Here is a 72,089-nt window from a genome sequence, read left to right on the forward strand (position 1 = left end):
ATTGAAAATAATTGTTGACATTTAGTAGATATCGCAAAGGATTTCAAATCACGTTGGTGGAACCATCATTTCGGACACCAGCCAGTACTAGTTAAAATTCCTTGCAGTGTAAGTTACGTGATGACTATATCTATTGTCTCATTCTCGTTTTGTTCATACGCATTCTGGTATTGAATCACAATAAAAGATGAGATAATAATTTGTGCCTAAAACAACACGGACAGTGTTGCACCTCAGGAGTACAAACAATTATTTTCCTCAAACAAGTACGAGTCTTTCTTAAACCTTGAATGTAGGTCTTACAGTCCAAATTAATCATGGCCTTAGTATTTCTAGTTTTGTCGTTCTATCTATCAATCTTACTAACATTTTAGGAAGATGGTTCTGTATATGTAACAGTATATATTTTACAGTAAAAGATGAATGCCTGAGTTCATGTGCAAAGACTTAAAATTAACGCAGCTGTTTCGGATGGCCATCACAAGAAGAAATGTTTTATTATATATTGAATTGTGAAATAAAGAAAAATTTCGCGAAATCCTCCCCCAGCACTTTGTGAGTTAGAACGAATAAACAGAAACTGCATTTCATTTCAGACATAGTAATTAATATTTGCTGAAAAAAATTAACTCAAAGATATTGGCATTTTTATGAAGTTATTTTCCCCATCCTTCCTTGGCAACAGTGATAAATCCGCTGTGATGCATTACTAAATCGGATTTGGTTTGTAGTCAGATATGATGAAATAGTTTGCATGTTGTCACAAATCTAATTACGTCATCCCAATCTACCACTTTCTAAAGTCACTGACATTTATATGAGAGTGGAGGTGAATTTACAAAAAGGGGTGTAGTGTTGTGCGGAAGAGTAACTTTAATCCTCTATGCTTCGATTGTGGAGCACGTTTGGTATATACTAGAAAGAAACTTTTATATTCCTCCGTAATTAGTGGATATATTTATGGATTACTGTAACAAAATAACCGAGTGGGATTTCGGATTTACAACAGAACACATTTGATGGTGATACAAATGCAATGTTTAATGACGAATGACTTGAATGAGAAAAGAATTATGATTAATACGTACGTATAATATCCAAATATTCGATCAATTAACATAATCCGCACGAACTAAATAATGAAAATACAAATAAATAACCTTACACAGTACAAGGACAAAGGGTGAATGATTCACAGTGATTTCACAACGAAAGAATGAGGTGTTTTACTCAAATAGTAAAACTGTGGTATTTTACTCATATAGCAAAAATGCATTCACTCAAATAGTGAAAATGATGAAAACAAAAGGATAGATGTACAAAATATCTTTACAGTCCCAAAAACATACTTGATATTACAAACCCCAAAGATTAGATCATGGCTAAAAGATTACATGTATGGAGTTGCACACTCCGTCACCAGCACACTTGGCTAGCAGTCTCACTGGTCAATCAATCGGTCAGTATTCCAGGTTGGTCAATCAAGCAATCAGCGCCCACCAATCTCTGTCAGCAACGCGCGATCACCTGCTACTCAATCAGCAACACTGTTTACTCAGTTCTACGGTTGCTATGGTGCAGCTTCACAGCTGCTATGGTCAGCTTATATGGTTAGCTCTGCAGCTGGTACCACGTCGACTCCGATCATTCGGATAACTCTGATCAATCTGGTCAGCTATACAGCTGCGACTCCGATCACTCTGGTCAGCTCTACAGATGAAGGTGTGCAAGTCCTTAAAGTAGACCGCTCACTGACAAGACGTTCCGTAAGGTAAAAATTTAGTCTTACGGTGAGGCATATATACACAGACGATGCCGCAATGTGTGCTGGAAGTATTCGGTTCGTCCCATCGAAAGCATGTCAAACAAGCGACATAAGATGAACCGAACTCACTATTCTGAAATCTTTGTAGAAAATACCAAAAATCACCATCTGGTATCGTTGTCCACAAAAAACGAAACCCGAGTACATGTATTTAATAAATAAAAGGATTTACACAATTCCGTGACAACAATAACAATGTATAACTCTTGAAAATATCACGTTTTCTCTACCAGATACTGAAACGTTTCCAGTATAAACTTTGGAAAAGAAAATATAGTCTATATATCAATTTGAAAAAGGTATTTACTAATTGAAAAGGAATCGTATTCTGACCCTAATAAGTTGTTTTCGTAATGGAATTAAAAACGTATTCCCTAAATCGTCCTAACTTATTGACTGTAGCTAGTTTCCGTAAGTCAAAGCTCTTTGCATATATTACTAGGCTTTCCAAGGTAGTTTTCATAGCGGGAATAACGTTCCACAATTTTAATCACAATTATAATTTTTTTAAAAATGTATATAAGGTTTTAGTCATCTGATTATCTTGAGATCTGAATGCGGAAACAAAATACGGTTAGGCAATTTTAGGACAGTAATAATTCCAATTATTAACGCTATTCATTTCAATTATTTTGGACTATCCTAGAATCAATTCGATTTGAATGGAAAACTTGATGTGCAAGGGTGGTAACAAAATCTTCCCTGATTCAACAAGTGGTGGATGCCGAATATTGTTGCTCACAGGCTCCAATGACTGTCACTCCGGCCAGTCGCCTTGGTGTAGTGGGAATCTCTCTTACGACTATCCCGTTCGCAGAGAAAACATCAGCACTTTGTGTATCCAGTCTGCAGACCAAGTAAGAGAGCAAGAACCTTCAAATCGCCACAAAGCTGCCACTGATGTTGGTCATAGTTTATGCACCTCAATAGTTCTTTCATGTTTTCATGTTTCCTTCATATGGACTGCATAACCGACTGGAATTGATCGCAAAACATTGCCACTATGCAGCAAAACAGATTAAAGACTCGTCTTTGATGAATCAATGAACAGTCTCCACTTATCCGGATCATGAAAGATGTTGAGGGCTGCCATCACACCATCGATGTTGTTGCAGGCTACAAGACCACCTTTCATGAAGAAGAATGGGACAAGATCCTTTTGATTGTCACGGAACATGGAAACTCTAACATCATCTGCCAGGAGATTCCACTGCTGTAGCCTGGAGCCGAACATCTCCACCTTACTCTTGGGTAGTTCCAATTCCCTGACAAGGTCATTTAGTTCACCTTGTGTTAAGAGGTGTGGTTCAGAGGAGCAGGATGGGAAAAAATATGGGTCATGTGACATCGTTTGTTCAGGACTAGAAGTTTCATCCTCTTCCTCTTCCTCGTCTGACTCAAGTGTGAATGATTATGGATCATCCGGAGCCGGCAGTCCTTCTCCATGGGATACTTGGCGTATAGCTGATGGAATGTTTGGATAATGCACAGTTCACTTTTTCTTCTTCAACACACCTACCCCAACTGGATGCACCATGCAGAAATAACAATTGCTGACATTTGTTGGCTCTCTCCAAATCATTGGCACAATAAAAGGCATATGTCTAATTTTCGTGTTCAACCACTGGCGAAGATTTGTTGCACAAGTGTTGCAGCATATGTGTGGAGATCACCTCTTGTCCTGATCTCCGATTTTGCAGCCAAAATAGAGGTGATAGGTTTCTTTAACCATGGTGGTTATACTACGCTTTTGTGATGCGAAAGTCGCTTCATCACAAACATAGCAGAGGTTTTCTGCATTGTTCACACAAGTGTGAGGCATCTTTTTAAAAGCTTCCTTTTCCGTCCTGTATTATAATTAAAGTTTCAAAGCAATTTTTGGAGTCTTTGTTTTTTGTTGTTGTCTGGGATGTGTGTTAGGAGAGTTCTCTCTGACAAGAACGCATGCAAGACTCCATGATGATAAAACATGAGATGTATGTACGGCATTGAAGCACTACTCCCTATATCAGTTCAACTACGATAGTTTCATGATGTTACATTAACTTCAAATCTTGAAGACAGAATTTAGTATAACTATTAAAATATTCACAAAAATAATAGGTGTATCTGTAGTTTGTCCTGTAACATCGTATCGCTTTTAATTCAAGAGTTTTAAAACCTTATCTTCGGATAGTTGGTAATACACTCCGATTACAGTTACAATCAAGTGATTAAATCAAACAGGATTTGATGTTTATCTTAAGTGTTTTGATCCGGAGCTAATAACTGTTACGGTTCAGTACCAAAACATGCTTAGATTATCAACGTTTCTGTGCCTAAAGGCAATAGTTGTGTAGTATATTTTCAAACGAAATAATTGTGAAATACTTATAATTTTTCCTTTGACATGATAAATCTTCTCCGTTTTTCAATTATTCTATAACTTATTTCTATATTTTAAATTACTTTGCTTTGATAATTTCCTCTTTTTCTTATACTTAAATTGTTTTGACAATATTGTCCCTCCTTCTCATAACATACACAACTCTCAGTCTTATCGGCTTATCATGAATACTGATTTTATCTCGTCGTTGCATAATGATTTAATTCACATTATATTGGGTTTGAATTATTACGGTAGACACAGTGGATGTAGACAGTAGAATTATAAAAACTGGAAGAGGGTTTCGGATGTAAGAAGCTCATTTTTATGTTTAATTTCAGTATATACCATTTTTTACCAATTCAGTCTTTTGGTGGGAAATCGATTTAATTCAGGGATCTGCCGACATATGGAAATATATAAAGCTATTTAGATCATTACATTTTCTTATTTAGCTACCATCATCCTGGATTAGATGAACCTGTAACATAATCTCAGCACAACAATGCAATACCAGTCTAGGAGTTACATTACAATATAATCCATCCATGTACCCGTACGTTGTAAGTGTAACCGAAAACATCATACATAAACTTGTATATGCATGTGTGCATGCGAGACAGTTTAAAATAGAAAAGTAACTTTAGAACTTTTACAACTGCTGTTTCAAGCATATTTAGTTGTACAATATGCTACCATTTACAAGGCCCATCTTATCATTTCAGATGTGTTAGATAATGTACAGAGATATACAAGTCAAAGATCTATCATTTTATTTAAAGTATTTTTATGGTACTGACCAAGCCACAACAAACAACACTACGGACAATACTTAAATGATTGTACTTATCAATCCATAACAAACAACCATGGCCATGGACAATGCCAACTTATTTAGACTATCTGAATACTTGAAGAAAACTGATTTAACTTTCTTTTAGCGACCGTTAGACAATGGTTTGAAAACTTCTTCGTACAATTTATTGAAACATTTTGAACTATACTAAATACATTGATGGTTTCCATTCAATACACAAGTCTGTACAAATTTAATTTTCCAATTAGTTAATCGGCGTCGTTTCTTAAAACACAATAAATAAAAAATTATATTGTAAAATGTACAGGAAGACAACATTATTTTAATGAAATCTTCTGACACTGGTATCTATTTAGAGTCAAGATCAAGTGAGAGATTTTAGGATATGTATTATTTGAGAGTGATGTTTTATAGTGACTTGGTCAACAGCATTTGAAAGACTTGCTTTACAAGCTAATATAGTTTAATTCCAGTCAAGACATTCACACAAAAGACCTCGGATCTCCATCACCGAGCTGTGTCTTCAAAAGTATTCGAGGTTCGTATTAAGCCCATTTTCCTCTATTGATTTGAGATTTGATGATACAAAAATAGACAATCTGCAGAAAAACCAAGCTTAAAGAGACTCAAGATAAACTTGTAAAGAGACTCAAGATAAACGTGTAAGTACTCTATTTACTTTTAGCCATACTGGAGTAAATAAGAATGGATTTAATCCGATAGAGCTAAGATTTTGTAACAAACTATTGCAAAAGTCCCGAGCGTTATGTAGCTGTGAAATTTGGTTTTACCCAGGCCCTCTGAACATACTTGTGTTAGAAAGACGTCAGTTACTTTGCTCTAACCATATTCAATAGATCTGTAGATATACACAAACTGGCATTGCATTAGGCCTATTAGGTATGTTATCATTTCAAGGTTACAGTGACATAAAAAATATTTATATTTCAAGTTAGCATGCTGCTTACGCTTGTTTTGCAAAACAATTTGTTTTACTCCGTCTTTTTAGCTTTCAGATTCCAAGTAAATTAAACTGGTTTTATTCCAGAAATGTATAAACTGCTGAATAAATGAAACCTAAAAGACGTCATCGAATCGTACATTCTAAGCCTGAATAGAAACGTATTGTTAAATTTAAGTCCACTTGTTATATAAACATGTTTTGAAATGTAGAATTTATGAACATAGTTCTCTTGGCAGATTTTAGGAATTATTTTTTTTTATTGTAGTTTGATTCCCTCTTTAATATGGGAAGTAGGAAGAACAAATTCCAGAATCTCTTGGATCGTGTCGGATTGGTGCCAAGATTGTGAGAGAAAAAAAATCAGCTCTGAAAGAATTTGTGTGACCTGTTGTCAAACAGTCTGCACCTTTGTGGTTGATCATTGTAAATCCGTGTGTTGTTGTTGTTGTTTTCTTTTTGCACAAGACTTGGTGTCATTTTGTTGGTGTCATTTTAATGATAAATTTGGGATGCATGTTGACATGCACTTAGATTTCAATGTCCAATGCTGACTTTATGAATATACTCTTGGGACTGATGCCCAATGATTTGTTCGTTGTTTTAGGCAATCAACAACTGATGTATTTCCATATCATATGTATTTTAATAGCTGTTTTCATGTGGAGAAATTATACAACAAACCTTTGACTTTATCGTTGCGGATAATGCAGGTATTCCTAAACAAATCTGTGTCAGAAACTCTATAACTGTGTTTTAAAAACACCACGTATTATGGATGTTTCATTATTGGTTGCATTGATATTATCGCAATGGATGACACTTTCAATACTTTTATATGAAGGAAGCAATAGCTGCATTTGATAAAAAAAAAATTTAATTTGTAAAAAGTATATTTTATTTACCTCTAAAGCTACTTTACAACAGTACCAGTTGTTTTCATTTAAGTTGGAATCCATCGGTTATAATATGTAGAAAAAAATGTTGGAAACGAACTATGACCTGAAAATATATTTAGTTACATTTGCTTAGTTGTCATGGTGAAGGTTCACCATATATGCATTTCTTCATCTACGACCATTTGAAAATCCTGTTTGTCTCATCTTTAATTACCGTTCCATTCCATTTTTGCTGCCTTCTTGGTACTATTGATTGTACTTTTCGCAATATACGGAGCAATTAAAGATATCAATCAATCAAATATTCTGCTCATTTTATTTGCCCAGTGGAAAAGATCTTGCAAATGTGGGGGCTCTTATTGACTGCGCAAGTTATGTATATTGATTGTTATATTAGATGTGCAAAATAGTGGTGTAAATTGTTGCATATGCCTTGTTTAGATATCCCAGAAAATGCTACATGATGGTACTGGCACTGGATGATAACGAGAGAATAACTTGGGCAACTTATATTAGACAGCTACTTTGTAAATATGGTTTGGTTTAGTGTGGCTAATAACACAGGCTATTTGCGATGTTAATTTATTTATTGTACAATTTAGGCAACGGTTAATGGAGTATAACTTAACTTGCCAAAATCGCACGATATAAATGTATCTACCCCTTTATAGAATTGTAGAAATTATAAAATTCTTACGGAATGTAAAAAAAATACTTATATGTTGTTAAAATATTTAAGACGGTTATACTCTTTTTACAATTGGATAACTTCTTAATCATATAGCTACTGGAGAGAAACCAATGTCGATAAGGCACATAGATTATGGTATTTATGTAACAGCGAAGAAACTGAAATTGAATTCCATTTTTTAACTAAATGCCGATATCGTAAAAAGTAACCACATTTTATATATTTGGCTTTTAAGGTAAGGAAAATACTTTACAAATTATATAAGTAGGTATCTTTTGTCATATGTATTTGATTATATGACTTACCACCATTATATGACTTACCACCATGCTTACCGACATACGTGAAATCATCTAAGATCGGAGAATTCACAAGGATTCTCGTAACTTATATCAACTAAAGTAATGCATGAAATTCTTAGAATACTTGATTCCTATAACAATCAAGACGACAAAGTCAACCAATTCGTCAAACTTATATAAAGAAGATCATTGTACGAATTCAGATAGATGAACTCAAACATCGTTATACTCATATCAGAAAATTGATCTACAGATTTTTGTTTTAAAATTCATGCAAATATAAGCAAATTTATTCAAGCAAATCATTATATTGGTATCAAAGTATTACATGAGAATGACGCAAATGCATTGTGCTTTCAAGCTTTGCTCGCTTGTGTTCCTCGATTTTCCAGACATCCGGTCCCTCGGATAAATGTTTTACGAGAGATTTTTTTCTAAATTCAATCTCGGAATCCCCTATATTTTTCTTCTTGCAGGAAAATGTAGACGTAGACTGATTAAATTTGCGATGGTACATACTAAAACCAAGAAATTTCGTGTGGGAAACCCGCCCCTTGTTTAGCGTAACAAATCAGGAATAAATATATCTACTGCCTTTTATAAAAGAAAGCGCACAAATAGTGAACAGCATGACTACTAGATTTCCAAATAACTGATTCTGGACAATTTCAACTCTGACATTTTCGATATTAAGATCGAATTAACATTTTTCATTCCAGTCTGTCTGACTGCTAAATAAACGAAAGCCTAATTAAGATTCACTTCTTCTCACGACATATACATTAAAAATTATTGCAGATTTAACATGCACCTGTACCCATAAATCTAATTAATTGTTCTCACGCCCAAATTAATGAGCTCTTTTCATATCTTCAGAAATTTGCTTCCTTACAAACGACATATCTTCAGAAAGCTAAAATTGTAAAGAAATAACGCAATTAGTTTAAATCGTCTATATATACATATATATATATATATATATATATATATATATATATATATATATATATATATATATATATATATATATATATATATATATATATATATATATATATATACGACGACGACGAATGAACACCTCCCTTCCTCACTCCATTGGTTACATGAAAGGAACTGGATACTGCACTTCCCCCTAATAAATATATTAAAAAATTTGCCATACTAGTTAACTAGAATATGATGTTTGTAGATTGGTATTTGATTGTAGACCATCAAATACATTAATTGTGTTTTGAAACATGGAAACAAATTGCGTTCTTTGATATTTGAATACAGCGTTCTTTGATATTTGAATACAGCCATGAAAGGTGTCTACCTTTGCCAAATATTATGACCAGTTCTCCATACATAAAATGCATGCATCATAAAATAGCACCGTTGCGCATACAGTCAGTCTTGAAAGGTGTATCGTTCGTCCATCATGTCGCCTATTCCTGCCATTACCAAAACCGCAAATTGTACACATCCGTCGGGATTGGTCTAGAGCACTTTAAATAAATACGCAAAATTGCATCTTGTTAACATTGGGAATGTCTGAAACACTCTTAGAGTATTTATATAATAAAAGTCTTCCACACCCAACAAATTTAGTCCGAGATAAGAACAATCTTCAGGTAATCTGTCTCCAATTTATGATTTTAATTTATCAATAAGGAAGTTTATGATACAGATTCTACTTCAGGTGTAGACAGCAAAATAATTAGTGTGGAACACATGTGTAAATTACTTATACACGCCTCTGCACTTGTCTAACTAATTTGTCTTACATGTCTTTTCATATCTTTGACGCGAGTGTTTACTTAAAATATTGCAGACATCAAGTATGTGAGTGCAGGTGATTAAAATTATTGATATAATAAATAGCAGATGTAAAGGTAATAAAAAAGCTTGGACAAGGGTGTGTCAAAACGTTAACATTTTATAAGTTTGCATTTAATTACCACCATATAGCAGCCGTAGTGCTGACGTGTGGTTAAGTGCCAATGCATACGTAAAAACATATAATAATACATGCATATATTTACATACAGTTAGGCAGGCGGCAGGGATAGATAGATAGATAGATAGATAGATAGATAGATAGATAGATAGATAGATAGATAAACTATATCTTGGAAAAGAGCTTTCAGTGAAAGGGAGATAATCTACATAGGATCAGACGACAGTAAGATCTAATTGTCTTCATGTATGCTCTCAAATCAGATCACCTTTCAAGTTAGACTGGTGTATAAGCAGACTTACGTATTCAACTATTGCAAATAAAATGTGATCTTATCCGCTGCGATACCATACTTATTTTATAAAATAAACGGAAATTGTTCGGACTGGAAGCGATTTAAGAGTGCGATCCTATTTTGCAAACAGCTGAAAATTGTTTTAAGTTACAGTAATGGTCTTTTTAATTGTCAAAATAGATTTTAAACGGGGTAAAAAAAAGAACTGCTTTCGGTATAAAAAGTAAGAATGCATATCTTTTTACATCAGTCTCTTATTAATATGGTCCACTAATGCATATAATAGCTCCATTTTACAACAAAAAAAAATCCGCCCCCCCCCCAATAAATAAATAATAATAATCTAACACCAGCTCAAATAATCAGGATTGCAAGTCTTTATTTGCCATATTTCTTGTAATCAAGGTAATGCATAAAATAACTAATGTGTTATATATCACTATAGTCACTGTAGCAAAACTGATGTCCATTCTGCAATAATTTAATTTTACAGATTGTCACATTTTATCCATATTATTCAACATTGAACACCGGTTGTTCTAGACATATCATTCAGTGACATGTCAGATGTGTTATCCCTTGTGTAAATGAGCTGCCATTTTATCGACTATACCCGTATCATTCAGTCCCTTCCTGGTCCTAGCATTAATCGGACATATTGGTCAAATATCAGGACACGTGATCATTTCCCTTTGGGATGATCTTGTACGTTGGCAATATGAGTGGCGACAAGTTCCACATGCAGTTTCTCGTGTAGTTCCACAAAAAGAACGAAAATTTATTTTAAATTGTCACCCATAGCTATGTGGAAAAACTTCTTACTTTTGATATACCTGTGATGAAGTTTCAAATGTACTTAGAGCAATCAAATTTAAAAGTTATCAAAAGTTAAAACTTTGGCAAAAACGATATGGTTTTAAATTTCAAAAGATACACAAGTAAATTTTGCATCAATTATATATATATATATATATATATATATATATATATATATATATATATATATATATATATATATATATATATATATATATATATATATATATATATATATATATATATATATATATATATATATATATATATATATATATATATATTCCCCAAAGATAAATATGTATGGATCAACGGAGTCACATATAAATCATCTAATGCACTTGTGTCACATATTTTGTATTTTGTTATTGTAGATACAACGGTAAAGAGCTCTAAAAAAATCAAGAGGTATTTAATTATGAGCACTCACACGTTGCCAGAGCCAAAATGGTTCTTCGAATGCTTTATGTTATGCATTGCTTGTTCTTTACGTAAGTGGTCTAATGTACACGGGAATGAAATGCTATTTTCTGAATACAAGACAAGATAAGACTTTATAACACTCAGGTTAAAAAATTCACAACCTTTGAGGTATACGAGAGAAAGAAAATGGATACAACGTGTGATATTTAAACTAGGAAAACGCGTTCTAAGAACCTGCAAACATTTTTCCAGATTCGTATGTTACATGTAATCATTAATTAATTATATTTATAAATTTAGTGTTGAAAATGTGAAAATGAGGTATACATGTTCGTCTTTCTTCATGAAAATAAAAACACGACAGGAAATAGCGATATTCATCACCTAGTTTGTGCGACTGACAGCGTGTACAATGTCTGACCAAACAATTTCAGCAGACAATCGTTGGGCAAATCGTAATTGTAAATATGCTTTTTAAGTAACTGGATACCTTTAGTGGCTATGAATACATGATTTATTTGTCAGGCCACTGGCGAACTTTCCATTCTTGTGAACTATAAGACCTAAGTATTTATAATCATTACAAACTTCAGTATTTTTATCTTACATTTGCATTTGATCTTTTTCAACCAGATGCAACTATTTTTGTTCTCACTGTATTGACTATAAATTTCCAGTTATCGCAAAATCTACTGAACATATCAAAGTTACATCGCAAGTCAGCAGGATTATCTATAACATATGTATTATCATTAACGTATCAAATCAATATAACATGTAACATGTTTTCAAAGTCAGTTTGTTTCGAATGGTACAAGGCAACATCTACACCCATTTAACTGTAAAATTTACTAGTGGAAAGATTCTAAGTCTTTTAAAAATAAGCATGACAATAAGGGAGATAATTATTCCCCGTCTGTAACAGATTGAGAAACCCCGGAAATTCATTATTTACAGAGACACGTGATTTTATAACATTAAAAATACTCAGCAAAACACATCATGCCTACTGAATACAATTTATGCCATAACCCAGCTCTTCATACATTATCAAAAGCACTTTTAAATGAACCTAAGTACCAAAAACGTGTCCTTTTTGCAATTTCTAATTATGTCTAATACATTCAGTAGGCTGTACAAAAGAAGGATCTTTCAATAGCCAATTATAGCCAGTAGCCAATAGAAACCAATAGCCAAAGCTAATCTCATTTTGGGTATCAAATAGCAAATTAATATCATCAAGGAATTTAGATAATCATAAATTTAATGATATAGCAGTACAACATTTGCCAAAACAAATCACAAAAATAATAGGTCTATAAATTGGCTGGAGGAGTATTTCCGTTGATTATTGTTGTTACCGCATTCCAACTTTCAAATTTTTCCGTCTTCTTCAAATTATAGAGTGTGATAAGAAAATAAATAACCCGAAATAGTTATTAGGTTCCCTGTTAAAACAGAGATGAATCATATTGAAAATGACAATAAAACTGCATTTCAACCGATTTCAACTTAATCGAGAAAAAAATGTTTCAGAAACGACAATACGTGAAAATTATACTTCTAAAACTATGGAAAATGCTCTTCATGTACATGTAATCTTTCATATTTCGATTTTCAACTATATAATCGTCTTCCTTTTTATTCTTCTTCTCATAGAGCTCGTCGGTTTGGTCGAGTCTTTGGCTCGAATAGTTCATTACCTCGTATTTGTCGAACCTTTCGATGGTTTCTTTTTGTACCTAGCATGCCTTAAAACGGAGCAAATATGATCCACTTTTCAACGAAATTAAAATAGAGCAAATATGATCCACTCTTCAACCAAATTAAAATAGAGCAAATATGATCCACTCTTCAACCAAATTAAAACAGAGGAAATATGATCCACTCTTCAACCAAATTAAAATAGAGCAAATATGATACACTCTTCAACCAAATTAAAATAGAGCAAATATGATCCACTTTTCAACCATATTAAAATAGAGCAAATATGATCCACTCTTCAACCAAATCATTCACTCTGTGGACCTTGGGATCAAGGTAATATACGTACAGAGTATACATTTGTGCTTCGCTCAAGTTTTAAAGCAATGTGTTTCCTCCAGACCGTTATGGTTCTGTCATACTTTCGCGTTGAAGAGAAAAGCCAATTCTGTATTTACAAATCAAGTTCATATACATGTTTTCTTCATGATTTCCGGTTTCATTTGTTCCAGTTCACGTGTTTGTTCAGTCGCTTGACACATTTGTTTCACATTTTATTATGTAATATTCATGTTTACTCACTACATTGCACTTTTGACCGTAGTGCACTGGAATGCAAGTCGCTGACAGTTAAGATTAGAATCAAGGTTGTGAATAGGGTATTTTCCCAACCTGTCCCAACAAACTATATAAATAGGTTCTATTTATACACGGGTTGTCTCATTAGGAAGCAAGTCAACTTATTCTGTGACACGCTCGATCAACTAGCTTTACCGATGTTACAATGGAAAAATAAGAAGCTTAGATTAAAGGTATGTTTATGTCTGCACATTGACATGTGGGCAGTCGCGTCTTTCTTTTTTGTTGCTATTGTTGCTGTTCGTATTATTATTATTATTATTATTATTATTATTATTATTCACAAATTGATTATATACGTTGTTTTATCACTCGAAACAAAAAGCAAAGAATGCCTATATGGGAATAATTAAACTAATGCACTAACATAAAACAGTCGGCAGGTTGATTGGGATACGAATGGCATAGATGACTGATCGAGTTTTGCCAATGTTTTGTTGGTGTTAATGTTTTTGTCGTTGTTGTCGATGATGGAATTGGCGTGTTATTTTGGGTACCTTTTTTTTTTTAGATCAACTAGTCAAATGACTGGGCAGACTATATGATGGTCAAGCCACTTGTGTAGCTCCACTGGATTGTTGTGCTATGGTTTCCTTCAAAACCAATTTTAGAAATGTCGCTTAACTGTTCTTTCATTTTTAGCATATGCTATAGTTGACTTAAGTATAACAATCACGTATTTCTCAATGACTCAATCATATTTCATTAGGTTTCGTTTTCTGCTTTACTTCATGGCTTCGGGAATGGCTATAAAACGAGTCAAACTAGTTGTCAGGTGGTGATGATGATGTGGGAGATTCCCCCCCCCCCCCAACTCATGATGGTGCTTTGGTTATCGTTATCTAGGAGATGATATAACACGGTGTTTTACCCGGGCACAGTAAAATGTAGAATAAAATATGATTTAATTCCCATACAAAATTTCATGAACTTAAAAGTTCTATTATATTGCAAAGACTATCTGAGGCTGTAATAATAAACTCATAATCACTTATCTTGTGCGACACAAAGCATGCTTTTTAAAAAAATCCAATGAAATTTGCAAACATCCGAGAAATGAGAAAGTAGTATAATTCAAGAAAATAGACTGCACCTTTATTTAGTAGACATATCCTTGAATAATGTTAGTACCTATTTATTCATGAAAATTACAAACATATGGATAACGACGGCACAGTATTATCTACAGTTATAAATTGAGTCATACTGAATATTGACATGCATGAAATTCAAATATTAATCATTTCATGAATTAAAATGAGTTCAATTCATGTATTATTGTATTGATCACAAGCACAATTCCTTATTTAAATGACAAATGAAACGCAAGATCACATTGCCATCATTAATTAGGCGTCAGACATGTATGTATTACACAACTAAAATAGAATTCGAAAATGCGGGACTGAGCTGTTGATTATTTATATAGCAGTTAGTTATATATTAATGCTGAAAAAACATAATCAGTAGATCAGTCTCGATTTTCGAATTCTGTTTTAGTTGTGCCCGTCCGAAATGATCATTTGTGTGAAGAGAATCCACTTCGCATTAATTACCTTGAGGGTATCTGATTTTACAAGACATCTTATGCTCTCGTTTGTTTAACTGAATATACGTCTGTGATCAAAATCACCAATGACAACGTGATTTGAGTTCTTCCTTGGAACATAACAAAACTTTTTATATATAAAAAGAATCACACTTAGGACATAAATATATGACGCATGAGCCAATTTCAATGAAAGTTCAGTTATATGAGACACCATCATGTTGTATTATAAATAACACACACACACACACACACACACACACATATATATATATATATATATATATATATATATATATATATATATATATATATATATATATATATATATATATATATATATATATATATATATATATATATATATATATATATATATATATATATATATATATATTTTGTTGAGAGAGTAGCCTCTTTCTTCGGTGTGACCGCTCCGGTGGCCTAGTGGTTAGTGCGTCCGCCTAGGAAGCGGGAGGTCGTGGGTGTTAGGACTGGTCAACCTGGTGTCATGATAATGTGACTGAGTGGGACATTATGCTACGAGTCAGCGACATGATGCCCCGGTGCTAGACATCATTATAAACTGCCACACTGCAGACGTCGTGGCGATATGACTGTAAAATTGTTAAAGCTACGTTAAAACTCCTAATCACACACACAGACACACACACACACACAGACAACTCATATCGTTCATTTATGCTTAGTGTTAACAAGAAAATCTTACCTAATCAATATAATTACTGCATTATTGATTAATCTAGTTTGCTATGAAATGCGTGGAAGTGAATTAAGTCATTTGACTACGCTACTAACTTTCATGTGATAATGGTGACTGACGATATACTAACCTGAAGTAAGCCCGTATCCCGAGAACAGCTTTCAAAATGAGTTGAACCTTCTTTAACTCTCAAAGGCATATCTTTAAAATATTTGCACGAAGACAAATAACAAGCCCTTTGAACTAGGTCGAATATATCATACATTATGCCATATTTTACATGTGTTGTCATAAGCTTTCTCGTGATAAAAGAAAAAAAAAAGATGATAACTGTGTTATTTCTATGTGAAAGATTCTTTGAAAATGTTTGAAGTATTATTTGATCACCATAATTGTTTTTTTGGTGTCTCAATAAGCATAGCAAGTTCGATAGTAATGTGTTCGTCAGCAGATAGCAAAGGAGACTGTAGTTTATCATCCGTTCCGTGGTTTTGCATATGAAACTATTTAGCTGAATGTTTACTATGATCATATCTAGGCTAGTTTATTTGTATCGCTGGTGCTGCCCGTCATAACCGCTGGAGGTCGCCACTTTCCAATTGCACTTCAGAGTTTTAATGTAAAAAAAGGTTTTCACTGGTGATGTAATGCTATGTGATTTGCTCGGGAAATGTGTTTGAAATTTCTGTTAAAGCAGTGATCAATTTATTAGATTTCATATAGTTTTTTTTACACAGTTGCGTTCAATGATTTTCCTTGTCATAGTCCATACTGATTCCTTAAAGAAGCGAGAGTTAAACCTAAAGATAACGGATCTCTATGTTTAACCTTTAAAGCACGAAAACGATGTAGGTATGAATATGACATATTATAAAGGCAACTATTTTGTATTTTTGAAATAGCCTCCTATTTTCTTTCTTGTATCAATGATAGTTTTGCTGCCTCATTGCCAGATATATTTACACGGTGCCGATAACTGTTCCAAAAGATGGTCAAAAACATACTAATGGACGTGTTAACTGATTGGAGAGCAGGATGAAGGACTAACTAAGCAAACTGTAAGAGTTTTGTGCATGAAAACATGAACGGCTGTAATCTGTATTAAAGTACTGACAGGAGTTTGGCTATGATGAGTTTTGTCACCTATCACCTATGATTCATACAGCGGCTTTATCAGCATTTCTGAAGAAGCAAAGAGCTGTTGTATGTTACGAAATTTGTTTTATATTATTTCTTACATTTTGGGGTGAAATATATCATATGCGCCATTGTTCTGTAGAAACAAATATTTCATCAATATTTTCCTTTAAATCTTGAGAGTGTTTCATAGTATTATCGTGGCAGATATATTTAAGTGGCGGAAGTACAAGACTTTCTAGACTGTTACCGCTCTAGGTCTTAAATTATTATGCAGAAGGGAAGTAGAACAAAACATTTAAGTAAAACCTACAAGTAATTTGTTTCTCAACAATACAAAGTGAAAATTCAAGAGACATTTCAAGTTAAATTAAATTCAAAAAATTAATCATACATTTCTTAACACTTCTAAAAATAGAGAATGTTCAGAATGAATTCCAGGTCTTGAATGTACTGATGAAAGACAATTATGCAATCAGTTAATGAGTTCACACAAATCCAATTTCATGCATATAAATCTAAAAGTCAATAGTAATTCCAATGAATATTTTAAATAAACAATTCCTCAAATTATATTTGACATACTGATCTATAACAAGGATTAATAATTTCTTAATCCGGTCCTTATTTATTAACATTTACACCTGACCCACATCTCAATACAATATTAACATTTCTAATGGAAAAATCTAGCCTAACTACAGACAAGACTGGCCTCGAACTCTTGCCAGGTAAACATTGTTTACAATTTACAATCATGGACAAATGTTAGCTATATAAACCTTCTGTTAAAAACTTACAATCAAGGACAAATTGAAGTACACACAAAACTTCCAGACTTATTGATAAACTTGATATGATCATCAAATCCCTAAGAATGTACAGTAGATTTCTCTAATTGTCCTTTATGTTGGGTTTTTTTTGGTACCGAATCAAACCAGTGTTTTGTAAGTTGATTTGATTTCTTTTTTGTCACTGTGTTACATTAAGTTCTCCACTCTAGAATCTAGATGGTCTGTTGACTGTTCGCAAGGGTATAGGAGGTGATAAGGCATTAATCTTGTTCTGTGGCCAGGTAATGGCTTGGGTACATATATAGTTTATGGACTGTTTCGTCTCCACTCTAGCCGCGATCGCGTAGGATTTACTGGCAGGTTTGAGTGGAGATGTGACTTCGATAATATTTTTTGAGTCAGGGAATGTCAGGCATATTCGTGTTTAACCCGTTATATTTCCTACTCGTGATTTCCTCTTGGTCTCCCTGGCAAGTTGCACACTAAAGTCCTCATTACATGCGTCCCCATTGTAGCCTTCCAGCCTACATCATAGGCAGACTGGTTTATAAATTAGATAATCAAGAACCCGACTTAACCATTGCAGCCAGAGTTGATCTGTTTCACATCGGGTATTGTTAAATCTAAGATTCTCAAGCTTTTCTGTCTCACTGCATTCATCTAAATCCTCGAGCACACGACACTTGCACACGACTCGAAAGATACCTAGATGTTTATTGTCTACAAAAATCACTTTGGGCGATTCAGGTGAAGAGGGTGAGCTTTGTATTTGCAAGTAATAGGCGCTAACAAAGTCTTTTTCAACACTCTTTTGACCTCCAGCCAGACCACGATATGCGTTCACAATCACAGCATGCTGTAGCATTGTTAGCTTTTGACTCTCTCTAGGTGACATGATGATGAGACAGTGGTAAATTACATCGTCTCGCTTCTTCCTAGCCACTTAGTCATTTATTATTGATCCTCCTAAGAAAAAAATATGCCCCCTTTGCGGGTTGTTCTTAGGGTTTATATTCCATTGCTGGAAAACAATTACTGCGTCGCTTATGACAACACCCTCCCAGCCACCATTTCCCAGCTCACACATAATTTGAATGCTATCAATGAGACATATATTGCAACTGAATAGGCAAGACTGCACACGGTGATTTACCGGACTTATTTTCCGTGCATGTTTCCTTTTCTGTGTATCCGCACAAGATACCCTCTGACTATTCACTCGTTAAGGTGCCTTTATCATCAAAAAGAGTGCCCAAGAAGTGTAACATTATATCGGTTCTGCTGATGAAAATTCATTTATTAATTTATTGAATGCATTACACACACGAAAGCAATTGTGTCAACACCGGCAATATTTCATTACTAATGGGTTTATTTAGACCTTCAAAACATTACATGAAAGTTTTTTTCAGGCAATTATCTACAAAATTAGCAAACTCTTCATCGGGACCAAGGAAGGGGCCACTAGAATAACTGACACAAATGATGTATTTCGAAAATTCATCTCGCTTAATGTCTTTTTATGTATGATATTTACATACATCTTTTAGCAATTTCCAATATGTTTCGCGTTATAGAGCCTAACTTTTGATTAATTTATCAGATGTTTGCACATTCAAACACTTGTTTTCAAATCACTTTTAGCCAACACTGAATCCAGTGCGTTTGCTCCAGGTTGTTTTTGTTTCAGTAAAGATTTGAAGTTGTATAAATGCCCTCTGCGCATGCCCTCATGATTACATACATATACGCTTTGTCTCACGTTCCCACTGGTAATTGGAAGGGTGATTTTATCCGTGTAGTCTTACCCTCACATTCCCAATGATGCTAGGGCGGGTGAGTGGATCTGTGTACGCTTACCCTCACATTCCCCACTAGCCTACTATTAATAGGGCGGGTGAGATTGGATCAGTGTAGTCTTATCCTCCTGTTCCACATAATGCTAGGGCGGGTGAGTGTATCCGTGTATGCTTACCCTCTTATTCCCTCACTATGCTAGGGCGGGTGAGTGTATCCGTGTATGCTTACCCTCACATTCCCTCACTATGCTAGGGCGGGTGAGTGTATCCGTGTATAATTACCCTCACATTCCCTCATTATGCCAGGGGAGGGGAGTGTACCCGTGTATGCTTATCCTTATATTTCCTCACTATGCTAGGGCAGGTGAATGGATCCGTATATGCTTACCCGCACATTACCTCATTATGCCAGAGCAGGTGAGTGTACCCGTGTATGCTTACCCTCACATTCCCTCACTATGCTAGGTCGGGTGAGTGTATGAGTGTATAATTACCCTTACATTCCCTCATTATGCCAGGGTGGATGAGTGGATCCGTGCATGCTTACCCTCACATTTCCTCACTATGCTAGGGCGGGTGTGTGTATATGTTTATGCTTACATTCACATTCCCTCACTAAGCTAGGGCGGGTGAGTGTATCCGTGTACGCCAACCCTCACATTCCCTCACTATGCTAGGGCAGGTGAGTGTATCCGTGTATGCTTATCTTCACATTCCCTCATTATTCTAGGGCAGGTGGGTGTATCTGTGTATGCTTACCCTTAAATTCCCTCACTATGCCAGGGTGGGTGAAAGGATCCGTGTATGCTTGCCCTCACATTTCCTCACTATGCTCGGTCGGGTGAGTGCATCCGTGTATGCTTATCCTTACATTCCCTCACTATGCTAGGGTGAGTGAGTGTATCTTTGTATGCTTACCCTCAATTCCCTCACTATGCTAGCGCATGTGAGTGTATTCGTGTATGCTTACCTGCTCATTCCCTCGCTATACTTGTGCATGTGATTGGATTTATTTCTTTCCGACTCATAACTTTGTTTATGAAATGTTTTGGCAAACAATGAATCTGTAACATCACAAATAACCTGTCTGATATGGCTAATATCATCATTAATAATACACCCTATATGTGCTAAATATTATCGATTTCTTTCTGTATTTATATTATATAAATAATGATTTGTCCCGCAAGTGCTTCTGCTATTATGCAATCTTTATGATTACTAATAAAATTGACTTGAATTATGGTCAGATTCCAGATTTCCCCTTGCATTAATATGACAATTACCATCATTAATAATACAAAATTAAACACCGCAGTTCTTGGAACATACATTTGGCGCATGCATAGTAAATTTGCCGGTATTCACGCAATCCGATTAAACTCGAGAACCACTTTTAATAAATTAATTAAAGTGATCTTCCCGAATATCAATTTACTGCCCCAAAGCTTAACCCACTACAACATGCCTTTGACGATTTACACATGTTAACTCACCGTACCGATATTTGACCCAGATATACCATTCAAAGTCCGGATACTCGTGTTCTTGCATAACTTGTAAACCAGCTCCTGTTGGCTTCAAGCCCTGGCCATTATTTAGTACTGTGTGGCTCGATGTTTACATTATGTCTATCCTTATTAGCTAAAGCAACCTAAACGGAATACATGTTATCACGTACAAAATCGGGGAAATGGCTATTAAAATCACCTACAAGTATTAGAAATCGCTGTTCTAATGTGGAATCAACGGAAGGCCATCGTCACCAAAACTATGAAATTAAAACAAAGTCAGTAACATTCATACAAACCAAGCGAAGATCAAAGGAAACAATCATGCTTATAAAATACAAATATTGAAGCTCAGACAACAAGATATATGCTAAAACGAAATAGGAAAATCCCTCCCCCAAACCAAAAAATTACGTATGAAATATGAAAATGCCAAACGAGAAAACATTTAAAATAAAATTATTAAAACTCAAATAAAACCCGCGCTGCACAAACGAAACAGATAAATGTGCAAGAAAACAAGGTAAACTGAAATGAGACAACAATCAAACGCTACAAAAATGCTGGCATCTAAAATATTAAGACCAGGACCACATAAAATAACTAGGTACAAACAAAACAGACGTATCAGAAGAAACAAACAAAACGCGAATAAAACAAGCAACACTAAATAAAATAAACCGAATTTAAAAATGAAACAAACAAAAATCAAGCTGGAGAAGCTAACATAAAACGAATCACATATCCAACACTCGTGGCGAATCCCAGGTACATGTGCGTACAAATATTATGATTGGCTTGTAAATGTTTAGTTAAATATAAATATTTATTCCTTATTTATCAAAACTTGCTTTAAGTAACTAACAATCACATTATCATGTCTGCACTAAAAGATGAGTGACTAACCTTGACATTGACTACAAGATGGAAACGACAACTGGAATAGATGAAAGAAACTGTGGACTCCTTGTTCGTAAAATATATCACTCTCTAAATTTTTTTGACTTGTCAAGTGCCTTGCAAAAGAAACTGATATTGCTCGAACCAATTTAGAGCTTTGTCCCGGGACTCAGGCAAGTGGATTTGTAAATCTCTGATATGATATATAAAAAACTAGTAATCTTTATGATTATATCAACTAGTCCTAAGACTAAAAAGTCGAGTTAAACGACATTCCAAAAAGTATTTTTGAGGTGAAAAACATTGAGAAACAATGCGCTGGACGGACACAGGAGGCTCTGACATCAACTGATCAATTGGAACCTTTGACCAGTTGAGCTAAAACAAACAAAAACAAAAGAACATCACCACCACCAGTAACAAAAACAAAACCAAATGAAGACGACATTAACGCCAATATAGAAAAAGAAACACAACTCGATCTGAGTTATCTTTATCATTCTTATCTCATTCTGGATATCATACCTGCTGTAGGTATGGCATTATTATTATTATTATTATTATTATTATTAGAAGAAGAAGAAGAAGAAGAAGAAGAAGAAGAAAGAAAAAAAGAAAAGAAAAGGAAGAAGAAGAAGACAACGCGAAAGGTCATATTGCCGGAGTGTCACTACGACTCTGAAAGCCTTGAAATAAGCATATTTGAGTCTAACATCTGTACAACTAGATGACGGAGTGTGTCACAGAATAAATTGGACTGGCTTTCTAATAAGACATTCCAAGTGTGAAAAAAAAACAAAAAAATAGGCAGATGGCTCATACAGGCTGTGGAAATAGCTTGATCAAAACCTTACTCTTCTAATCTTAACTGTCTACAACTTGGTCTCCAAGGTCGAAAGAGTAGGTACGTTGGTCACTATAAATCTTTATACTACACAACGAAGTACGAAAGAAACCTATCAAATAATTGGAAACGAATGAGAAGGAGAAGGATATTTTTCAGCCATGAAACTTAATGTAAATATAGGCGTGTGACATTGACTCCCAAGACATAGCTGATTTTGCTTGAATGAGATCTTCTATTCCAAGTTTGAGTAGAAGCATACAGGGATTCAGGAAATACAAAGCATTAAACATTGACCCAAGCGCCAAAGTAAATTGAAGCCATCGATGGTTTGCAAAATAAAGTAAAAGAAAAGTTGTGTCATAGCTTAAACAAAATTGCTGTCAACCATGTTGTTGTGCAATTATTCATCTCTCTAGGCGATTCGAGAAGAAAAAAAAAGAGGTAAGATGATGACAAAAATGCAGATAGAAACGTGAAAGGGCCGTGTAACAGACAGCCGATGATGAGGGGAACTGTTTCTATATGTGTGTAGACAACATTATGAAGGAAAGAAATGCCAATGTCGTCAGACATTTGAGATGAAAAACAATAATCAGTGAAGATCAAGTTAAACAAAATGATGCAAACTTTCTTTATATGTGCTATATTTATAATTTTATTTAGAAACATCCATGTCGATCGGACGTTTCCATCCACTTATACTTCCTGCAACACCCATAACACTGAAGCATCTTGTAGTATACAACCAATGGCGTTCATGACAACAAATTAATGACCTCGTCAATTAATGATGGAAAATGTTGGTTTTTGTTTTGTTTCTTGTTTTTAAAAATCCTTAATTTTTGTTTACTTTACAAATGTAATTAAACATGGAATGAATTCATCAAGTATATCCTAAATGTTTATGTATGCAAAGTTACACGAATCCAATCACAGCTACATCCAGAAAGAGTGAAAACCATATAAGGGCTCTAAATGGGAGTACAAAACAAGAAGGAAAATTTCAATTTGAAATGCACAATTTGTATTGCTGTTCTTGTACTTGTAAATTCCGTAATAAGTAGATATCGTCCCCCCCCACACACACACACACAACCTCACTCATATGTCTTACAATTTATTTCCAAAATTTAGCCTTTGAATTGATTAAAATTAAGTCAGAATTATATTCCAGCAGCATTCGTCATTCAGTTATCTCCCGATTAGATGGTACCATATGAATATCCGGTCCATATTATTTTGATTAACTCTTATCTTACCCTAATGTGGTTTTAAAATACCAATCACTGCTTATATTTTTCCAATTTTTTCCTGTACTTGGAAATGTATTGTATTTAGCGACATTTGGATTACAGTTAATTTTTCCTATAATCAAATAAATTTAAGTCTCGTTCATTCTACTTCTAAAACCTCTGTTGCATTGCAGTATTTAGGGTTCTCAGGTTTCCGAGTGGTCTAAGGCACTCGCCTTTACAGATCATTGACATATCACCTCTGTCAGCGTGAGTTCGAGTCTCGGGCTCGGCCTATGTGGTCGTGTGAGAAAACTTGCCAGTAGCTTCGGGGGCGCTCTCCAAAAATTATTGTCTTTTGAGAGAGTGACGTTTATAAGGTGAAGTTGTTTGCATTTAAAACAGGCACAGTGAAGAGAATGTTGGCATACTTCTATGCTACTTTAATGTAATGTGGCTGACAGTTCTTTAGATATTGTACTTTTGGAAATTGTACATGATCTAAGCACACTGCTAACTAACATCAGAGCGGGCGCTACCATATAGGCAAACTAGGCAGCCGCCAAGGACGCTGATTTCAGGGGGCGCATATTTTAAAAAAATTATTGTTTATAAAGTTTGAAATTGATATTTTCCGGGGGGTGGGGGTGCGCCAGAATCTAACTTTGCCTAGGGCGCCAGATAGTCTGGCCGGGTCTGGCGCCGGCCCTGACTAAAATGACTGCTCCATTGTGCTCAAAAATCATCCAGAATTAGTCTAAAGTATACTATCTGTAGTAGCTGTTGCAATAGGGAAAATGAATTTTGCTAGACAAGACAATACCAGCTTCTGAAAGTACAATGAATGAATTACCAAATATATATAATGAAAATAAAGTTATCGGCTCTTTGTTTATACTATTTACATCTGAAGTGCAGGAAGTGAAAATGACCAAGTGGAGCTAGCACTTTTTTTAAAGGTGCACATATGAAGTAAGGCCAAGCTGTATACTCTATAACCCATATTACACCCATCAATCATACAACAAAACAAGGGGAATTAAAATTTCTTCGAACTATATCTAAGATATACAAGGTCTTTTTTTTTTTAAATAGCGAGTACAACCGTGAGGAAAGCCGGGGAAATTCTTTTTCTTTAGAATTCTAACCCTATGCAAAAAAACTCCACCTTCCGTGGGTAGATGGTTCTTCCCGGGGTTTTGTGGGATTCTTCCTCCACTAGATATACTGGCCGCCTTGTATAGCCTATCAATCATTGTGCTGAAAAATGGCATTAAACCTATAACAACAATATCACCGCCTTTTACAATAAATTGTAACTGCAGACAAATGAAGGTCTATATACTTTGGAAACGGTATTCACCGGCATGTTCTTGTAATCTTTAGAATAATTTTCATATCAAGATGATTTATATTTGAAGGTCGAAATTTTTATATCACAAAAGATTATTAATATAATATACTTTTAAAATTCATTATTGCAAATCATATTCTAATTGGCATTTTCATATTAGTTGTGTCATGTAGTACTCCGATAGATAAGCTGTATATTTCTTTCATTTTCAGATTATCTTTCATTTATTAATGGTAACAATTACTTCATTCAAAAACACGTCATTAGGTTCGATCAATTTATTTTATGACATAAAACGTTCATTGACATCAAGCGTTTATTAATAAAGTTTTCATTTATTTATGTTTTATATTTAAAACAAAACGTTGAATTAACAGTGAAAACCTTGAAGGTAGGCATTTACATCATAATTTATAAAGAAAACAAATTTAAAAGTTTCGAGAAAAGTTTGAAAAGTTAAGTTTCGACAACTTTGAATGAATCCGCCAAATACATCTTAACCGAATATGTTTTTATTTTCGTAACTAAGGTGCACTTTAATGAAGTGTTTGGCAATTAGAGTTCAGGATAGTATATATTAGCATCATTTTAACCATAACAATAGTAACAAAAATTGAAGCGTCATCACCATAACGACGATTATGATGATGATTAGCTTGAATTCAGCTTTATAAAAATTTCAATAGTCAATATAAAATGAATGTTGGATATAAAATATAAACCACTTGATTCACATTATTGAAAATTATTCAAGAAAATTATATATCCCTAGACGTAACTGTGGGATAATAATTTTCTTGTTTAAAAAAAGCGTATAAAAAACAAGCCCATGATAAGAGATTTCTTCGACTTTTTGTGTGGATATGACTAACAAATTCATAGGAAAGGAACACACATTACGTTCGTTATCTGCCTTAAATTTTGGAATGGTCTTGGTTAGAGCGTCCAATCGGATGCGGGTAGTCGCAGGTTCGAACCTCTGCCGAGTCATACCAAAGACTTATATAAATGGTACTAGCAGCTACCTCGCTAGGCGCTCAGCATTAAGAGGTTAGTGATAGGACTGGTAGGACTGGTGTCAGGATAATGTGACTGGGTGGGACATCATGCTACATGTTAGCGGCATGTTACCCCAATGCTATACATCACTATAAACTGTCACTGCTGACATCGTATCAATATGGCTCAGACTGTTAAAGCTATGATAAAAATACACACACACACACACACACACACACACACGTTTTGTCCGATATTTTGGCCCGACATGCATTGTTAGAAACATCTTGGACGGACACGTATCGTTGGAAACATTTAGGACCGACATACATTCTTTGAAGCATTTAGGATCGGGATGCATTGTTAGAAACGCCAAGCGAGGTAGCTGTTAGTACCAAGTCTCTGGTATGACTCTGTTAGGAATCGAACCCACGACCTCCAGCATCCGAGGCGGACACTCTAACCACTAGGCCACCGGAGCGCTGGTTGAAAATGAAGTCAAAGTAATATGGCTAATTGGTAAAAGATAAAATATTGAGATAATAATGACGATGATTATGCATTTGGTTGATTTCTGTACTATACTATGCTGTACTGTACTATACTATACTATACTATACTATACTATACTATACTATACTATACTATACTATACTATACTATACTATACTATACTATACTATACTATACTATACTATACTATACTATACTATACTATACTATGCTATACTATACTATAATAATAATAATAATAATAAAAAGAAGAAGAAGAAGAAGAAGGGGCCCCGGGTTGCTGATTGGTCAAATTCGCTCACCTTTATCAATCACTGTCATCTTATCTCCGTCACTGTGGGTTCTAGTACCCCGTTTCAACGAACGTGTGTATGTTAGAAAGCTTGGCAGCAGCTTCCACTTGTTCGATGGTTCTTACAATGGTTTTCTCGGGTTTTTCTTCCACCAGTTATACTGGTAGCCATGTATAGCCTATCATGTGCTGAAAAATGGCATTAAATCCATATAGCGATCAAATAAGGGTAGAATGGCCGTCATAGCTAGGTGGGCAGCAAGTAACCACCAACAGCAAAACAAATTAGAGACGAGCTGTGTCTATGTGATACCATCAGTAGTCATGGATAGACGAAAAACTAATCAAAATCTGCCAAACAACGAGACAGGCGAAACGCTTCAAATACCGCTAAGAAGGACACCCCCCACCCCACCCTCAATTCCAGAAAGACTATTACTGCGAATACAGGTTCAGCCGCTACCTCTCATAAAAAAGAGAGTCCAGACAGCAATATCGTGGCTGACTGCCAAGCTACGATTTAACCCGGACATCGTCTAGGAGCTGATTTAAATAATGATAATCAAAGCCATGCTCCCTGGATTGATAGACATCCTAAAAGATGAGATCGGAAAGAAAGGGTGTTAAATTTAATCTTAGTTTGAAAGTCATAATGGAGAAGACTACGGATGAAAAAGTTATCTTCGTGCCGGCATATTCAGCGGTGGAGCTAGCAGAAGTGCATCTGTCGGCGTGATGTCCTCGAGGGACTTGTGGCCAAGGCCGTAGCAAAGCTAGAGGAGCTATTGGAAACGTTTACGATTAAGGACTAAATTTGACGGCTATTAAGGAGCGAGTAGGTAAATCCATAATATTTGCAGTATCGCCTATTTCGAGTTATGGGCATACACCTACGCCATATCTTTTCCGGATGGTGTATAGTAGTAGCAAGCACAAATCTCAATAATAAATTTGCTACCGATGCCTTTTACCGAACTCTTTTCAGATCCAACCATCTCGAGGGCCGCTTAAAAGACTTTCCAATCATCGGTTCAAAGCCGAAACGAACGAGAAGCTTCCTATCAGATCCCTACCCAATAAGTTATACATTAAACACTTCTTGTATCAGATGCCTGTACCCTATGTTATATGCGTGGCCCTTGCGGACAAATAATGTGCCTATGAAAGGGAAGTGGTTGATCGTAGCTAAAGTGATACCTATGAAACTGACAGTCTACCTTCATGCGGCTTCTGCTACATTGTTCGGTGATTTAGCGGCATCCACACCCCATGCTATATCCAGAGAAAAAGATCCAAACTTATTGAAATCCTGGAGGAAGAACTGGTAAGTATCTGAGAGATATTAGCCAATACAAGCCCTCTTATCATGACTCCTACCACTACCAAGATGTTTAAAGAGGCTAGGGTATTCATGTATGCCGAAAGCATCTGGGTTTGGACAGGTGAGACACAACTGCCACCTGCCAAAAACGAGGCAGTCTCCAGCTGAAACATAGCCCTGAAAAAGTATCATTCATATTTCACAAGCTATCAATTCCTACCATGCAGCCTGGCAAAGACTCACACAGTTTGGTTTGCGCATAACACGCGTGTGTACGGAACAAGATGTCACGCTTCTGAGGGTGTCTGTCCGTCCGAATATATGATCAATTTGGACCGGTTTGATGACGAGCAGCTACCCCTTTCCACAGCCCTATGGATATATCATTGAAGGACTGTAAGAAGGGTCGGCCAATATGGGATACTTTAGGCTGCAACATCATGTGGAACTATCACCTATATCTCGGGACAGAGAAGCTACTTCTGCCTGATGCCTGTTAATCCTTCAGATACACTTCTTTAAAACGTATGGAACAGATCTTTCCCACTACTTTAAAAAAACTGCAATAAGTTGGAATACTTTTCTAACAACCCGGGGGGGGGGGGAGTTTGATCTCCACCTAGCGACACTTGAATGTCAATAGCCAAAAGCGCACGTACTAAGACCCCTCCAATCCCACATGCTGGCTCGTCTATACCTTCTTGATAAAATATCTAAGGCTGGGTGATGATGCTAGACTTTCCTACTGCTGGCTTTCGATAAGTCGACCGTTATGATGTTAACAATCGTTCACGTTCTATACCCAAAGTCACCTCGAATTGATATCAAGTCGAGGTTGATCTGGAATATCTGGAAGAACTGCATGATACTCACAGCTACTACATACTGGCACTAGAGTATGTGATCATCCATAAATTGTGGCCATCGACAGGTAAACAGTATTTCGTTCACAAGCTTGGAACTCGCTATACCATTGCATGAAAGTGGTACCCAGTCGCCTATATATAGAGCGGTACTACTGGAACCTCTAGCTCTACGCCAGGCTTGGGATGGGCATCGTCAAATTATACCGGCGTTAGAGTTTGACCAGAGCCCCGGTTGGCCCCCTGCATCTACAAAAATATGGACCTTACGGCCAGAGACACAGGCGAGTTCTACAAGGACTAATTTAAACTGCCAAACAATTCATATTTTTTGTATTTTCTCAGGTACAAAATCTTTCTTCGTTCATGGCCTTTCTGGGTAATAACCTACAGACGTTGCTGCTTGTACCAACCAACTTTTATTAACCCGACAGGCACCAATATCAAAGCATTTGGCGACCGTCCGTGCCGTGATATGCCACGGAGGTACCATATCACTTCTGTTTGTTCTGCAAAGGGTCTTTCTGACAAGTATATATTACTTCTGTTTAGGACCATATTTTAAAGACCCTATCTACACATTTGTTTTTAAAGTTTTCTTTTCTACTATCAGTCTTTAACCCGACATGTAACTCCTTTTAAAAAATCCTTTTCCATATTGTCCAATTTTTGCTTGGCATTTTGTCAAAGTTCTTACAGAAGTTTTGCTAATCTCTCCGTTCTTTTTATCAGCCAAAGTGAGTCAATAACAATTCTTTTGTTTGTGCCAGCCAAATTTGTTGCACAAGACCGCCCAAGCTCACTCTTTCTCTCATGAGGCGAAGCAAAACGCGGTATAATAGGTTTTGGTACATTGATCAACTTGACATCTATCTTTCTGAAGACACGGTTTAAATCGATCTCAGACAATCTCACACACGTGGAGTGATACCGGGGACGGTGGAGGGCGAGAGAGCTATGCCGTTAATATCTCCTGTGCAGTGTAAATTTGTATCAGTTGCCTAATAAATAAATAAATAAATAAATACATACATACATACATACATACATACATACATACATACATACATACATGCCTAGTGATTAGAGCGTCCGCCTCGGAAGCGGGAGTTCGTGGGTTTGAACCCCGGCCGAGTCATACAAAGACTTACAAAAATGGTGCTAACAGCTGCCTCGCTAGGCGCTCAACATTTAGAGGTTAGTGTTAGGACTGGTCGGCCTGATATCAGGATAATGTGACTGGGTGGGACGTAATGTTGCATGTCTGCGGCATGATGGCCCAGTGCTAGACATCACTATAAACTGCCACACTGCAGACATCGTAGCGATATGACTGAAAAATTGTTAAAGCTATGTTAAAAATCATAATCACACACACACACACACACACACACACACACACACACACACACATACATACATACATACATACATACATACATACATACACACACAGACATGCATACATACATACATACATACATACATACATACATACATACATACATACATACATACATACATATAAATATAGATTACATTGTGGCACTTTTAAATCATATTTGTCGGATTATTTCGTTACCCTATTTAAAACAAAGCAGTCTTTAGAGACTTCACTGAATAGAAAATCACTGAGGTACACGATAAATTTAGGTCTATTCGATTATTTGTATTCCATTCCCTATTATATGTCAATTTTCATTTTCTTTTCGAGTTAGATTCAGTCAAACGAATATTGTTTGGTTCATGAGCCCAAACTCTCATGATGAACTTAAAGGTGAAAACACTGACAATATGAGCTCAGAAAAGTCATGAGAAAAATTTCCTTTTTCGAAATCAAGAGAGCAAGGGGTTTGATCGAAATGAATTGAAACCCTATCTCCTGTTCTAAGTATATAATTATGACGCAGAAAGCTCGGTGATAGTGCCTTCTGTGGAATGGCATTATCACCTACACCGACAGGCCCAGTTACAATGTTATTTGTCAAGACAGTGTAATGGTTGTTGTTGCTTTTGTTATATAGTTTAATGCCATTTTTCAGCACGAGATAGGCTATACATGACGGACAGTATAAATGGTGGAGGAAAACCCCGGAAAGAACCACTGACCAACGATAAGCTACTGGCAAGCTTCCTCACATACCCTCACTGGCCGAACCCGAGACTCGAACCTGCGCAGACATAGGTGAGATGACCGTGACCCGTAACTGTGAGCGCTTTAGACCCCTCGGTCACTCTGGACCCCGAGAGTATAATGGTGCTGTATGCCCATGCGGTATCAAAATACAATAAGTCAGATTATACTAAAACTACTACCACTACTACTAAAATTTCCAGGTAAAAATTGATTCATGCATATATTCTGACACTAGATAGGCTTAGGATGAGCAGGTGATGTACAAATTCAATAGATGTACGAATTCAATAGATGTACGAATTCAATAGATGTACGAATTCAATAGATGTACAAATTCAATAGATGTACGAATTCTCCATTTACAATCCAAAGCACACAGATAATGGAAAAGAAAAAGACAACAACAAATGATATTTAGGAGCAAAAAACAAAACAAGTAATATTAATTATTGAGTGGGGTCTAAAGTTGGTGTCGATGTTTAGGGACGCTTATTTTACCTTTTCGTCTTTTAACCTGTAGAGAGAGATGCAAGAAACGTAGAAAATTGAGCAGTATATATCGATTTCGGTTTATGGCGTCTTAAAAGGTATTTTGTTTACTTCAATTTCTGGTTTCAAGATCCACCTGTAGGGGAAATTATATTGCTTAGCCAAAAATACTTAATGCGCAAAACCATTTGTTGCAGCTTTTCCTATTCTTAATTGAGTTCTTTCTTCCTGACATAACCGATTTATAAAATTCAGTTCTCTACAGCTGTTTCACAATGGATGAATAGCATTGACCCTACTTCAGGTCCAAATTAATTTAGGTGTCTTTCTTATGCAATGAATGAGCTCTACTGTATATTATACTGCCGTAATTGTGAGCTACCAAAGGGTCAATTTGTACCTGGGGATGTAACATGTGGCGCTAGTCAATGATCTGCATTTAACTGAATGATTATATTGCTCCGCCTTGCTGTCAATAAAGCAGACGACACACCCTCACGCGGGCTCTAACCTATCCACAGCTCCAATAGAACGGCAGCACTACATGTTTTGTGGGAATCAAATAACACGAGTGTTTTAACAGAAGGAGCATACATTCACCACGTTCCGACGGAGACCGTTTAGTTCACTTTTGTGAATGTATATGGCAATAATATGGTACATATCTGGGATAAGGATATTTTCCTTATACTTCTGAAAAGAGCGGATATAATTTGGATGCAAGATCGTCCATTTTCTTTGTAGCAAGCTGCTTCTTCAGACTTGTTTTATGTGAACTTCTCTTTCCGTAGAAAGCTTATTACAGTATATTCAAATGTTGGAGTAAGCTTTGTCAACGGGAACAACACACAGATCAGAATAATGGGAGTATGCTAAAAAAATTCCTTAACAGTACACTTCATCCTCTGAGAAAAATATGGTTTATAGCATCCATCATGATTTCTTGTATTTTTATTACAGTATATTCTCTTATTCTTGGAATTCAACCCGGAATTTACAGAGCGATGGAGATTAAAGGCTTTCAAGATTCTGAGTTTCGTACTATGGATCTAACCGACGACACCAAACCTGGAAATAGTAGTGGTTTATTACGAACTCGACAAGGCAGGTACCTTCACACTTTAATGCCTCGTGAGGAAACAAGAAACTCCCATGCCGCTTTAAAATTCGTGGTTGACAAGCATTTGAATGCAAACTTTACCTCAGCCAGCAAGTTACATAAATCGGATCACCGTATTTTTGTGGATGAGCTAAACCTGACAGGAGAAAAAAACCTGACAGGTGAGAAAAACCTGCCTGGAGAAAAAAACGGAGACAAAATTTCGAAATACCCCTCTTCTAGTGGCAGTTTTAAGAGATATAACGTTACTCGACGGTTGCCTCATGCGATTATAATCGGAGTTAAAAAGGGAGGAACACGTGCCTTACTGGAATACCTTCGTTTGCATCCTAAAATCAAGGCCACTGGCCCTGAACCTCACTTTTTTGATGACAATTACGAGAAAGGCCTTGAGTGGTACAGGTGTGTATCTATTTTGACCAATTTATATTTTCGCTTCATCCTGTTCCCTTTCTTTCCTGATGTAAAAGTTAACTATATCTTGACACGTATTAATATGCGACGTACACTATGTGTAAAGAGTAATCAACTAAGACTATAAAATGTTTGCCGTTATCATCAGATCTATTTTTAAAGGTCCTAACAATCTCCGTGTTCTGGGTGAAAATCTGAGATTTAGACTCTGATGAATGTTATCTTCTCCGTTCTGTTATCGTTATGCTAATCATCTTCGCATGGTACTCTCCGTTCTGTTATCGTTATGCTAATCATCTTCGCATGGTACTCTCCGCGAATCATGCCGAGTGTCAAAGTCTCGCAACAGCGTAAACTATGAATTAAAGAACATATTATATTCAATTAATTAAAAAGGACTAATCAATGTTAATCACCATATTTTTGAAAATACCACAAAATAAAAGAGAGAAATATAAATTTTTAAATCCTCAAAGTCGTTTTGAAGTTACGAGGAGTTTGTTGTGCCAGTTTGATATGACGAAGCAAAATTTTGCATCGCCTTCTTGAACAGATTTAAGTCAGTACGGCAACTAAAAGTAAACAAAGTCACTACGTACTTAAATAGTAATGAATTTTACCATATGAAACTTACAATCCAGGGTCTTTGATTTCAACGTGTGAATGCAGAGTAGAAACTCTTTCAAATTTAATTTCAAAACTTTTATTCCTTTTTAATTAAAATCTCTTGCATGAACTATGAATACCATTTTGCCCCGTCAGGCCTATGCTGATCAGTACAATGGTATACGATGGAGTGTTACCAAAACTTTGCCGTGTATTGCCTTTTGATATTTGTATAGAATTTAAGTATCACAGAATATTTATGTGTGGTAGCACTTAGTTTCTTTGCGATGTTATTCAATTTCAAGATTGCCTTTTATCTACTCTTAAGAAATAATTAACAGTTTCTTGCGTCATTAGGAGAATCACGTTATTTAAAATAATTTGCACCAGCTTTATATTCTAAAAAGCTTTCCTTGTTCATAAAATAAAGATTTGCGAGCGATTACCTTTGAGAAAACGAGGTGCATTTCATTAGGGAAATGCTAATTTAACAAACTCTAAAGTATTTATGTTGATTTATTAACTATTGATTTTATAAGGAGTTTTTCGTTTAGGAACAAGTTTTGAAAACATTCTCGCTTTTCATTGCAATTCATGGAACTTCTCTAATATCAAATTAAATAATAAATCTTGCGTACGCTATCTGATGAAGGTGATACAAACTCATACTAAGCATCACTGAATTATTTACGTTTTCTTTTTCTAAAAACAGAAAGTTGATGTTTCCTGTATTCGAAACAAGAATGCTCAAAACAAGTTACAAGGAAATTGTAATATGGAGAGAGGGGGGAGGGGTAGGGCGAGCTGAAAGTGGATTCTCGCATTGGAAAAGACCATTGTTGCGAAATAATCCCCTGGTTGAAGCCCGTGCTCACCTTTTTCTTTTCAGTTCATTGAAATGCAAATTCAGATGTTTATTGATTTCAATTTTACCAAAGAAGTTCATTATTCAACATTCATGTTAACATCAGAGATTTTATTCTTGTAGTTAATACACGTAGATGATACATACAAATACGGGTATTTATTTTATTTGTTTGGCTGCCTTTCTCTCAAATACAGCATTTATGAAATAAAATAAACATTGTGTGGCACTGAAATTACTGTTATCGTACATGCTGATCATCAATAGACAGTAGTTTTCTCAACGAATCGTTTAAAAGTTTTCTATAACATGAATACGTGTTCCATGAGTTAGAAAATTTGTATGGCCTGTAAGTGTTGTTTGCGTTCTTAAACATTTTAGAGTTGGGAGATTCTCTGGCTAGTTCTTTCGAATTTTACTGATGGCTTCGATAAACAAAAACGGACGTAAAAGTACTATTGAAAAGGATTCATTTGGGTTACATGCACACGCCATAAATTGCGAGGCATTTGGGAGTTGCAGGACTGGTACCTTAAGTTTAATTACTTTACACACAAATGTGTAAAATCACAAGAATCATGCAGCTTGGTAGAAATACTGATAGCGTACTGATTTTGATTAAAATGCTGCTTGAGTACTGATTTTGATTAAAATGCTGCTAGAGTACTGATTTTGGTAGAAATACTGATAGCGTACTGATTATGGTAGAAATGCTCATAGCGTACTGATTTTGATTAAAATGCTGCCTGAGTACTACTTTTTGGTTAAAATGCTGCTAGAGTACTAGTTTTGATTAAAATGCCGATAGTCTGCTGATTTTGGTCAAAATGTTGATAGCGTCCTGATTTTGGTAGTAATGCTGATAGTATCATGATTTTGGTAGAATGTTGATTGTATACTGATTTTGGTAGAAATGCTGATAGTATACTGATTCTGGTAGAAATGCCGATAGTCTAGTATTTTGGTAGAAATGCTAACAGCGTACTGTTGGTAAAAATGTTGATAGCGTACTGATTTTATTAAAAAAGTTGATAGCGTACTGATTTTATTAAAAATGTTGATAGTCTACTGATTTTGGTAGAAATGCTGATGGAGTACTGATTTTGGTAGAAATGCTGATGGAGTACTGATTTTGGTATAAATGATGATGATGTACTGGTTTTGGTATAAATGATGATGGAGTACTGGTTTTGGTAGAAGTGTTGATAGTCTACTAATCGTGGTTGAAATGCTGATAGTGTATAGATGAACTTTTTTTTCAGAATAGCAAAGGTTTATATTCAACTCTATTAAAGCATGCTATTTAAACAAAATTCTAGCAACAAATGTTTCTTGCCTTGCTTTTTAACGTTCTTTCATTTTGTTCCTTGCTTTACTTTTTTTGCCATTAGAATTGAAATTATGCAATACGTTCGACGGATTTTCATCTGTGGTTGAATTGTCCTTTATTTATTTTCCATTTGGAAGTATAAAAATGACATTAAATATTAAGGTGTGAATTGTTTGTTATACTTTACATCAGGTATATATTAAAATTTTGCTTACACTACCTTATGTCATTGAGATTTAAACAATCTAAAATACCATAATATTTATGAAACATTTCAAAAAATATTTAGCTGCGATATTTAATTCTATGTCTTTAAATAATGTGTACATGTATTTGAGGCACATAATACTATTTTCGATAACTAACTACGCAATTTAAAAATAATAAATGTAGATAATATTTATAATAATATTATATGGAGATGATATTTAAAAAAATGTTTTTGTTTTAATGGTTTCGTAAACAGAAACTAAAGTTTTACATTATTTTAGTAACTACTCTCGTGCGTTTTGGTAATTTGCTGTATTTATTGTTAAAGAAGGCATCCGTATGCTACATGGAATGAATGATTCAACTGATCCCGATGCCACTGCATCAAATTCAAGCCTTAAATAAAGACACCGTGTAGCCTGAGCTGGTTACAAGTCTAGAATGATGGATTAAAACCGCGACATTTGTGGGACTCTATAGAATAAATTGATTGATCACTTAAAGCTTGTGTTTCTGTTCTGAGTCATTGTAATCATACTGATCACACTCATCGAGCACCTTTCTATCATGTATTATTCCGTGCGGTACAATTTAAGTCGGGCGTTTCAGTAACTTGATGCAAAAAATGAGCAGCAAACAGCGTAGCTTTGCATATTCATATCGTGGTTTATTTTTTTTTTTGGTACTTAAGACAATATTTATTATGAAGACTTTATTTCACAATCATGTTTTAACAAGGCATAATTACTTGACCAATTCGTTTTATAAAAGACCTATCATAGAAGTGAACTTTCGTTTTAGACAGACGTGATCGTTTGCATCACCTGTGCTTGTCACTGGAGACAGTTTTATTAGAAATAAAAAGTAGTTGGAGGAGTGAAAGAGCTATGCGTGAACAGTATATTCACTAAAATTATCTTGTCATTAGCTTAGCCAATAATGCTCCATATGAATGCACATTAGCGTGCATGCGCAATTCAACGACAATGCTGTCATGAGTCTACTTAGACACACCTTGTAGATGGAATGTTTTGCGAACAATCGACGTTAAGTTAATGTCTGCATACAATATTATCGTTTCAACTGTCATTATACCATGTTTCTAGAGATTCTGAAATCTAACCTATTTAGTTGAGGTAGACAGTGTCAATGTGTGGCAAATGAGTCTGCCAGTATACAATATTCACCAAAGGCAATCCATCGTTCAGGCCATAATAACATTCTATCCAATTGATCGCAAAGAGTCTATCAAGGATACAGAAAACGAAAAACTAATCAAGCGTAATTGCTTCTCAATTGCTTTGGTGTGGACAATTCATAATCCTATTGATCAATGTCACTCAGTAGTAAACTGTTATTAACTCCATCATTTTGCTATGGTGAAGCAAACTTGAATTTAAGTAAATGTTTATGTGGTGCCCAGAGCAGTTTACACAATCTCTGGTCCTTAAAGTGTACAACGCGTGATAATAATACAGCTAAACGGTAACGCAACACTACGTAAGAGAAGCGCAACGCAACGGTGAAACAAGACAATTCAGTGGTAACGCAATAACGCGAAATTACGTCTCTTCGTTACAGGGTCGATCTCCTCTCTTAATAATGGTTGGAACGATTGTCACGCAACATTCGAGGACTGTACTGTATGTATCAGTCATCAACAGTTTTAATCTAACTGCCCGAGAAAAATTGTAACGATAGGTGCGTGTTCAAAACAAAACTACAAAGTATAACCGAAATAAAAAAGAATCAGATGTATTGTTGTGGAAATAATGTTGGCAAGAAACATTTAACTGCCAATAATTAATCGATATCTTTTGAAGATATCTTCGAATTCAGCCATCTTGGATATGTGAGTAACTTCCAGAGAGTAGATGAATCTTCTCGGGGTTTACTCGTGTTCTTCCTCCACAAGCTATAATGGCCGCAAAGTATAGCTTATAGTGTCCTGAAACATGACGTTAAAATCCATAACAACAAGAATGATCGGATGAAAAGAAAACCTCATTCTACCATAAAAGACATAAGTGCTTATAACGATGTGAATAATATTCTGCCCATTTAAAACCTAAACTGTAAAATGTAGTGTCACTATGAGGAATGAGTGAGCATGCAGGAAGAAGAGCAAGAGGACAGTATCGGTAGATGTTGTAATTGTTGAATTGTTATACTACTACTATTACTACTTCTACTACTACCAATATACCATACTACTTTTACTGCTAATAATAATAATAATAATAATAATAAATAATAATAATAATAATAATAATAATAATAATAATAATAATAATAATAATAATAATAACTTTTGTTGCAAGTAATATTTTAAAGTTTGGAGTATAAATAAAATTGTATTGCAAATAAATAAATCATTGATTTGATTGCTTGATTGTTTTAAGAATATCTTATTTGTCGAAGCTATACACGAACTGGGTCGGGCTACACGTTATCACAATGTAGATTAAACCCGTCGCCTGAAATGATACAGATATACATGAATCGGGGCATAGTTCTAATATGAATTCATACAATTCGTGTGTCATGATAAAGACGATTACTGGAAGGAGAATAATGAGAGAGAGAGAGAGAGAGAGAGAGAGAGAGAGAGAGAGAGAGAGAGATAACAGATGCAATACAGAGAGAGAGGAAGAGAGAGAGAGAGAGAAAGAGATGGCAGATGCAATACATAGAGCTTTCCACATGTCAATAAACATTAATAACCATACAGAAATCTATTTGTATCAAGCAATAAAGACATTCTGTCCAACTGGTTCTATGACGTATTAATCAATGAGATTCATATTTGAATATTCTTATTGTAAATGGAACGTATTCGTATTAGACTAGGTATATTATGCCTATTCATAGCACACATCTTTTGACGAGATATTCCCCAGGAACTTTTCTGAGGGTTCTTTAAATAATACAGGAAGCGAATTAATTGTTTTAAAAATATGTTGATGTGATATATTTTATTCTACAACCCAGAATGCTTTGTTTTCCCACAAAGCACGCGTTTTAATTGTTAATAAATTCCACAAGACCCGAAATGTTAATCACTTGACTGACATGAACTCCAAGGTTCCAGTGGTCAGTTTGGTGTGAATGAGAAAACCTTTGACATTAAAAAAAACATTCCGCCACAACAATCCAGGCCTGGCTACAATAAGGTGACACTCTTTCACACATATCAAATATCTACGCTAAAACATTTACCGTTATTTTACTCTTGTACCAACTCTTCAACAGCTATAAACGGTCTTTTAATCGCGGTGTTCAATACATGGGCATTCTTTTTAAGTGAGCTTTATGGTACATAATTTCAAAAGAAGACAGTGCATTGCAGATGTTGATTTAATGATTGGAATAGTTTAGTGCCAATAAGGGGTGGGGTAGGGTCTATAAATATATCATGATATATGGGTCAAGCTTCGAACATTTCATTTTTCCGAATTAAACAACAATAAACAAAAAGGTAATTTTAAACACCTTGGGATTTATGTGCGAGTGAGTTAGTGTGTGTGTGTGTGTTGTGTTGTGTTTCAGTAAGGGAATATATATGAAAAAATCAGGATGCAAAACAATTTAAGGTTATGCCCCATACAGCAGGTCATGTGGTGATGTAGGGAAACATGAATAATCATGACAACTTATGTTCAACAATCAAAATAGTTGCCAAACTAATTTTAAGTCTTGTTACCGATTTATTAATTCTTGTATGTATAGATGTCGAGGTATGAACATTTTTATTGCACAAAATTACGTAAGTATGTCTGACACATGAGCTCTTATATCTCTGGCGAATTTAATATCAGGGACGGATCTGTGAACCATCCTCATGCATTGTTGTTTATTTTGTGTTGGTTTTTTTTGCTGTTGTTGTCAACTTTAACCGATTGATCAGTCGCAGGCTGCATGGCAGTCTCATACATGATTGAAATTTTTTATATAAAAAGTTTGTTTGATCAGTCACAGGATGCATGGCAGTCTCATACATGATTTAATTTTTTTATATAAAAAACTTTGATGAGTCATCACGGATTGTATGCACGATTGTTTGTGTTAACCTTTACGGTCATATTAGCCACAAACTACATCACAGCCTCATGCATGATTATTTTTGTTAACGTTTATTGTTTCGTCGGTCACAGGCTGCTAGATTTGTGGCAGAGCGGTGAACACATGCAAATGAGGCGATTAGGCGTGTACTTTATATAATTGTAAACCAGAATGACATCGAAATGTGGAAAAATTGTGAAAGTGGAAATAAAATAACAGAGCTATTCAATCCAGACAGTACTCACGTACTCACAGATGATAACGTTGAATTTACAAAATATATTATAAAATCTTGGACATCGCTTCTTATTGGTTTTGACTGCGATTCAACGGCTGTTATTCTTTTGGTATCGACAAAAAAGGGATACGGTCTAGTGATAATGTAATATGGAGCAGTGATGTATGTCTTCGTTAACTGATGCCCCGACCTCACTCCACCCCAACCCAAATCCCCACATCCAAAATTCACCCCAACACAGTAAAGCGAATGTAGATACTTGAAACTCATCTTGACGTTACTGTTCGCAGATTCTGCACCGCTTACCAGCCTGTCATTGTTGCTCCTCAGTTTGTATAGACACTGCGTACTATAAAACTGTACCTTGCATGGCTCTGCCCATTTTTTTTTTCCAGAAGTAGATTCCATGAATAACTTTAGCTGGTGCTTTTATGCATTCGATATCTAAACTTTGGGATTGTACCGTTTTACGGAAGCGTACATATGTGTATGTTGTAATGGATAAGCGCATGTTCTCTATCCAGACTGACCAGATGTTACCTCTGGCAGAGACCCGGATGTAAACTTGTCACGCCATAGTCATCTTCTCCTTAAATGTCCATTCTTACTTATTCAAATAGACCAACAATTTGTAATCCGCATGTTCGTGGGACCCGAAGAACAACTAGTTGGTCTAATAATCAGACCGCCCGTATTCTTCCGTTTGTCAAATATGTATCTAGTTCTGGTGATAAAGCCTTCACTGTGCCTGTTAGCGATCCTTCATGTGCTAATTTTCAATTGAGCACTCTTTAAAGTGGGTATGATTATCAAATTTAAAAAAAAAACAAACAGATAGCTTCCTTCAGAAGGCAAAATGGCAGATTTCAACATGCACCTCAACGCTGCAGCAATGATTGAGTCTTTTGTCAAACTACCATTATATATGCCAGCAAACAATCACTTGACTTGTATCATAACACTCTATAAAGAACATTAAGTATTTTAGGAGAACTGAAATGTGAAAGATTCTATTTTCAAAATGTCCACGAGTTGTAATTGCATAAGCATGTATTTATTAAAATAATAAATAAACTCCATAACTGAGTCACATGTCAGTGTGATCATGCTGGATAGTTGGGTCGGATCCTTACGGATTTCTTCAATAATCCAACTTACAGTAATCCGATCTTAATAGCCCGGTGAATATAGTTGTTCATATTCCAAAAGTTTGTGTCTAACTTTACATATCAGGTTTTTTAGTCTTGTTTGCACGCATCTTCTGTGTTATAATGGGAAAGTCCATGGATACGTAGAATTAGGAGGATTTATATTAAACAACTGTACATATCAGAGATCAAAGTGATAATCCTCAGCTGTCACAGGAATGCAGACTGGTCCTAAAATACCCTTGATCTTCAAGACGTTAGTATTTTGAATAACTCTCATGCACCAGGCATTTCAGGATAATCCCTCAGGCACAATGTCCAAACATAATAATATTTGTATGACTCATTTGCGAGACACAAAACACGCATTCGCGTCATTTGACAGACTCGATGAATGTGTTGCACATGTGGCTGAGAATGAGTTCGAAAACCTGGGCAATTTCAAGAAAATCAATCTCCAACAACACTTACAATAAAGGCAAGTTGTAATTCGAATAAGGCCTGTGCCGAGACTTTTGTTCTTGTTTAAGTGAATGTTATACAGGAAGGAACTCTTGAACAGTTATCATGATCAGCACAAGTCCCTGAAGTGAGTCATCAACAGTTTTAATCTGTTTGGGAATCACTCAAATTAGCTGGTATTTCAAATATGAGATTTTCAACCGTTTGATGAACAATTTTGTTGCTTTCCAATTTCAAAGGCTGTGCCTCCCAACCTCATCAAATGCCTATCATTCAGTATATAAAATAAAGCTGATGTAAAATAGCACAGGAGGGATTATGCCAATGCTACATGTTTAATCAAATCCTTCAATATTAGAAACATAAAGTTGAAAGATAGCATGGTTTTCATTTTTATGTTCAATCTTTCCGTATTCGTTTCCATCAGCATATATGACGATTAAATTTTAAGTTCAGCGTAAGAGATTGACGAATAACCGATATTGCATCTGAAAACTTTTGAACTGACTGTACTTACGTGTTTGTTACCATAGTATATTCTACTATGAGGCATTAAAACTTAATTATTTCCCAAGCACGTGTTTATTTAAGCCATAGTTTGCACTCGCCATTTTAGTTTCTACAACTGTTTGAAGTCAAAGGGACTCGTCAGTATTGATATTGTAAGTTCAATGTCCAAACAAGATGTTAGATTTAAATTATGATTAACTATATCAACTTATCCTAATAACTTATTACCGTTCCGGTGGCCTAAGCGGTTAGAGCGTTATCCTCAGATTCGTCAAGGTCGCGTGTTTAAAACCCAGGCCGAGTCATACCAAAGACTTTTAAAAATTGTACTAGCAGCTGCCTCGCTTAGCGCTCAGCATTAAGAGGTTAGTGTTTATGACTGGTCGGCCTGGTGTCAGAATAATGTGACTTGGTGGGACATCATGCTACATGTCCGCGGCATGATGTCCCAGTGCCAGACATCACTATAAAATGCCACACTGCAGACACTGTAGCGACATGACTGAGAAATTGTTAAAGCTACGTTACAAATCCCCCAAACACACTGGCCCACCGTTTAACTTATTTAAGAGCTTCATGTTAAGTTACGTTTTTCTTAGCTGATACACAATTCCGCTCAAAATTTATATCACTGTGACTAACAGTAAAAGATGTAAACTTTAGCAAATACAGTATAGTTTTGGTCCACAATATTGTTCAGTGTTCAGGCAATCACAGAAAACTGTTGAATAATACAAGTAATTTCAATTGCTAGTACATGTACCTTTGAATATTGTTAAAAGAGCTTTGGATTGCATTGAGGCATTTGTGTTCTAGTAAGCATTGAGCAAAAGCTGCCTTTTCAGGGAAATGGTTCGAAAGAACTGAGAGAAAAGGCATAAGGACTTTTTTCAATTATAACATCCTAGTCCACGAGTGCAAATACACAATACGTTTTGTTTACCGAGAAAAATTTTGAACAAATTCTTGAAGAAGCTACCTTAAGGTGACAGCCAGTAACAAACATTGTAGTGTAAAATACTCCGCAGTTGGACACCTATAGGATGTTGAGGTTAATAATTACAGACATTTCCTTCCTTGGAGATTAGCATTTACCCCTCCCAATGTTTTCAACACACACACACACACACACACACACACACACAAACACACAACAAGAACTTTGTAAGACGCTGGTTTCCGTTTTAATCTTTTATTTCTATTTTTTTTTTAATACTTATTTAATCTTATTCATACAAATTAGATAATAAATCTGTTCAAACAAACACGAAAACGTGATGGGCCAGTCTTTACTCGGGTTAACAATACCGCGTGAAAAGTTTGTAGGGCGACAATGGGATAGTGACTGCTTGTTTGTGGTGTAAAACAGATAACCGCGTAGCCAGAATAGTACTGAATATATATGGAATCTCTAAAGGTGCAGGGGAAGGGGTCACGTTCTCTTGCGATAACACACGAATCTTTGCGCTTCTTTTGTTTAACAGTGATCGTATGACCAAGAAACTCAGCACCTTTTCGCATCATCGCTGAGTGTCCTGTCGCTCTGTAGAACTTGATGACAAGTTCAAGAACTGTTCAAAGATAAATCTAACTGCTGGTCTTACAGACGAGAGATAACGTCCGACTCTCGGTATTTATAGTTATACGCGCACGCCATTTAATGGGAATGCCGTGTCAAGATAATCGGCTACATTTTCCGCTTTTCACCTACCAGGTCGTATACCATTTCTAACTGATTTATATGCCATTGCAACGTGTACAAGTCTTCACATCTAACTACATTTAAAATATTTATTTACATTAAGTTAGGAATACTTGATGTAGATAGTCACATTCCATACCATTGTTCTCTTTGAGTCTCTAGTTTTAATGCATTTTAATGCCAATTTTTAAGTTGTATATATTGATCAATTTTAATTTTAATTTTACAACATTGAAACGTTTATAAAATATTTTGGCTGCAAAATCAATTTTGTTTCTTCTAATTTCAGACAACAAATGCCATCTTCTAGAAGAGATCAGTTAACCATAGAGAAGACGCCTTCATATTTTGTTACCAAGGATATACCTGATAAAGTATATAAAATGTCGAAAGGAACCAAACTCATTGTCGTACTGAGAGACCCTGTCACTCGGGCTATCTCTGACTACGCCCAACTAGCAGACCGACGTCAAGATGTGAAGTCATTCGTCGAGCTGGCCTTCATTGACAATCGGACAAAAATAGTGGACACATCATGGGCTATCATCAAAATTGGCATTTACATAAAGCATCTTGTAAATTGGCTTGAATACTTTCCACTGAGACAAATTCACTTTGTTAGTGGGGAAAATCTCATTAAAGATCCGGCACATGAACTTATGTTAGTACAAGAATTCCTAGGCCTGGAACCAATGATTGACAACAGCTATTTCACGTTCAACAGTACAAAAGGTTTTCCATGTTTTAGAAAGCAAGTTAATAGCTCTCATATTCATTGTTTAAACAGAGACAAAGGCAGGTCACACCCAGCTATAGACCCTTCCGTAATTAAACGACTGAGAGATTTTTACAAACCTTTTAATTCAAGATTATATCAAATTACGGGTCAGAACTTCGGTTGGACCTAAATAAATAGCACAGGTGATTATACTGTGATTATACGGGTTTTCATTGAATTTAATCCCAAATGTGTGTTTCAAAACAATACTATTCTTTTGTAATATATCTAATGTTAGTAATTGTTGATATTTAATTTGAAAAAGGTGATAATTCAGACAATCTACCAAGAACAGCTTTTTGCCAATCAGACTGTGTGTTATCGCATAGCTGACAATAGTTTAGTCCCCGCTGCAATTACAAGAAACATGAAATTAAATTACTCCGATGTTTATGATTTATGTTAAATTTAACAAGAGCTGGTATCGATTTTTAATCCTTTCAAGTGTATCTTTGCTACATCTTGTTAGGGATCTCGACTAATGAGAAAATGTTTTTAACTGTAGATTGCTGCATTAATGAGTTTTTGGCTCTTATTCCTGTTGCCAGATATATTCAAAGGACAGATTAATATATTTTTATTTATTTATTAAAGTAAATTGTCAATCTCACTGGGTTCCGTTATGTGCATTATATTATTTTATGTATTTGAGCAATGACTAATGTTTCCTTCCAATGACGTTTAAAAATTCTCTTTAGCTTAGTACGCAGTATGCCCCATCATTATATCCTCCTTCCAAAAGTCAGCATAATGTAGTAAAAAATCCGTGCAAACTCCAATCATATTAACCGGCTACATAATCAACAGGGTCCAAATGAGACGTTTTATGCATCATCTGATGTTATTGCCTTTATTTTCTCGACCTCTCAATAAACACTTGAAAAACTCTGAAAAGAAAGTACCATTGGAAATCAAGTAATGGCTCCCCATCTATTGCTCCTCATCCGCATCAACATCATCCTTTCTCTCAGCATAGTCCCCCTCGTTATCCAAATCATCAATATTTTCATCAGCTGCATTATTTGTGAAAAAGATGAAGCTTCCTACTGGGCCTTTTTATACCAAATGTTTGTATGAAGGTGGCTTGGAGAAGGTGAATGTACATACAACGTAAATAAATTTACATTTAGAGATCTCTGGTATTAATATCACTAATAAATATTTAAGTGCAAACAGGCAATTAAGCATCAATTAAGCATTGCATTTCTGGCATGGGTTGTAATCCTATGAGAAAAAATGAAGTTTTGTTCATAGATTTCAGCATAGTTTGTTTGACAGATTAGACTCTTGACCAATGCACAATTAACATGTATGTCTACTTTGTAACTATGATATACGTATTCCAACGATGCTCTTGATATTTCCATCTTTGGAAGAACAAATTATCATGATTATTATTGTAATAACAGTTGTTGCTTTTATTATTGTTGTTATTGCTATTCTTGTTTCTCTTCCTCTTCTTCTTCGCATTGTTATTGGCGTATATGTTGCATCTATTATTTTGTATTTAATAATGTTCTTTGTAAATATTACAGGAGCGTCACCAATATTTCATTATGTAACCCATATAATATATTTTAAGACCATATTGCATTTTTAAAGCTTAAAAGATATCGCACTAATATTTGATGAAAATCTTTTTTTACTCCTTAGACTTTACTAGTTTCATATCACGGCAGATTTATGCTGAATATTATTGGAATGTATATTTAATCATAATAAAATATACCTACTCGAAGACTATGATAAATTCAATTAGGAGTTGAAAACTGTCTAATTTAATATCTTGGCTAAAATAATTTAGTGAAAGTGTTAAAAAACACTGTCATCTGAATACAACGACCATGCAATTCTTTCCAATAATATTAACCATTTAACGTCGAATCAAATAACATATCTCACCATTGGTCTAAAAATTCCTGTTTTCTGAGGCCTTCAGTCAGGTGGACACACAATATAGACCACCTAAGAATATATTTCTTTCTCTCAGTTAAAATAAATATAAGAAAGATAAGATTAGCGTAAAAACCCCAGCCATTATTAATATATAAATATCCTCAGTGGAATCAAATTGAAAGATATCAATATATAATTTGCAATAATAATAAAATACAACTGTCAGATAGTCAAGGGAACCAATAAGGCTCTTTATTATTTGCCATACAACGCAAATGTGTAGTGTATTTAGTTATGTAATTATCATTGAAAGCACCGTTGTTGTTTGTTGTTTTTTTTTCTCGAGGATGCCAAATGTACACTATTCCCTCTTATGTATGTCGCAAGAGGTGATTAATGAAGGCAGAAGCCCGGGGTGCCTCAGCGGTTAGTGTGTAAGACTCGTATCCGAGATGGTGTGGTTAGGAATCCTACTAATGGATCAGTCAAGGTCAGCTACAGTGGAGTGTCCTTGAGCAGGACACTTTAACACGATTGTCTCTGCACTAAATAACTTCCTTGTGTTGCTTTGTCGTGAAACACCAAAGAAACACAACTCTGTTATCATTCCATTTTAATGTATTACTGGAAGAAGGAATGCTGTTATGGATTTAGATACTACATTATCGACTTCGATAAGCATATTAAAACACTGTATGCCGCAAAATTGGTTTACAAGTTCTGAATAATGCAATAAGGTTGCGATAAGGGCGGTACGTCGATGTATCTAGCGATATGTTCCTTTAAGATTGTGTCCCATGTTACTGAGTCATCTTCATGATATTACGGTGGTATCCGAAAAGCTGCACGTCACCTTGAGCATCACGCTGTGCCACACAGCAAGGTCGCCGTCTAATGACAATCGGCAAACAGCAAACATTTCCGAGCTTGTCAGTATCGCGCACATTCTTGAGGATGATTCAACTGAAATTAATAACAGAGAATAACAGAAGAAAAAAAAAAAAAACATTTATCATTGAATTGCAGTTTATAACAATAAGCGTGTGGATTTAAACATGCTATGCTGCGGAGGATAATTAATATAATTATAGTGAGTATTAAATTTAATACACGTACCATTTAATGAAAACAAAGTTTAAAAAATACCATTAAAATTGCTTAAAACATACTGACAAAAATATAATTAATTATATTCATCTTAGAGTGCTATTGATTCATTTAGTATACATTGTCTGACCCTTTCATTGGCTCAAAGTATAAACATTTAGACAATGGGTTTAGGATTCATTATGAATTTGTATACATTATGGCTTTAAATTGTTCTACATTCCGCCATGAACAATAACATTGTAGTAAATAGTTTCTTTTCAGTTCCTTATAAAATGGACACATTAGCAAATGTAATATTTATTATCGACAGCTCTTAAATTATGTCTGTTACATAATTATCATTTTCTTGGCACCTTCTCGTAACGACCCGTTTCTAATTTGTTTCGTAATACAAAACCTAGTTCGCGCAATTTTAAAACGAGATTTAGTATTCAAATACATGCTCGTTTCAAATTATAAATATTATTTATACAAAGAATAATACTCTAACTTGTTTGATAGTCTCAACGAATATATCGTGCTTTACTTTTACTGATCAAAGACTATCTGTTTTTCCATTCAGTGGAATCATAATATCAGCTTGATTGTTCTATTCGTGAAAAAAATCGTAGATCATCTAACAGAGATTTTACTTGAAATGTCCATTTTCCTCTGTAAGAGTATCACTATTCGAGTCCAGTCTTTTAACAGTTGCATATTTTTTATTTCCCAGTCTGTTTCTCCCAGTTTGCCAAGTATAATATCCAAATTAGTAGATTTGTGTAGCCAAAGTCTTGTTTGCAAAATTTTTTATGAATTGTTTCAACACATTTTCATGGGTGGAAACCCCCTATGATTATTTTAAAGTTTAAATTTTTTCCTTGATGGTGAAGGGTGTATTAACACAATGTGTATAAATTATAAAGATGCACATTTTGGATGCGTATCAATTAACAATTTTCGAATAAATGCAAACCTAGATGTTGCAATGGATTTACACTTTTTAAAATATCACAACTGTAGTATAGTGATGGAGTTTGCCTATTGCCGCTTTCAAAAACCGTTATTATTTGTTTTGCTAGTTTTAACCTTAGGGTTGTAAGAACAGGTTTACGAGTTCCAATTATTCAGCATTGTTTATAGAAAGTGTTCAATTTGTATGAAGATTACCGCGTCTGTTTATAGTATCAGAGTCAAACCATTTCTATAGAAAAAATTACATTATACTCTATTTCAGCAGAAGGTCGTTGCTACCTTAATTAACACCATTAGGGTTAATTTATACAATATAAATGCGACCAGTTTTGTTGAACGCTTTCCCATATTCGATAAATGCGAAATATAATTCGTACATGAACTCCACACCTTGACATTCCTTGCATTGAGGTAAAATATTTAACCTTTAATTAACTTTATCTTTTTTAAACCATATTGGAATTCAATTCATTTGGAATACTTGTCAGCTCATTTACATAATCGTTCATTCAATATATTGAAATAATTTATTGCAAATGTACTATTAAGTACTTTGGTCATTTAACTTTAGTAATATTACCTTTTTATCAATAGGTATTATAATTCCTTAACTTAAAACCGTAAATCTGGGTATTGACCACTTTAGAAAATAGCATTAAAAACCTCTTTAAGAAATTTATTAACATCAACAGAGCTAAAAATCACGTTGGACAGTATATTATCGAGCACCGTTGGTTTATTTATTTTTGAAGGATTTAACATCTTGTTTTATTTAATCCGGTCAAATATTTATATCTCCATGGATTATCTCTATGTACTACAATAGCTCGTCATCTCGAGAATGATCAGTTATTACAGTGATAAAAAAACAAAAGTCATTTGTGCATAATTCACTACATTGCTTACTTCCATTACGGCAATGTTTATTAGTCACCCTCCCTTGCAGTTTAGGGACTCTTTTTAGTCATATTGGTTAATTGAATATCTTTTTTTAACTGTATGCTTATTTTTCGCAATCTACTTGCGTTTAATATAAATTAATCCAGCTTGAACATAGTTATTACAAAAGATTCTAGTTTCTACTTACATTAATTACAACTATTGCCTCCTGACAAAAGTCATCAAATCACTAAACCCTGTTGATACTTTCTTTCCAAACAAGGGAGCTCACACTTTCTAATAAAATATAAGAAAACTGTCGATTGTATCATTGAAAGCACCAGGACGTTTCATTTAATCCAACAGGACTTACTATTTAATGCATCATGACTATCTCATACCTTAACTAATAACATCACAATGAATGCACCATTAACAGCGACCCTTTTAATTAGTGATCCGTATGGCCAACCTTAGACCTGCTATGACTCTTTCACGATAAACGTCTTTACAACATGATGCAGGCGTTGTACAAGGTTAAAGACATTGTTAAGTTTTATTTATTCAGTATTCATTTCAGAGTAATCTGTATATTTTTCATATATAGTAAGTAGTTTTTGTAACAGAAGACCGTTGTAATTTATTTAAAATAGCCTCTGAAATAAATTATTTTAAAGATTTTATTCCTCTGGTCTTTCAGTATTAGATGATTAGGTCGCTTTAATGTATGTCAGTATGATTATGTTAAAATATGTTTAGCATAATTACATATATGATAAGCCAGTCCTGACGAAAGAAAATGCTGTAATTAGGTAGGCTCATTAAAAGTACGTAGGTAATGTGCGAACGGAAACATGGGTGCGTTGGGATGAGTGTTTGGTAATACTGCAGGTACAGGTACATATTCCATCCATGTTGTTTTTCCTAAGGCGTTATCTACCAGATTTTATTAAAACCGTTCCTACAAAGAAAGTAGGCAATGACTCCAATATCTCAGCAGTTCAACCTCTTGTGTACAAATTGATTTCGTATAACACTTGACAACTTGGAGGACTCCTATCTTATGTGACAGGAAGTACAGCGAGTAATCAGTACCACTACATTCCAAGCCATTTAGAAGAAATGCATATTCAATCAAGTACCCACAATATAATATATTTAATATTTCTCTTGAAATATAAAGATTTCCAGATTCTCGGAAACTTCCAAATCTGGTCTCTGTATATAAATAGTTTGTGAAACGGAATGTTTGAAATTATTATGCAACATAGCTGCTTTGTATTTGATCCAATGTATTTTAAGAGTGGTGTAGACTATTATATCATTATATGGTATAGCATGATTTAATTGTTCAAAATCATTGGAATATACACCCAGTGGTTCAACATCCCGCCTGTTATTATAAACTTACAATACGATCTGTTTAGCTTTGGATCAAGAAAAAGGAGTTAGAACTATATCTTTTGAAGAAAATAAAACATTTGATCGTGGCCGAAAATCGGGATTGATTATTTAACATGGAAATATTGGCAAAAGTCTACTGTCGTGGTTAGAATTTATTGACCATTACGAAAGCAAAAAATTGTATTGAATTCAAAATGTTCGGAATTTCAAAACATTAATGCCAGAATCCCCCAGTGATTCATTAATTGGGCTCTTTACTGTCGACAAAAATTATACAATCGTTAAAAATCCAAATAAAGCAAGTGCACGTCACAATTTGGATATATAAACAATACACAGCTAGTCCTGTTAGTCGGTAGTGAATTTGAAACAAAATAAAAGAATCAACTTATAACACGAACAAGTAATCTAAATAATGTTCAAATAATGTAAATGGTAAGTAAATATATAATATAATTATCCCAACCTAACCAATTAGGCTTTAATATTTTGTCAAGATACTTCTCTTATGATACAAATATTAAATATTTGTCTTCAAAACGTTTAGGAGAAAGTAAATACTATGAAGAGTGAATCGCTTTTATATATTTGACCTCATTTGACCATGATAGATAACTGTATTAAATAAGAAAAAAATGTTATTGAAAATAAATACTATTGGATTTTGCTTTTGTTATCTTTTGTTACTCTTGCTATCGCCACTCTTCATTTATCGATGGAGTTTTCACTGAAAGTCTTCATCTGATGTCTAGCTAGTTGTAAATAAATGTGGCGCCGATCGGACGTTCATTATGGCCGCCATCTTGATAATCTTGTTATCGCTTCTACCCCTGAATGGATGGCCATATCAGCATGTGACTTTATACTATTTAATTGATCATAAATTAAAATGGTGCTGGTCTGAAATTCATTTTGGCCAGTAGAGCATCAATCCCTTTTTGGACTCTTGTTTTAAATTATGCTAAAGTTTTATTTGAATTTTCCTACAAGATTTAATGCGACCCTTTGTTGGTGATAAGGAGTAACGATTTTATTGTTAAATAATTTTTCTCCAAAACAGGCACTGCACATAAACACCTGAAGTTTTATACTGGAATGCGAAATATAGCTCTAAGACTCTGTATTGTTTTACATTACCACATCCAAGTTCATGTACTTTGATGAAATTAATACATAGATACTATTGGCAGTGCAAACCTTCATGACATTATCGCAACCATTTTCTCGACTACTAATTGCCATGCCTATTGTTCCTCATTATATAGCTCTCTGCAATAAGTACATATACTAGAAATGAGTAAATATATGCTAGTGATGTAACTTTACGCCAGCAGAGAAAAAGTGATTTTGCTCTAATAATTCTAAATAGTGGGAGACGGTTCTTAATAGGACTTCGGCGTTCTACTAAATCACCAGCCATTGTATTGGTTTTAATTATATGTGAAGATGTTTTCTTGAATAAATATTGTTTAACAAATAAACATCAATGGACTAGCTTACGTGATCATGTCTATAACATGTTACATTTCCTTCAATGAAATTCTATCCCTATGATTCCTAGGTGCGCTGAATGAAATTAGAAAAGAAAGCCTTGAAAGGATAATTGACTCTAAAAGGTAGAATAATCCAGTGCAGTTGTACAAACATATATAATAACGACCACAATCCTTAATATAATTGGACATGTTCAGTTTGTCATTAATTTAGGATTTTAACTGAATACACTCATTATAGTAATATGACTACCAAAATGATCAAGCTATATCGACATGCGATCAATAAACTGCACCGACGTTTCTAAACCGTCTATACTCACTTATAAGTCCAGACAAACTGCAGACATCAAAGATCCTGATCTGCCGTAGCATAATGCACCAGTAGTTCAGGGTCTGTGTTGTTTGCTTTACCGATAACTCCTAACAAACTGCACAGGCCCAGACCTGCCGGCACATAATGTGCGGGCAGAGCTGGGTCTGTGCAGTTTGCAGCTGGACTCAATTTATAACAGAGTATATACGGAATTTGTTGAAAATTTAAGTGAGGATTTTTGTAGTATTAGTTACGGACGGGGGTACTCCGGGTGCCCATGCCTTCTGTGGCTTGTTCTGGTGGCACGGAATAGCGGATAATTGCAAAATCTGTATAGCACGCAAACGTGTGCATACTATACCGAGTCGTGCATGCCAACAGGTGATATACGACTATAATCCAAAGAAAGAAAACAAAGAAAGCATCAGGTTGGGCTTGCAGAGTTGGGAGTAAGGTCTACTTAGCAAACGGTTCAGCTTGTAACTGACCAACTAGATGCATAATCACGTGTTTTCACTTAAAAAATACGAGACAAAAGGACCTAATGCCAATTTATCCTCCTTTATAACACTGGTGCCCAAACCTTTTCGGACCACCGTCCCCTTGATTATCCTCAGAGACCCCTACCTTACCCAGTAAAAAGCATTATTCAGCATTGGCGCCTCCCCCGGTAATCCCACCACCATAGGGGGCGGTACCGCCCACTCTGGAAACCACTGCTTCAAAGCTCAGATCCTTCCTTTACAGCTTTTGCCTTTAGAGTTTATTAGGATTAATCAATTGAACAAACAACCAGACCTTGATCTATCAGTGCCTTATGTGAGGGCAGAGCAGGGTCTATGTTATTTGCAGTTGGACTTGTCTTATACAGGAGTATGTATGTGATATACGTGACTATTATTAGCTTATAAAAAACTCTATAAATGTTCCGACTTTATAGATTGCTAATTGCTTACGATAATAACATTCCGACACGAATACTGATGACTATCTCAAGGACTATACATACAAATGCATTACATCTATAGTGAATAAATGAAAAGAAATTAAGAAAATTTAAAAATAAATAAATAATAGTAAAATTCTTGATCTAGTATATGCAATCATAATTATAGTCGTTCCTGGATACAATTTCATTAATAATAATAATAATAATAATAATAATAATAATAATAATAATAATAATAATAATAATAATAATAATAATGATAATAATAATAATAATAATAATAATAATAATAATAATAATAATAATAATAATAAATATGTCGACATTTTACACGTAACGATTGAAAGGAAGTTCACATTTAATTCAAATCAATATATGGTCGAACATATTTATATTCCACTTTTCCTCATCGTCCCGACAAGATCATCTGATGGCTTAACAATCCCCGACCAGACATATTACTGGAAATGTTGGAATGTGTTTTCCTGAAATATCCCACCGACCGTTTGTTTTATAAACACATTTCAGTAATAACTACTTAAAATAAACTGAACTCATTTGTTGGTACGGTAGGTGCACTAGTCATCAACATGAGTAACGTAAGATCCAACCCTCATTATAAGTCGGTAATATATGAGAGTACAAAGACACTCATTAAATTGAAACTAATTTAAAATAAAACTTATCACCGATTAATTAAAACTATAGCTCTATCGTGATTTAATATATTAAATATTTACTTAAACACCTGCACCAGTATATGCAGATATGAAGAGGTCACCTACCGGACTACTCCATAAGACCCTACCGAAAATCGACACTGAGAGCTAGGCCACTTCTTATCTGCTGGTTTCTCAGAGATGTTAGCCAGAACTCTCAGATACCTTACATTTAAATGCTACTGAAGTGATATTAATATATTACTTCTGAATTAAATTGACATGGTAAGATACTACCATTGCGATACTTCGAAATCATCAATCAGAATTGAACAGATACAAATTCGATTGTAACCAGGTAGAGGCTGTTGACGCAGGAAACAGTTTGATAGGGTAGATCATAAGCATTGGCCTAAGAGGGAGGTCGCGGGTTCGAATCCTGGCCGAATCATACCAAAGACTTATAAAAATGTGCTGGCACCATCCCTTGACGCTCAGCATTAAAAGGTTAGAGCTAGGACTGGTCGGTCTGGTGTCACGATAATGTGGCTGGGTGGGACATGATGCTGCATGTATGCAGCATGATGCCCAAATGATAAACATCACTATAAACTGCCACAATGCAGACATCTCAGTGATATGACTAACAAATATTTAACCCCCTCCCCCAGTCCAAATTACACACAGAGCTTTAGGATACATGTGTATGTGTCGCATGATCTTTAAATGCAGATACTTCCAAATACAGCAAATAAGCACATACAGGCCAATGAAGGATAAAATCAAACAAGATCGAACGAGTGATAGCCAAAATAGAGAGAAATGCAATGCTTATGGAAATCAACCAGAACAAAGAAGTGAACCAGGTCCCGAGAGCAACACGTTCTCATAAACCAGTCTGACGTAAGCGAATTACTTCCGAATAAACGTCTGCTTCACAATACGTGTATGATGTTGTTGCGAAACAACAAGACGTGTCACTTCGTGACAATGACATGCGTCTATGCGCAAGGCTTGCACGTGCTGCATTGGGTCAGTCATCTATATATGTGTATGCAAGGTCATTGTTCAACAGAAAATTAATACTCTTGAGTTGAAATTATATGCATTAAAGCAAAATTTGTTTCAGAATGAAGCAAAAATGAAGCACAAGTCAGACAAAACATTGATAATTGGACATTAATTAATTTATCTGCAGAAATGTACTGAAATAAAATATACAACAAAAAACAATCTTTACATAGACGACAAAATAACAGCAATAGTAACAGACTGAATAGCGTCAGTTGTATAAACGATTAATTTCAAAAGCAAAGATTCGTGGTTCGAATCTCGTGTTCGTCAAAATATTTTGCGTTTTAAATGAGTAACACCTTAGTATTTCTATGTGACCGTATAAAACACTGATAAAACAATACTACATAGAAGCAAAAGATGTAGGTATGCTGCTACGTACAATCTAACTGAGGCAACCTATAAAGTCAGTACAACTCTAGGGAGGAATGGCCTTATGGGTCTCTAGATACAATGGCAAACAAAACAACCGGCCAGATGAGCCACCATATGTACGAATGAAGTAGTCCAGAAATGCCATGGGAAGCAGCTGTGTGACCTGCATATGCAACACAAACGTCATCATTGTTTAGGAAAAAATTCCGCAAATCCTCTGAGTACTTAGTGGTTTCTTTCTTATCTATTGCACAAAGGGAAGGAGGATGTTGTCATTAACGTTGAGTTTATGCTAACATTGTTTAAAAAGTTCAAGTCTATCTTTATTAAGCATAATTAAAACTTTAGTAGTATTACAATATATTGAACCGTAAATTGGTGAATAAATTAGAAATGAAGACTTATTCTATGCTTGATAAACATATCTTAAAACATGTTAGCAAATTATTAAAGACTCTTTAATATGCTTACAATTTCATAAAGATTTGAAAGACAAGTAAACTGTAAACATAATTATCACTGAAAGGATAGAAGATTCTTCCAAGAGACATGTAAATAGGAAAAGATTTATAACGGAAACAATTTACATAAATTGTTTTACTGACAATGAACCCTACCTGTAGAATGTAAAGAATTCGGAAACTTCGTCAATTTATCTATGTAAACGTTCATCAGGATTTAAACACCAAACTTATAAATATTCTGGACAGTATGTCCAGAATCTTGAATACAGTGACCTTTACTGCAGGAGATGGCATATGAACAAAGTGAATATAAATGAAATGGATGATGTAGCTGTACATTTGTTTGACAGTACGCGTACGACAAATTTCTGTCTCTGTCTTTCTCTCTTTATATATATATATATATATATATATATATATATATATATATATATATATATATATATATATATATATATATATATATATATATATATATATATATATATATATATATATATATATATATATTGTAACGTCGCACTCTTATAAAGAGGGGTGGTTAATTGGGTTTGGCTGCGTTATCCAGAGGATGACCTCCCTCGATATTATAGTCCGGCGGGAGTGAAAGAAGAATGGAATTTCAACAGAGAACTGAGCGAGAATACTGAGAAGAAATAAACAATACGCCTTCCCACCCCCCCGACAAGAAAATAACAAATTTAATCAGGACAAATTAAAACGGTAATTCAAATTCAAGTTAGATTATCTAAGTAGAATTTAACTGGTGTGTCCATTTTGGATTTATTACATCATCATAACGAGAGGTGAAAGAGCGCAATGTCCACGATTGATTGCATCACCTTCATTCACTTTGACCGTATATCAACGTCTCCTAGTTCATCCTACCAAACTCTAGGTTCTGCCCCTTCATGGACTTCCTGGTCCTTTTTCTTTGACCTCGTCCTTCTCTCTTTCTTTTCCCCGTACTCCTGTCTTCGGACTGTCTCGTTCTTCTCTCCGAAAGCTGTTCCTCGTCGTTGTATTTCTTTCTTTTTTTCTTTCTTTCAGGACTTGTGCGTTCTAGCACTAAACATGCCTTTCTTTTACGCGACGGCCCACTGGTCCCTTTCTTGTTTCACGAGGAAAGCACTAATCTTAGACTTCCACGGAGTATAGACAAAGTTTCCTCTTCAAGAAAGTTTCCAGACTAAAGAAGTTACACTAGGGTCGTCACTTTAAAGTGAGATTGCTCTAAAGTGTACGCCCTAATTTATCCTACCCAATCGTAGACAAGGGTCCCTAATCTTTCCGAAAGAAATAATTTCTTTCATCAGATTTAGACAGCTCAGAATCTGTGTACGACAGTGCGTGACAATTTTCCCTTTGAAAATATAAGTGGACATATGTTCCTACCAAGCGGTTAGGGTTGGTAGCTCAAATGTTTACTTCTAAGGACTGTTTCAAGATACCCCGGTCAATTTCACTGGGTCGGAAATATTGTTCTTTTGAAGTTTACACTGGCATGGGGGAAGGGAATGAACAACGAAAGTTCAGAGTGACCTTTCACAAAGACTTCTCTGGCTTAACTGCGATAACTTTAATTGCTACATGCATTCAACTTTAAATTTTCTGTACTTCAAACTTCGACACTTCGCATAGGCCCCTCTTTAAGAGTAAAATCAGGGATTTTGCTCTCCGAATTTTGAAGCTGTATTTCTAGTTATTGTTTACATGTCCTGAAGTGACCCCTTCACCTCAGAATAAATTAGTCTACTCAGACAATCTGCTCCTACATTGGCGCTTCTCTTAAGGTAACGCAATTGAACTTGATATTGCTGGAGAAATAATGACGATCTCATTAAACGTCCATTTGTCAGTTTAGCTTGGGCCAAATAAGCGAGTGGCTGGTGGTCAGTTTCCAGAATAAACTTTCGCCTATACAGATAGCGCTGGAATTTAGAGATTCCAAAGACAATCGCTAGGCATTCCCTTTCGGTAACATAATAATTACGCTCTGCTGGCGATAACTTTCTGCTACTATAAGCAACTGGAAATAAGTTCCCATCATGTTCTTGCAGTAAAACTGCACCAAGAAATGTGTCAGAAGAGTCGGTACGTAAGACAAAGTCCTTTGTCACGTCCGGTAGTCTCACTACGGCGTCTGACGTCAACCTATCCTTCAATATCTGGAATGCTCTCCCACAAGCGTCTGTCCAAATAACCTTCGTCGGAGCCTTCTTCCTTGTCAAGTCAGTCAACGAACTAGCAATAGCGCTGAAGTTTGCGACATACTTTCGATAATAATCTGCAAGTCCTAGAAAAGATCGCATCTTTTTCTTCGTAGTTGGACGTGCGGCGTTCCGAAGTTGATCGACTTTAGTACTGTCTGGTGTTAATGTATCTTCACTGAGTGTATGTCCTAGATAAGTCAGTCTCCGAAATCCGATGTGACATTTAGACGGTCGAGCAGTGAGCCCTGTCTGTCTAAGTCGTTCCAGAAAACTTTTCTCAGTAATACCACGTGTTCTTCCCAAGTAGGTGTCGCCAATAACAAATCGTCCATGAAATTTGAAACTCCGGTCCCTCTTAAAGGTTCTAGCAGTTTCCTCATCATTCGGGTGAAAATGCTGGGTGCATTCTGTACCCCGAACGGCATGACTATCCATTGGTATGTCCCATCTGGTATTGTGAAGGCAAGTTTTGGACGGTCTTCCTTACGAACTGGAATTTTTGACAATATCCCTTGGACAGGTCTATTTTAGAGAAACATTTGGCGTTGATTACTCCGGCAAATATGGACTCAGGATCCGGTAACATTTCGACTTGAAATTCTGTGATCCTGTTTAATTTCCAATAATCGACACAAAAGCGTTGATCACCATCCTTCTTCTGGACCAAAACAGCCGGTGAACTATATGCAGATTCGGCAGGTTCAATGACCCCTAATTCAAGCATAGTTCTAATTTCGTCCCGTACAGTTTCTAATTTCGCATGAGGTAGTGGATAGGGTTTCAGTTTCACAGGCGTTTCATCCAGCAGCTTCAAACTGAACTCTTCCGAATCCGTCACGCCAGGTCTTTCCGTCAAGACACATGCAGTCGTGGAGTATCTCCTCCACCTCTTCACGTTGTTCTGACGTTAACGTTACGTCCAGGACGATGTCGACGTAAGTTTCAACCCTCGTCAAAGGACAGCTAGGAAGTACTTCCGCCACTCCTCCGTTGTCGTCGGGTTCTTCAGTCACAACTGTAGCGACCACGAACTCAGTGGGTGTCTCCCTTTCACGATAGCGTTTAAGAAGGTTAACGTGGTACAACTTCTCGTTATCTGCTACCTGGACATGGTAATTCTGTCCACCCTTCTTTTCCGTTACAACGAACGGTCCCCTCCAGGATACTTGGAGCTTGTTGTGCTCCAATGGTAGCACCAACAACACCTTGTCACCCACTTCAAACTCACGTTCCTTCACCTTCTTGTTGTTGTACTTGGCTTGACGTCCGCGTGCTTCACAGAGATTCTTCTGGGCCAAGTTGCAAACTTCCTCCAGTTTGGTACGGAGATCAACAACATATTGATACGTTGTTCGTACTTCCTCGGAAGTCATCAGCCAATCATCATAGTATCAGTGGAATTAGTTACGTCATCAGCTAATCATCATAGCATCGGTGCAATCATACAAATATTAGTTCTGCCTAGTGTTATCAAGTATTTTCTTGTTGAATACAGATATAGTATTTTCCGTTCTGCTTGGTGTATATTTATAATTCTCTATAATTAATCATATATACCTTGATTTTTTCCATAGGAATCCAGAACTACTCTGTAAATAGATGAGAATTAATTAGTAAGTTGTCATACTAGTGTTTCTGCTACGCACGAGTGCATATAACACCGACCCGGTAGCATCAGTTTTGGTGATGTGTGTTTGGTCGTGATGGAATATGGACCGGTGCGTTCAGGCAAGGCGATGGGTGCCATTTATCCGCGGACCTGGTCTCGAATCTCCGTACAGTACGAATTGAAAGTTATCTAACATGCATGATTGTATTATTTGTATTAAATATTATTTTTGCCTAGTATTGTCAAGCATTCTCCTGTAGACTCCACATATAGCATTTTCCGTTATGTTTGGTGTATATTTGTATCTCTCTCTCTCTCTCTCTCTCTCTCTCTCTCTCTCTCTCTCTCTCTCTCTCTCTCTCTATATATATATATATATATATATATATATATATATATATATATATATATATATATATATATATATATATATATATATATATATATATAAAGATAGGGAGAGAGAAATAGTCCTAATACTATTAGGATCGTTTAAAAAGCCTATTTCAAGTAATAGCCATATCATAACTTATGCCCATAAACCAGTAAAATTTAAAACAATGTTAAACAGTGCCACCAACAACGGTCTGATACGTGGAGTATTACACTTCAAAAAGTAGTCCTACAAGCGTTTCCAGATTGAAGCCTAAATGAGGTTCCTTCTCATTTATATGATCAACAGCTCTTACACTCTGTATCGCACCAAAAATGTTGATATCATCTTGTTAAGGAAGAGACCGTGACAAACCTTACAAAGTCCTCAGAAGTATCGAACAAATTTTATAACCGACAGACTCGTCAATATTTTGGTTGCTCAAGAAGAATCATCCTTTAAAACGTATCCTAAACAACTATACAATCATTGTTTGTATTAGCGTCTGAAATATTACAAGGAAACTTTAAAATGCATTTTAACAGAGAATATACTATTTCACGTCTCATTCCTTCAACATGGAAGTTTGACATAAATGGGAAAAGTCCTGAGCAAGCAGTCATTCAGTCTTCAGTATTTCCACCTTTGTTGGATACACATGGAAAATTGCCGTGAAAATCAACATTCACTTCTGTACCAACATTATGCTCGTCATATATGTACATGTACATATAAACAACAATTACTAGCTTGTAATATTTCACAAATGCAACACGGTTGTTTTCTTGAGCTTCATTTAAATGTAATTAAATGCTTTCTTGGAATGTGGTACTCACTGATTCCAGAGAAAACCTGTCAGCCGAAACCCTTCCATGATGTTCATCTGCGTTTCTCTGCACAGTTTCCTTGTCTGTACAGCGATTATTTTAACAGTTATGGTCTGGTCAGATACATGGTCTCTGGACTGCGGTCTATTCCCAAGACAACCACTATACCTTTTATCAAGCATATCAGATTGTTAGCCTTCTTTAGTTTTGTGTTTTTTTATGTAGTGTTACAGGTACTCTCTTCCAAAACTTGATCCTTCTTCGAACGTTCCGCTTTGTCTCGTTTAAAACGCATATTGGACTGCTTTTCTGTGTAAAGGTGCCTTTCTGGTTCTTTGCATACCATATTTTCAGCCTGTTCACCTTCCACTTTCTTTTCAAAGAAATTTGGATGACATGAATATAACTGTGACTTTATATAACAGTCACATGCAAGATCACTTATAGTTATAATATGTGTATTAAACGTTTGGTTGAAATATAACTCTTGAAACACAAAAGATGCAATTTATGAACTGACCCGAGTGTGGTGGAGCCAAAGACACGAATAAGGTCATCAAACGTTCACCGCTCTGCAAGCCTTGTAAAAAATAGTACAGAACAGTACACAAGAAAAGTGTATGAATAAAACGAAGACCACACTATATAGAGCGCAAACAATCGTATGAAGAATGCAAGAAAAAATGGCACGAAGAAAACAAAGACAATAAAAAGACTACATGAACCAATGGAAAGATGAAAACAAAAGAGCACCATAAAGACCACCATAGGCTAAGATAAAGAAAACTTACAGGATTTCGCAATTGGTTGTATTTAGAATTGCGTCAGCATAAATTCTGACACAGTTTTGAAATTGCTAGTTTTACCATCAATGAACGTAAATTTGCAGATTGTTAAATGTTACAAAGTTCAAATGTGATCACATTATACCTTGTGTCTCATTTGATCTCGGTCAAAAAAGATAATGGTTTCATTGGTCCTATATGTTAGCGAGAGAAGCCAGTCATAACATTATACAATCTCATTCACTCAGGAGATCGGAGAGCAAATGAAAACATTGGCGTTATTCAAAATGGCTACTTTACCATTGAGGAGATAAAAGATTGTCTAATCTATTGTCCAGGAAAAACCTTATTAGTTAGTAAACAGCTGTAATGGCAGCTAATTCAGCAAGTGTGTTCGAATGTGCAAATTATACCAACACAACGCATACCGTGCATGTGTACCTGTTAATGATTTTAAACTATCATTGGTTTCTACATTGCCTTCTGTTGTCTTTACAATATCTACATGTTTAAGCATTATAAAATTAGCTTGTACTGGGAATAAAGTAAAATCTAGCTTAAACAACAAAATATCCAGGGAAATATTTAATTGCATTCAATATCAATTCATCATTCAATTTTTTTGCACAGTGTCAACGTTGTCTAAAGGAATACTGTTGCTGATCAATGATGTCACAGTCTAAATCTCAGTATCTGAAAATGATTTCAAACAAAGTTGACAGTGCTGAATGTAATGATTTTGGAACGCTATATTTGAGACTCAAAGAATAATTGATGACCCCGTAAAGCTTGGTAGTAGTTTTGAAGATCGATATAGTTATACAAGACAAACATATATAACCACGAATTAAATCATAATATAGAGAATATTCAGAATGTTTCGTTGCAAGGATGACTCAGACGTTGTTAGTAAATATGCAATAGGTAGGGTTAGCGATATCAATATTTCAGCCAGTTGCTTAGCGAAGCAGGAGACAAATGTTCTTGCCTTGGCCTTCTCGACTGCCTCTTTGTCTTTTTCGTCTGCTCAAAGACATCCTCGTCCTCATCTCCAAATAGTCTCCGTATTCCAAACAGTATTAGTATTCTGTCATAATAGTCTAAAACTACTTTATTCAAGCTATTGACTTCTAGAGTATTATCAAATTCTTCATACAAATCACGTTATGCTCAGGAACGTATGCAAACTGAAGTTCCACAAGAACTTGGTCGGATTTTATAACGTGCAAATGTCCCTCGCTGTTGCCTTGATCTGTTGTGAAATTCAACGCCCAAAAGCCTTATACATAATTTTCTTATGAGATGCAGTGACTGGTGTTGGTATCGAACTGCCCCGTGGCTTCAGTCAGGAAAAAGTAAGATCTCAAGTAATTTTTCTGCTCTAAGTTAGGTTCGAAGGGTATGTTACACAAGGTCTGACCATCTTAAACACTTTGCAGTGCTTGACCTCGAAAGGATTTTGATCGATGGCTCCGCTGAGGGCTGCATTGGAAGCCAAAGACACGACACATCCAAATATTTTAAAAGACGTCCTTGGTACAAAACAAACATTTGTAACCGCGACTGTACGTGCCCAAATGAGAGACAACAGCTAAATCGACTTGCTATTGATGATCGATGCCCACCACTTTGGTTTGACTTCTGAAGAATTTTCGTCGAATGGATTTGTGTAAAGTGTACGTCACTTGCTGTTGTAACCTTCGACGCACCTTCGGTAAATGTACAGTTCTTAATAGGGCTTTGGCAACATGAAACAATTTTTAATCTGCTCCATAAGATTCTGCCTAAACTGCTCCATAACCATCAGGATTGTATAAGATTCTGCCTAAACTGCTCCAAAACCATCAGGATTGTATAAGATTCTGCCTAAACTGCTCCATAACCATCAGGATTGTATAAGATTCTGCCTAAACTGCTCCATAACCATCAGGATTGTATAAGATTCTGCCTAAAAGGTTCCTCATTATAACTCTCTTCAGTAAGCCACCTGCTGTTCACCAATGCTACTCTTGGGGTTTGGAATTTGCTTGATGTGTCGGACGCACCACATGAGTAGGACCCGAAGATGGTGGTGACAAAGAGGTCACGTTTATGCTTTCTTTTTTCACCTCTGGTGTACTTTCTTTCTTTTTGACTTCTACCGCAGATGGGGTCGGTATCATGTTTTTGACCCAAGCTTTGAGTTCTTATCGCTTGCTAGTGGGGTAAAGGGTCAACAAGGACGCTGCAATCGTACTAAGTATGGAAGTCGGCAGAATTTATCTGGTATTTGTGTGGCTTCGTCTGGCTTAGTCACTGGAATTGGCTTTTCATCGTGGCCTTGTAAGATTTGCCCGTATCATACCTGGTTTTACCGTTGCGATTTCGACGAACACGTATGACATCCTACCAGACAAGGGTCCTTTTTATCTTCTTCTTCCCCGTTTCCCTTTGGTACGTGCTAAAACGTGTCAAATAAGCCCTCAAAACAGAGGAGCAGCCATTGCATTGATCAAGTGTCATATCAACATGGGTAGAAATCTTCAGCGTTGCACCACCATCTTTTTCTTTTGACTGCTGGGTATCTATTTTTGACTATTTGGTGAAGAACCTTTTGGATATTTTCCTAAGCGTTATATTTGGCGCTTGCACAAAGGTACCATCCCTTTCAAAACATTCAAACAACAATCACACTTGGTATTTCATGTGGGGCTGTTTAAATGTGTTGTTTTACATCGGTGGATGGGCTTTTTTTTAGTATATACAACAAGTCCCATTGTATGGCCAATCGAGGAGGCAGTCCCTTTCATTTCCCTTTTTGGTAGGAGAGTGACGTGAGTTTCTAGAAGATGACATCTTTTTATTTTTGAATTAAAAACACAGAAGTGAATCGCCTAGCACACATCTTTCTTCATACTGGAATTCGTCTAAACGAATTCTCGGAATGTCGTATCAGCTTCATGATGGGCAACACTCGACGTTGAAGTTTTGCAAAGGTCTAAATTGGGTTTGTTAGGCATCACGAGCAACGGCTATTTGGAAGAAGCTGGAGGCACGATCATCGGTTGTGTTTTTGGATAGTACGTTGCGTCCAGTAGCGGTGTATCTCTTTCTAGACGCTGTTTGCTTCTTCTTGGGACCGTTCTTCGTGGCTCTCTCTGTTTCTGGATGTGTGTCCTGGTCGTGCCACTCTTTTTTTTCGATGGCTTTTGGGTGATTTATTTTCTCAGGGACTGCTTGGGTATTAGGATTCCATTTGACAGAATAATGACACCACCAAGGGAACCACTACCTCCAGCTCAGAACTGCCAGTTGGGACAAAGCCACTTTCTGTTTGTGAAGAAAATCGTTTTGGTGTGATGAGGGATGTGAATAATTCCTTGAAGTAATTGATGTGCTGTCATCTTAAGCAGTGTTTTAGACTTGCTTCAAACACACGGGGACACACTTGCGGATTTTTTTGAGCGACTTATGCCATAGATGTCTCGAAACAGTTGGCCTGGAAGATGAGATTGAAAGGAAGTTATGTTGATGATTTTGAGACAGTTAAGAAGTGTCAAATGATTTTATAGTTTTCTCATGAAAACGGGGACGTGTAAATAACCGGCAATCACTTCTTGACACCACAGATGGGTAATAAAGAGCCAAGAACCGGTTGTAGTGGGTTTTAAATCCACGAGTAAATATGCATGAGGTGTTGGAGTGGCATCATCGTGCACATAAGGCAGCCAAGAAGTTCCAAACTGTTCGGCTAATATTTGAACTTGAGATTTATGTTTGGGAGTTTTTTAAACAAGACCACATAATGGGCATTGAGACTGATGGTACGATGGGCCTTACTTTGTTGGCTTTTAAATCATACGTTCATTACGATAATGCCCATTGCGTGTAAACCAGAGTTTACATTCTTCTTTGTCGTCTCCTAGCATGCCACCGAAGATGACCAGCTGTGTTAACTCGTGTCAGAGACGATTCCGTCGTATTCGCGAGGAATGCCTTCCACAAAGACGATTGATTCTCCTTGACATTCTTGAGGGAAGGTGTAAGCCGACTGCCACTCTTTGTAACACCGCACGTTGCGAGGATGATCAACAAAAATCAGATATTTTCTTCTGTGACACGTTTGCCAAATTCGGCTTTGCCTGAACCAATCGGTCCAGCAGTCAAAATGTTAAACAGATGGCGATAATGCAGTGCCTCCAAACTTGGACGATCTAACTTTATGTCAATGACATTTGAGAGCAGAGGAAGAGGAGGAAGATGTAATCATAGCGAAGTTAATCAGAAGTTTGAGAATGACATAGACAAAGAAAGAGAATTTATACTTTTAAGACACGTTGTTTTGAGTGTTCAAACAAATACAAAAACATTTAAGAGCCAGATAATTATGTATAACAATGAAAGACAAATTAAAATGACAAACGGTAATACAAACAAATTAAAGTACAACATATTCGATCAAACTGTGGTGTTCTAGATTTTCTAGGGACACGCTCGCGTGTTCTTTGAGTCTCTACACTATTGACAGTCTGTAAGTTTCCTCCCAGAATGACGTTTTATTCGTGTTGATGTCAACGACAGTACTGCTGTCCTGAATTTGGTTTACTTCTGTGTCGGGTTCTTCTGACACTGTTTCTGCAAGGGTGGGACGGACAAGTTCACTTTAGGTTTTAAGTCAATGACAAATCGTTCATATAGTCAGCCACTACCTGTGTCCATTCATCAAAGTCAACACTTTTCTAGTCACGTACATCTTTCCAATGTTCGTGTAACCAACAAGCTAATACATATTCTTGTAAGCTTCCAAAGTCAATAAAGCGTCACGAATTTTTCCTTCATGTAGAAGTAGAAAAGTATCGATGTGAAAACTCAACACATGCACATTTAAAATAGTGGTGGTCACGATGTTTTAAAGGAACTGTTTGCAATTAGTCCACAAGAAGTCTGCTGGTAAACGAAATCCTAGAAACATAGTCACTAACAAACACACCACATGGAATCCACAATTCAATGGAAACATTCTTTTTCATAGTTACAGTATCTATGCAAATCCACAGGCAACGTGTATTCTTTTCTTCCATGGGTGCATTTCGTTCAGGTGGTGGTGGTATCTAGAGTAGTTCGCACAGGCATATATGAGATCCGTGAGGTGGTACACACACGGTATCGCTTTGTGAGGTAAAACTGACTGGTCCTGAGGCATCCAATCCATTGACTGAGGGAATGAAATACACGGTATCCCATTTGCATCGGTCGGGTGATATAAGCACAACTTCACTTTCTGTGGTGAAAGCAGTAGTAGAAAAGCGCTCATGTGCTGAATCAATGATGTCGCGGGGTACGGCATCGATATGATCCCAAGGCACAACATCGTACCCGAGTTTTTCACTTTACTTGAAGTCTTAACTAACCCCCGACGAAATGTTGAGTACTCAAGTAACGGTGAAAGTCTACTGGACGGGAAATCACACATGGAGTTCATAATAAGTCCCTTGTTTGCTTGTGTCTATGAGAAATGAATCCCCTTACTAGCACGGCGTTTGTAGTTGAAAGGAATTGTCGGTCTTGAACGTCGTTCCTTTTTTGTACCCGGCGATATCGGCGTGTTTGTATGGCAGAGTACTTTGGTCTTCTAGCACAAGAGTTGATAGACTTTTTCTAAAGAGCAACTGACGATTTGGAGGCTTGGTAACCTTACAATTTGGTGTGGCTAGCAGGTGGTCGTTCAAAAGTGTTGATCTTCTCGGACTGCAGAGCTTTTTTCAGTAACGCAAATATGACATCTGGACCGGCTCGATAGTTCAGTGTCAGTCCTTTGACTTTGTAGCTGGCATGTATTTCGCACAGTGGGTCCCTGCACTTATAGCCGTAAGTTTCGGGACTGCGCTAGCAAAACTCAAAATCTTGTCTTTGTGTTTTTCGTCCGTGCATACACCTAACAGATCTCCTTCAATGACTGGGTAAGGTTTATAAATGTAGATGAAACTGTCCAGATCAAAGTAGAGGATGCGATCTCCTAACGTGGATACGACTTCATGCAATTCTATGAGAGCATGAGATGTCAATGACGAGGCAGCAATAATGGCATTTAGAAACTCGTCGGCCAGTGAAAACTATTGTTCTTTTTCGTAATTGAACAAGATCAAATCTTCGCAAATGGCGATTAATCCGCTTCCTTTTGTCATCAATTATTTCACAGCATTTGATAATTACTCCGTCTGGGGCAAGCATGGCCGTTGTACAACTTTTCCCACAAGCAATTCAGCATGACGTTGTCAACGAGCGATTTCCTTCGTTCTTTTCCATGCATTCTAAAGTGATGCCTTCGTTGGAACGGTACACCTCTTTGAATTTGTCTTTGTCTTCGGCAGTCTGACATCAGGAAGGATAGCCGCTAGCTTCTTGTTTAAGTTTCAAAAAGGCATTGAGGTAGGCTGAGAAAAATGCCATTCTTAGTATCGTAGTCCTTTTAGTACCTTTATATGTTGAGAAAGTGGAAAATTGTAGTACTCTTTAACAACTAGTATGCCAGATCCAGAGCTTGAAACAATGTCACGCTGACCAATGTTCTTTTCAAAGTTCGCAAGCCCTCGGTGTGATGAAAAGGTTGGTCTTGGCTTTGGGACAGGTACGACACTAAGGAAACATCAGTTTTCCACGGCAATAGTGCGGTAAGATGGGATAGTAAAAGTCAGTGGGATGTAAGACTTTGCATTTGATGAAGTCTTTTTATCGACGAATGTGTTCCACGTCGAGGTTTTCTGTCATGGACAATATCTGTACACCCAAGGATACAACGAATATATATCGATGAATTTGATTTCTTATCGTTGAGATTCGTCAACGTCGTCCAGGACCACGTGATGATTGGCTTGGGTATTGATAAGTGTGGACAAAATACCCGTTGGTCACTTCTGTCATTCCACGTTGTTTAGGCATTCGACTTAAAGGCATGGTCAAGTAACTAATGGACACTGTAAAAGTTACTTGTTACACTTTCATGTTGATGAGTTTGACTCGTTCATGGTGACTTGGAAACACACGGTGCCTTGTTCTGAAAAGTGTTTCAGCAGAAATTGCCCATCGTATCCCTTGAAATTGTGGGCCATCACTGTATCATAGAAATGGCAGTCCCCGTAGCATTGAATGTCCTCTTTGCTCCACGTATCTCTGATAGGGTATAAGATCCCTTGGGCAAAATTGGGAAGCGTGTTCGGTCCTCGAAAGATTGTTTCTCTTCCTCATGATATCTTGCAACAAAGAGGGCAATGAAAAGATAGGTTCTTGGATACACTTATCGCATGATCGATGAGCGGCCGTAAATTAGGGATGTGAATGCCGATCTCTTGCATACATTCAAAATCAAATAAATGAAATTTACTTATTTCTTTTTCTTCGTATTTGTCCAGATTTGTAATTTTTAATGTAACACTTATGTTCCATTTCCACGATTTGGTGAGAAATATGGCATCGTTTCTTTCCTGGATAAACGTGGGCTTTGGCGTAATTGGCGAGCATGAGATGTCCACATTTGGAGCACGATCTCAGTAGTTGGCATGCACTTTTCTGTTGTGGACCTTGTACAATACGATGTTGTTCGTTACACGTATAACTAAAATAGGTTCGATGACAAGACGAGCAATGAATTTGTTATTTTGCTTTCGGAAGGTAGAGTTTAGTCTCACTGCAATGCATGTGTTGCTCCCGACTGCTAAACCTTTTTCAAATTTCTCACAGTAGTAACTGTATCTGAGGAATCCGATGATACTGGTAATGACATCGAAAATATTATTGGTAATGATAGACGTAACTGTATTTTCCATATGAGAAATATGGCCCTAGAAGAACCAGACGTCGGCGAACTACTTTAGGATACACTTTCAACTTGTAGCGTGGAGCCAGCACGTCTTGACGTTGATGCATTTAGGAATGCCACAGGCAGTGTCTTTCGATAGGCCTGAGCGCTTTGAAAGAGTCGAGTGCTTTTCCAGGTTCTTTTCCATTATGCACTGTCGTTCTTGTCGGCATACGTTCGTCCCACGACGATGGCACAGACCAAACGCATGTGGCCGTGGATGTTGTTGATTTGGACGATGCTGAGTTTGGTACTACGAAGTTCGCCCACCAATAACACTTTTTTGTGTCCGCTCCCTTTGGGTGGGGAAACGTGGGTCATGTAAAGTGTAGCAATGTTATCGGTGACGTGAAATTGGTCGTTGAATTGTTGGACGTATCGAATTTTGTCGATGAATTTGGAGAGTGTTTTTTCTACCGGGGTGCTAGACTCAATCCAAATGGGTGACTTCAAACTATTGTGATGAATGGCAAGTCTTAAATGATCGTCTTCTTTGTCTTGGCATTATCATTTCAGTGTCTGCAACAAGGAATCCCACAAATCGGTGACGAAGCCTTCGACTTTCTTGGGTGGTACTTCAGACTTGAACTCTTTAAATCGTGAACGTGTAGATGGAAGCTATGATTCGAAATTTTCTGGAGGAGCATTTTGTGTCTCTCGAATGTGGTAATACTACTGGGATGCTACTGAATTTCGTTTTGGGGTAGGCTCTCTTGGTCTTGCCTATTTCTTTATTTTTACAAAGGAAATAGCTCCATATATGTACCGAAAGAGGCTGAAAGAGACATAGAGGAATAAAAGCAATACGTCGACTCTAACCGGTCACCTGTTTTGAATTTGGAAGGACCGGCAAACATCAATGTTATGCAGGCATGCTAGATAATTGAGCTCGGTCGCTCAGTTGAATTTATGATGAAATTTGTATTATCGGAATAAACAGACCGGCTAATTGCATGTAATAACGTTTCCGTAATCATTTGCTAATAGAAGTGTGTCATTCGAGTGCCAGTTACAATTTGTTTTTATTTAGTCTGATTCATTAAATTGTCATATTTCAATATGTGGGTTGTTGTTGTTCTATTCTAAATCTATGCTCAGTTCTCTACTTATTTCACTCCTTTATTTCATACTTTGATCGTGCAATAACACCGTGGTTGATCATCCTCTAGACATCGATAACCACCAGCAACAGGTAACAGATAGCAACATAAGTATATAAGATAATTCACAAGATTAAGTTAGATGGCAGTTGAAAGATATATAAGATAGTTCACAAGAAAACACATACTT

General features: G+C 36.0%; 1 protein-coding gene across 1 annotated transcript; it reads left to right on the forward strand.

Moving 5' to 3' along the window:
* The first annotated feature begins 32,727 nt into the window (after positions 1-32,727).
* On the forward strand, positions 32,728-52,493 carry LOC149803688 (heparan sulfate glucosamine 3-O-sulfotransferase 6-like). The gene is made up of 2 exons (XM_089953473.1): positions 32,728-33,662; positions 45,097-52,493. Exons 1-2 carry the CDS (start codon positions 33,010-33,012, stop codon positions 45,713-45,715), a joined length of 1,272 nt encoding a protein of 423 aa, XP_089809599.1. The 5' UTR covers positions 32,728-33,009; the 3' UTR covers positions 45,716-52,493.
* The last annotated feature ends 19,596 nt before the right edge of the window (positions 52,494-72,089 follow it).

The sequence above is a fragment of the Sinohyriopsis cumingii genome, chromosome 3 (genome assembly GCF_028554795.1).
Source record: "Sinohyriopsis cumingii isolate HCF-2022 chromosome 3, ASM2855479v2, whole genome shotgun sequence".
NCBI classification, from domain to species: domain Eukaryota; kingdom Metazoa; phylum Mollusca; class Bivalvia; order Unionida; family Unionidae; genus Sinohyriopsis; species Sinohyriopsis cumingii.

What these genes read in the sequence shown, in the direction of transcription:
- LOC149803688 (XM_089953473.1), top strand. Translation starts at nt 33,010, where the DNA reads ATGCTAAAAAAATTCCTTAACAGTACACTTCATCCTCTGAGAAAAATA. An exon ending in AAAGGCCTTGAGTGGTACAG is followed by an intron (nt 33,663 to 45,096) that starts GTGTGTATCTAT and finishes TTCTAATTTCAG; the next exon opens with ACAACAAATGCCATCTTCTA.